The 63538-nt window shown below is 38.6% G+C and overlaps 9 protein-coding genes, 2 non-coding genes and 1 pseudogene across 13 annotated transcripts; 7 read left to right on the forward strand and 5 right to left on the reverse strand.

The window, feature by feature from the left end:
* Nucleotides 1-4099: 4099 nt before the first annotated feature.
* Nucleotides 4100-5361, reverse strand: LOC112199757 (annotated as a pseudogene).
* Nucleotides 5362-5570: 209 nt separating this feature from the next.
* Nucleotides 5571-5643, forward strand: TRNAK-CUU. Its single transcript has one exon. It is a non-coding gene; the product is annotated as a tRNA-Lys (tRNA).
* Nucleotides 5644-6037: 394 nt separating this feature from the next.
* Nucleotides 6038-6859, reverse strand: LOC112199758. Its single transcript, XM_024340727.1, has one exon. The coding sequence runs from the start codon at nt 6857-6859 to the stop codon at nt 6038-6040; it is 822 nt and encodes a 273-aa protein (XP_024196495.1).
* An 852-nt stretch (nt 6860-7711) lies between these two features.
* On the forward strand, nt 7712-7784 carry TRNAK-CUU. The gene has a single exon. It is a non-coding gene; the product is annotated as a tRNA-Lys (tRNA).
* A 178-nt stretch (nt 7785-7962) lies between these two features.
* On the reverse strand, nt 7963-10593 carry LOC112197530 (ubiquitin carboxyl-terminal hydrolase 2). 2 transcript variants are annotated; one of them, XM_040518268.1, is made up of 6 exons: nt 10313-10593; nt 10106-10181; nt 9560-9606; nt 9186-9232; nt 8979-9081; nt 7963-8889 (listed from the first exon to the last, which is right to left on the reverse strand). In XM_040518268.1, exons 2-6 carry the CDS (start codon nt 10134-10136, stop codon nt 8113-8115), a joined length of 1005 nt encoding a protein of 334 aa, XP_040374202.1. In that variant the 5' UTR covers nt 10137-10181; nt 10313-10593; the 3' UTR covers nt 7963-8112. The 2 variants fall into 2 exon arrangements, with proteins under 2 accessions (XP_040374202.1, XP_024194023.1); XM_024338255.2 differs by having other exon boundaries at nt 10106-10153; nt 10313-10590.
* Nucleotides 10594-14838: 4245 nt separating this feature from the next.
* On the forward strand, nt 14839-17289 carry LOC112197531 (vacuolar iron transporter 1). Its single transcript, XM_024338256.2, has 4 exons — nt 14839-15654; nt 15748-15833; nt 16421-16535; nt 16630-17289. Exons 1-4 carry the CDS (start codon nt 15407-15409, stop codon nt 16931-16933), a joined length of 753 nt encoding a protein of 250 aa, XP_024194024.1. The 5' UTR covers nt 14839-15406; the 3' UTR covers nt 16934-17289.
* Nucleotides 17290-20452: 3163 nt separating this feature from the next.
* LOC112199955 (vacuolar iron transporter 1) lies at nt 20453-22337 on the forward strand. Its single transcript, XM_024340950.2, has 4 exons — nt 20453-20796; nt 20887-20972; nt 21597-21711; nt 21813-22337. The coding sequence occupies exons 1-4, from the start codon at nt 20549-20551 to the stop codon at nt 22114-22116; spliced, it is 753 nt and encodes a 250-aa protein (XP_024196718.1). The 5' UTR covers nt 20453-20548; the 3' UTR covers nt 22117-22337.
* A 9542-nt stretch (nt 22338-31879) lies between these two features.
* On the forward strand, nt 31880-33947 carry LOC112197499 (vacuolar iron transporter 1). The gene is made up of 4 exons (XM_024338213.2): nt 31880-32234; nt 32351-32436; nt 32522-32636; nt 33450-33947. Exons 1-4 carry the CDS (start codon nt 31993-31995, stop codon nt 33745-33747), a joined length of 741 nt encoding a protein of 246 aa, XP_024193981.1. The 5' UTR covers nt 31880-31992; the 3' UTR covers nt 33748-33947.
* Nucleotides 33948-34041: 94 nt separating this feature from the next.
* On the reverse strand, nt 34042-37040 carry LOC112197498 (heat stress transcription factor A-1). 2 transcript variants are annotated; one of them, XR_002935680.2, is made up of 3 exons: nt 36576-37040; nt 34488-35778; nt 34042-34370 (listed from the first exon to the last, which is right to left on the reverse strand). XR_002935680.2 is itself a non-coding variant. In XM_024338212.2 (2 exons), exons 1-2 carry the CDS (start codon nt 36822-36824, stop codon nt 34561-34563), a joined length of 1467 nt encoding a protein of 488 aa, XP_024193980.1. In that variant the 5' UTR covers nt 36825-37040; the 3' UTR covers nt 34436-34560. The 2 variants fall into 2 exon arrangements, 1 of the variants encoding a protein (XP_024193980.1); XM_024338212.2 differs by lacking the exon at nt 34042-34370 and having other exon boundaries at nt 34436-35778.
* Nucleotides 37041-38497: 1457 nt separating this feature from the next.
* On the reverse strand, nt 38498-39561 carry LOC112196419 (homeobox protein knotted-1-like 1). Its single transcript, XM_024336772.2, has 3 exons — nt 39034-39561; nt 38782-38919; nt 38498-38679 (listed from the first exon to the last, which is right to left on the reverse strand). Exons 1-3 carry the CDS (start codon nt 39223-39225, stop codon nt 38542-38544), a joined length of 468 nt encoding a protein of 155 aa, XP_024192540.1. The 5' UTR covers nt 39226-39561; the 3' UTR covers nt 38498-38541.
* Nucleotides 39562-47010: 7449 nt separating this feature from the next.
* LOC112197960 (alpha,alpha-trehalose-phosphate synthase [UDP-forming] 6) lies at nt 47011-51474 on the forward strand. The gene is made up of 4 exons (XM_024338945.2): nt 47011-47256; nt 47474-49605; nt 49689-49962; nt 50922-51474. Exons 2-4 carry the CDS (start codon nt 47603-47605, stop codon nt 51207-51209), a joined length of 2565 nt encoding a protein of 854 aa, XP_024194713.1. The 5' UTR covers nt 47011-47256; nt 47474-47602; the 3' UTR covers nt 51210-51474.
* Nucleotides 51475-51618: 144 nt separating this feature from the next.
* On the forward strand, nt 51619-59647 carry LOC112197961 (MACPF domain-containing protein At1g14780). The gene is made up of 8 exons (XM_024338946.2): nt 51619-52713; nt 55085-55632; nt 56873-57074; nt 57334-57411; nt 57552-57735; nt 58290-58468; nt 58549-58616; nt 58936-59647. The coding sequence occupies exons 1-8, from the start codon at nt 52657-52659 to the stop codon at nt 59573-59575; spliced, it is 1956 nt and encodes a 651-aa protein (XP_024194714.2). The 5' UTR covers nt 51619-52656; the 3' UTR covers nt 59576-59647.
* Nucleotides 59648-63538: the final 3891 nt, after the last annotated feature.

Consider the following 63538-nt stretch of genomic DNA (forward strand, 5'->3'; position numbering starts at 1 on the left):
AATAAGCCCTCTAGCAAGCATTTTCTGTTTCATCAATGTCTGAATTTAAATTGGAACTATTGTATACAATCTGTTTTGTCTATTTGATAATTTTGCGTTTCCAGCAAATTGGATTAATACACTCTTAACAAATTGGATTATTTTCTGCCTTTGACTTGATGGGTCCTCATACTCTTTTTTTTTTTTAGGAAATAGATAACTTCATTAATCTATCCATGGCCAGAAGGCACGTACAACAGATGCTGTCTTATACCAAACTCATAAATGGCACAAGCTACCGAGCAAATGACAGGTGACTCTCACTGTTAACACATACGCTCACTTATTGAGCCTAACAACAAAAAGCTAATCCTTACCACGAACCTCTCTTTGAATAGTAAACCTAGTCGCCTAGAGACCTCAATTGGTGTACAACTAGAGAAAACTAAGATGAAAGTAATAGAAGAACAACTTTCTAGTAGTAGGCAAGAAGACTAGGAAATCCTAAGGCTTTCCTTTGCCATTTTCTCGAAACTCCAGCTGCAGGGTAATGTTCCTCCCGGATCCCAAATACTAAACCCTGAAGAAATAGAGCCTATTCGCAGGGTCCACCACAGAACCCAATGCCAACAGGAACACACTCCAAGCCCATCTGATTTTAGCCTTAAAGCTGATTTGGGCCACCACAGCCCTGCAGGATAGGTGTCTTTAGGGCTAATCTCTTGAAACAACAGCAGCAGTAAAGGATGTGAGACCCTTGAAGCAAAAGCTGGGTACAGATCCCTGGGTCCCAAAACCAAACCCAAGAATAGGTTTGGCATGTCAACACAATGGACATGGGCCGCATAGCAGCCCGAAATCTGGGAAACCCAGGCTGATCTGGACACCCAAAGTAGCACACTCCGGCTGCCGGACGATGTCCACCTCCACCCCAGCCACCAAGTCAGGGACCAACCTCCTCCCTCGAAGATCTCCATCAATCCCAACAGTAACAACCACGTCACATTGGATCTGGAAACCCAGCCATAAACGTACACCTGTCACCACCGCAATCTGCAACTCAGGCCTCGACACAAACCATCGCAACATCCACAACCACCAAAGCAAGAACCAAAGGCCGCCCGGAAATAATTGTCGGAGCCGGCCATGCCTAAGCCGTGGCCAGAAGCCACCGCCCAATCGTCACCATCAATAACCACCTCCATAAGAACTCCCCACATCGGAGAAACCTCGGCTGGAAAATGATAGGAGGGACCACAGGCGTAGCCACTGTGCTCGGTCGCTGATAAAAGCGCTGGCTGGAAAGCTTGGGAGGCTCCCATTGATGCCGTCTGTCACTGGCGGCGCTAGGATAGCGAGAGCTTTTGGTCTCGAGGGTTTTCATATTTCTTGTTTTGGGTCCTCTTACTCTTAGTCAAGTCACTGGTGAAATCTACACATACAGTCTACCACTACACGAGTTTTGTAGTAGCAGTTGCCTCCAGCAAGAAGAGGGTACCGTACCCCACAGTGGCAGCTGAAATGGATCACAATGCATTCCCACCTTTTCCATACTCACTGATTCCTCATACATCTTTTTATCACAATCCTCCAGCAACCACCAAACTGGTATTTCTTGTCAAGTACCAAATTCAATCAATAAATATCAACCAGAGAATCATTAGTACCTCCCAGCCGGAAACAAGCCAAGAGTTCAGTACCCCAACCTGAACCGAATGATGAATATCAACACTAAAAAATATACCCCCTCAAAACAAACAGAAACCTTAAGTGGGTTTCTTTCTTTATTAAGTTGAACTACGACATAAAAAGGGCACACATCCATAAATACAAAGTTCTCTTGCAAACCATATCTACGTTTCTTATTGGTAGACCTCATTTGCTGAACTCTGAAGCTGCTTCTTCAATTTCAATGGAGGCAGTTATGAATCACGAAATCTAAAGTAGAAAGGCCATAAGCAGCTAAATAGTACAGACTGTTTTACAGAATAAAAAAAATAAAAATTAATAGGCACCAGCTGCTTCAGAAAGCATACTGGAGAACATAACCTTGTATCTTTTATACCATTCTCATTCATCTATATATAGTCTACCGGACTAGATCGCTGGTCTATTTTCTTTCTGTCTTCTTCAATGTCCACCGGCATGATCAATATCTGTGCAAAAGGTGCAATCCATTGCAAGGAGTCCCACAATTCCAAGTAATCTCTACTTCCCACTATTGGTGGATTTGGCATCCACGCCTGCAAAGTGAAAGTATTAGGCAATGGCGGAAAGGAGGTCACTTTTCTATAATTCTTGGGAACGATGAGAGCCTGAACATCTTGATTGTAGAGGTTTATTTTCGGGCAGTGTCTAAATCTTCTAAGAAAGCTCATGAGCCTAGGAAAATGTGTCGAATATGACGAGAACCATTCTTGGTCCAAAAGTTCCCCGACTAGAATTGTGGCCTCATTGGCTTTAACAAAAAAATTGGCATTCAGATAACCATCAAAGAACTCGAACAAATTGACATATCCGTTAATTGTGGCCTCTAGTGCACGATGGCATCCCAATAAAGAAAATTCCAGGAGGTAATCAACACAAATGTTGATATATTTCAAGTTGAAGGCATTATTCAATATCATCTTTCCACATGTTGAATATGGCAGCGGTGGTGAGACAAATCTAAAAGATTCAAGATTGAAAGCTTGATCAACTCGAATATCATCAAGCCGGCAATACTCAACTTCCAAGGACTTGAGACTTGAGCAGCAAACATAACACTTGTAGTTTTCAATCGAACAATCAGTTAATGACAGGTACTCTATGGAAGGGCACTCAAATAGAACAGAATAGAGTACTTGGTCATCAAAAAACCGTGCAGTTTTGAAGGACAGAGTTTTCAAAGACGGAAAAAATCGCTCATAAGTTGGAAAATCTGTTACTCGAACGTGCGGAACTCTCACACACTCCAGTTTTAGACTAGTTAAAGATTTTGCACTAGCAATGGCCACCCAAGGCAAGCGGTACAATTGGTTGTTGCCAAAATAACTTTCCACGGCGCGCTCATTGACAATTCCATATTGTTTTGGGCCAACTCTCATTTTAGGACTGATATCCAACTCTTTGAGGCCTCTCTGACATGCATATTTCAACAACTTGGTTATGGTAGAAGAATCTCGACGCCCATACATCCTCATGTGAAGACTTAGTTTATCTAGGAGCTCTTTTTGGTCGTATTTCTCACGATAATCTAAATACCCCTTCAAAAAGTTGATGAACCTCTTGTGTTGATCTTGATGTTGGTAGTGACCGTAGCGATTAAGGTTGTGGCGATCAAAATCATCATCCTCGTTGAAATTTAGTTCAGGGAATGAAGAGACTACACCTTGCCATTGCTTGGAAAGAAAGCTCACCTGGATGGCAGCTTTTGTGGGAAGGAGTCGAAGGACTTTGTCAATAAAAAGGTCAGGTAAGTTGTGAAGGTCAGGCATATGGGGTGCTCCTGATGTGTTGATGACCATTAGCGTTTTGGTTATGGTCGACAGATCTGTCTGTATTTGGGGTTTGCTACGTGTTTTTTTTTTTTTCCCTTCCAATCGATGTTCAGGCCTTTAAATAAGGAATCTAGCCTTTCCTTGGCTTTCACTGTTTGGTGGTTATAATAGTCTTTCCTTGTTTGGCTAGGAAAGGAAATGAAATCCTATTTGTAAAAGGCAGGCTTTCTAACTTGTATTGGACTACGGTGAAAGGTTTTCTTATGACCGGACTACAAATTAGAAAGGCCTCGTTCAGCAATATTCTTTTCAACTCGAAGTTTCTTACATCTAATTGCCCCAGGTGAACTTATCTTTTTCAGCTGCTTTGCTTAACCAAGATTTTTTTTCCCTTTTCTTTTTTCTTCCTTTTACATATTTGTAGGAGTTATCTCACAATTTCCCTAGCGGTTTAGGAAGTTAAGTTGTAATGATAAATGTGGTTGCTTTCTTCTGGAACAGTGAATTACAGCACGGAAACACCAAGCCAACTACTTGAAACACACTAAGAAGAAATTGCATTCAAGACTCGAAACAACTAAATTCAGACTCGAAACATTTCTAAACGAACAAAATAATGAAACACAAGGGCAGTACACTAAAGCTGATATATAAGCTTCATCTAAAAAGAATTCCTCTGCAAAGAGTTTATGGCTTCATCTAAATTCCAAAACGGTATGAACTGAAAACCAGATAAGGCAAAGAAACCAAACGAATGACGAGTCCCCTTAGTAAAGTCAGTAGTAAAATCTACCCACACACAGTCCACTACTACATGAGCTTGTAGTAGCAGTTACCTCCAGCAAGAAGAAACTGATAGGGAACCCCACAGTGGCAGCTGAAATGGATCACAATGCACTCCCCAACCTTCTCCACACTCACCGATTCCTCAAACCTCTTTTGATCACAATCCTCCTGCAACCACCAAAAGCCATATATCTTGTCAAGCACCAAACTCAATCAACACATAACCAACCAGAGACTCACTAATCACATTTCTCGGAATTGAGTTTCGAAAATAAGTACCTTAGTGACTGCAGTGTTTTCAAGACCTTGGACATGGTCATCAGTGGGTTCAGTACTATTGATAATCTGTTCCTCTTCTTCTTGTTCTTGTTGAATTTCTGGTACTTTTTCCTCCTCATCATCATCATCTTCAAGCATGACTTGTTCAAACCACAGCGTCATCTCTCTGAACCGATCTTTGATCCTCTTAAGCCTCCTCTGAAATTCCCCAACACATCAATTCAATATCGAATTTCCAAGAAACCACCGCAATCAAATTGGGAAAAAAATTCAAGATTCAATTTTTGAATTAGTGTTACCTTAGTATTGGGGGTATCGTCGTCGCCGTCGCCGGAGCTGGAGGAAGCGCGGGAGGCGGATTTGGGGGCGGGGGAAGAGGTGGGGTCGGAGACTGTGCGGTGGAGCGTGGGGCGGGGTGGCGGACGCTTGGAGATCACGGACGGCGGCGAAGTGATGGCAGTGACGGCGGAATTGGGAACGACGTCATTCTCGTTCTCGGGAGAGTGAATGGAATCGGGGACGTGAGGAGCGGAGAGAGAATCAAGGCGAGGAGGGGTGAAGGGGTCGGAGATGCAGCGGCGGAGGAGCGGGTTGCGGGCAAGACCCGAGTGGGATTTGGGGAGAGGAGGGAGAGGGGTAATTTTGGAAAAGCCGGGGAAGAGGGGGGAGGAGAGAGCTTCTCTTTCTTGGGGTTAGGTTGGTGGGAGGGAGGCGGAGAGGGGCGTTTCAAGGCGGCGGAGGAATGGGGTTTGGAGGAGGAATCGAGGCGGAGCATGGAGAAGTGGTTGTTGACGGCGAAGTCGAGGAGGCTGGAAGGTTGGGTCTTTGAGTCTGCCATTCTTGATTCTTGGTTCTTCTTCTTCTTCTTGATTTCTTGGAAGCAAAAATTGAATCAGAAATTATGGGGTCAGGTTTGTTCTGCTCTACTCTGGCCTCAATATAAAGGGCCGTTTGAGGTTTGAACCGTTACTAACGGAATTTGGCGCCAAAATTTACTTATAAGGATTAGGTGATAAAAATGTTAATCTGCTATCGAGTATCAACGAAGCCCGTCTAGCTCAGTTGGTAGAGCGCAAGGCTCTTAACCTTGTGGTCGTGGGTTCGAGCCCCACGGTGGGCGTTTTTTTTTTTTTTTTTCCCTCTCATTTTTAAATACCAGAGCCGCAAAGGCATTGTAATTCTCAAAACAGAAGTTAATGGAAGTAAAGTAGGAACTTTTTTATTGTTAAGTGTGACTGTGTGAGTGTGGCAGGCTTAGTTACATCCAAGATGCCAATGAAGCACATAACTATAAAGTGGAAAGAAGAAAATAAGAAACTAAAAAAGTACAGAACATTAGCTATCCAAACATTAGGTTGTGCTAAACTGATAGCCAGAGGACATAGAGAGAAATAGAAACATTTAAAATGATACAGAAGATGAAATTAAAAGCCAGCAAGTACATCAGAAAATGATACAGAAGCAGATCGATGTTGAAATGCCACCAAATACAACAAGTTCACATCCTGAAAAACTCAAGACTCTTGTTGCTGAGGCGTAATCTTTTCCTCACTTTCTCCCTTAATCCCTCGAAGGACTTCAGAGTAGAAATTCCAATCAGGATGATCTGATGAAATTGCAGGCACTCCAATAGGGTTCTCCTTCACATAAACCTGAGCATTAGTCGCAGCCGCAAGGCCATCCAAATACACCCCTAGCTGTCCATTTGGATCCAATAAATTATCACTAGCATTGTCAGGATTGTAGGATTCCAAAAAAATCCCTGTGTGAGCAGGATTGAGTAGGGCCTTGTATGGTTGATCATCAATCAACAAAGTATCACATTCAGAATACTTTCTGCCGAAATGATACCACACTTTCTTCAGTTCTTTGAAAAATAGAGGCTTCATTCTTTTCTCCAAGGACTTGAACCCAGAATCTGTACATTGAGATTGACCCCACACAAATAATAGTCTATTTCTCTGATTTGCCATCATACAATCTAAGACAGCATCAACGTTTTTCTCTACGGCAGAAGACCATATTCCGATCTCAAATCTTTCAAGGCAAAATTGCACAAACTCCTCAGCAAAAGGTCTTTTGAAAACTAGATGGTTTCCAAATCTCCCATCCGGTGTACGATCACTTGGAAATTCTGGCTTGTTGGAACAATAAACCCTGTAGACTAGTAACCCATTCAGATCAAAAACAAGAAGCTTCTTTCTTCTGGGTTCTAAAGTCAGCTGATCTAGTGAAAGGCAACATTCACTTCCCATGTCTTCGTAATATTTGTCATCATCGCCATCATCATCACCACCACACAAAATAAACTTCTTCACAGGAATTTCTCCAGCCATATTTGATACAGAACAGTGAGCTACCTAATCCATATTGGACTAAATATATAGCTTCTGTTGAAGGATATTCTATTATGTATGCCTTACCAAACCAGGATAACTTTTCATTGTTGTAATAGGAGAAGATTGTTCTACATTCCTAGTCCTAATTAGAATAGAATTTCTTGAACTCAATGGTTATGTACTTGTATCCTCTATGCTCCCATTATCAATGAAAGACACAACAATTCTGTCTAAGTTTCCTCTACAACCTTGTTTCTTAAACAGCCTGCGCATTCTTTAAATTACTAGTGACATCATATATAGACTTGCAAATTCAACTTGTTACGAGTTCACTTAATATTATTAGTACACATAATAATAGTTAAGTGAAGCGCATGCATCTTTTTTATACTAGTGTGCAAACCGAATCACTTCAGAATATGCAATTTGAATATGTGCGAAAGGTGCAATCAAATGCAAGGATTTTGTCAACAAGAAGTCCAGGTAAGTGAGGTAATCCCACCATTAACATTGTGTTTCTGATCAACGATCTTCTTATATTAAGTTTTGGTTGTGTTGCATAGTAATTCTTTTTCCTTCTTATCGATGTAGATGTCATTAAATAAGAAGTACATATGCATAAGTATTTTCCTTTCTGGCTACGAATGAGTCCAAATTCTAGTTATAATAGATATATAATGCCCTTCTAAATAGGTAGTATGCATAGTATTTCCTTGTTCTACTAGGAAGGAATCCAAATCTTAGTTATAATGTGTTTAGCTTTATAGCTTCCACAATCTTCAAACCAGATCAAAGTTTGAAGAAATGCTCTATGTGATAATAATGAAAACTACAGCAGTAAAAATCGAAGCCCGTCTAGCTCAGTTGGTAGAGCGCAAGGCTCTTAACCTTGTGGTCGTGGGTTCGAGCCCCACGGTGGGCGAAATAATTTTTTTGATGACCACAGCTTAAGCATATGGTACTATCCTCCACTCCGTTTATACTTTGATCACGAGTCAAATGGGGCTGCATAAAGGTTAAAAAAAAAAAAAAAAGCAGAGGGTTTTATTTTTTGAGAATTTGATTATTCCACATGCGTCTTGGCTTAAAAAATAAGAACACGAGTAACCTCAAGGGAATGTTTCACCGAAATAATATCAAGTTTGATAACCTACAGTATAGGTTCACCAAAAACTTGTAGCAACACATCAAGAAAAACAATCCACAGAGCCAATAATACATAGTACAGTTAACCAAAGCAGCATTCACATTCATCTAGGGTTGCCTGCCTTCTGCTTCGCCTTCTCAATCAGAGGCTTCAGCTGCTTCTTCTCGGCCAGAATCTTGAGGAAGTTGAACAAAAAGGGTATGTAGTTGTGTTTCCTGCGGATGTTTTCTGTTCTCCACTTCTTAAACTTTTCTTCCTCCACCAAGATTTTCTCGGTAGCACCCTCAATCCCAGCATTCACTTCTGAAAGGGCTTTGTTCAGCGCTTGAAATTTGCTGCCATCATCCGGTCTCTCCGACTGTAAGATAGACAGCTGCTGCAAAATGCGCTCCCTCTTCTTTTGGAGCTCCTTAAGTTCAACAGTATACATCTCTTTCCTGTTCTTAATAATGGCCAGGAGATTGAATCTTATCTCACTTTTGGAGTACCTTTCAATGCGTTCCTGGATTACAGGCTGCACCATCTGCAGCCATTCCATGTCACCTTGCCCACCAGGGCACTGTCCAAGGCTAATGGGTCCCTCCTTCAGTCCGTCAAGCTCATACAGGACCCCATCAACAGGCAAGTAGCTTATAAAATGATAGACATCATCATCTTTTCCAGCAGCCTTTTGCTCCTCAGGAACAAAAGGCTCAGGCCTTGCAAAACTATTGTGGGCTGCACGAATGGCTTCACTATTGTTTATGGCCAATCCTTTCAGTTCAGGTGGAAAGTTCTTTGTAAATTCTTTCAGTTTCGACAGTTCAGGACCAATGTCAACATCTGGACAGTTGAGGAGGATAGACAAGATTGCTTGGGTTGCACAGGCATTGTTAATAACCTGTGAGGATATACAGAGCATAAGATAAAAGCATACAAATACTGAAATACATCATGTCTGGGGAAGAAAAAAGTATCAGGAAAACAAACCTGGCTCGCAAAAAACAAGTTAGGATTTGGATCTTTAATCACAAGGCGGTCATCCTTCTCCCCAGGACGCCATTTGAACAGGAAAATCAAACCATACACTGGTCTGTAAATTGCAAGGTAAAAAACTAAATCAATGGCAGTAAGATATAACAGATTATATAAATATATCTAACAGAGTGGCAAAAGCTTAAACAGCTACTGGCATACCTCAGACTGTTCAGAGAATCAATGTCCAATGAATACAACTCCTCAACCTGCAAGGTCGTACCAAGGCATATTGGCATAAATGGAAGTGAACTAGTCACAACATAATACTTTGACTGGGACTACCATGGAAATCAAGTAAACAATTTGCTGGATACATAAAAGTTGGATATAATGAAAGAAAGAGTTAGTGTTGGTTACAGTTTACATTTAAAAAAGGATAGAGCAGCGGAAACTCCAATCTCGCAACAAGAGCAAAGATAATTCCTAGAAATGATTATAAGCTAAGACCTAGCAGTACCATTGGACAATCAACAAATTATGATCACACCGGCATGAAAATGACCATAAAAGAGAGGCATCAAAGAAACCCATACCTGCACACCTTTTACTTGCATCTGCTGAATAAGCTCGGTAAAGACCCCTGAAACACAGAGCACAACGATATCATTAAAGTTTCTATTTTCCAGAAAACCAATGTACAAAGAAGACTTCCAAACATCTTTCCCTTTCTTGCAAACATTTTAAGTACGTTCTCCAATCTTAACCACTGCTCAAATCTATCCACTCTCACTCTACATCCAAAGCTAATGCTTCTCCTCAAAATTTCACCTTCCAATATTGAGTTAACAGCTATTACCTAGACTTCAAAACTCCGTAGTTCAACAAACTATTTACTCTTTTTCGGTTCTCATTGCAATCCAAAATTCAGCATAAATTGCAAGTAAAATCTCACTCAATCACTCTGTGCCGAATCGAATTTTACAAAACTACAAGTTAAGCAACCATATCAAACTCTTAACTCAATCTTTCACGCTCAAAATTTCATCATACAAATCAACACCAAGCCCAATATCAAAATATTCAAGGCACTTAATAACTGAGCAAAACGCAAAATTTGATGAATTCTTGTGGAATTTTACCTGGGTCGGACTCAATCGTGCACCAAGACATGGTCAAAAACACTCAGCCTGAAACGAAATCAAACAAATTCCACAGCTTTAGATGTATGAACTGAAATCAATGGCAATAGATTAAAGCAGTAGAAGCCCAAACCAACTGTCTATTAGGTCAAGAACGGCGCCGTTTGCATGGCTCCGGCGGGAAACGGAGAAGAAGAGAAAACTCACCTGAATACCAAAACGACGTCGCTCCACGGCTCTGCGTCTCTCTCTTTCTTCAGTCTTCTTTCTCAGATTTTGAACCAGTAGTACTAATCTCTTTTCTCGGGTTTTCCTTCTCCCTACTCGGAGACCTTCACTTTTTTGGGCCGCTGCCGACTCTATAAGCTTCTATTGGGCTAGGCCTATTGTCTTTTCCATAACTAAAGCCATGTCTCAAATAGCCCACTTCATAGTTGGGCTCAGGTCCATACTAGAGGTGTCTTAGCTATAACCTAGAGTTTAGGGCTTCTTTGCTTCTAATGGGTGATACCGTGATTACTAACATAGTAGTTTCTGATGAATGATGATCTTTCGCGATATGTATATGTTCCTAAAAAAATCCGAGTGGTTTCTGCTTGTATTGTTGCAAACTCGCAATACATGTTCCGTCGAAAGATGCTGTTAGGATAAATCATCATCATCGATACCTGTCAAAAATTTGCTTTACACCTGGATGATGTGCCTGCCAACCTAGAACTCCACCGAGTTGAAAAGTTTATTACCTGTACGTTACTATTCTGCTTGTTCAAGAATGGCACATGAGGTAACTATATATATCTGGTGAAAGAAAATTGACTTGAATTTAATGGAAGAAAAGAAGAAAATAATATGCAGTATCAGGCTTTTTTTTTTTGAGAATGAAAGAAACATTTTATTTCATAAAATACGATTACAAATGGGAACACCCGGTGGTGGACATAAATTCCCCACTCTCCTCCCTAAGAACAACCTCAGTTACGGGTCCGTCATCCACAATGACATCCATGAGCCAAAAGAGCCCAACCCCTAACCACCCTAATCGCCCATCAACTCGGGCTACAACATAAAACGACTTCCGAGAGTCACGATTAAACCTTGAAGCCAACATTACAAACAACCACTTCCCCTTCATCAACACCGTGTCCTAATATGTAGTATCAGGCTTTGACGGTATGTATGATCTGAAAAGATAAAGCTCCAATATAAAAGCCAGGGCTCTCGTGCTTCTTCTAAATTGATTGTTCTTATGCTTTTTCTCCTATATGTCAGCGGCGTGTGGCTTTATAGCCTTTATAGAATTATAGGTATAGACATGGACCATATTACTAAGTGCATAAGATAACAAAAGATTCCTTTTTCATTAATTTTTTTTTTTAGTGTGTGCACAATTAAGGCCTTAAATAATCGACAATACATTCAGTAATACCTTTACATTTTCTGTTTTTAGAAGTATTGAACTATTTTTTTTGATATTTTGTTTTAGTATAGAAGAATAAATCATTAAGTTTCAATCAATATCTAATACTTCCTCAATAATTTCATTGGAATTTCGCGGTCTGATATTTTGATCATCATGAACTACTACTACTAATGTGCATGTATAGTTGGTGACTTGGTGCCTTGGTGGTACGGGCAGGAGAAAAACAAAGTAGCAGAAGCCAGCAATCAAACAGTAGCAATGTGAAAAGAGCAAAAGTGATGGGAACCCAAATGAATAATCATGACTAGTACTATGCTTTGTGCCGCATGCTGTATTGGTTTAACGTAATTTCTATTCAATCTAAATTTGCAAATATATATGGGGATGCTTGCCGTGATGTATAGAAAGCTGAGGAGGGACTTCGCAGTTTTTGATAAGAGGAGGAAAGAAAGTGGTGGTCTCAGATCACTTTGGTTTCAATTATTTTCTTTTGGCTAGTGGGTTGGTTTTACTTTGTTTTTCCAGATGCCAAACCCTTTTTCGTGTTCACTTTGGGTTGGTGTTCGTCCTATTCCGACCCTATCCTAACCCTCATGATTTGTCAAACTTATCGATCATGTGAAAATGGTACCCGCAGGCCGAAAATTAAGCAAGATTGAAATCATAACTCAAAGCAATGGAACTTAATTAATTAATTGAATTTACTTCTGGAGCCTAGTTCATAATTGCATATATATATATATATATAGCTACCCAAAAGAGAAGAAGACGACCCACATTGCACCAGTCACATGGAGATTTCTCCAAAAGAGATGCATATCTACGAAATGGGACTCGAGGTTTCATATCATATATCATTAGATTCGATCTCTAATCAAAGAACTTAACCCACATGGTGAGCAATTGTGTAAAGGTGGAGGATATAACTAATTAATCAGCATGAAGACGATACCAAAGAGATAGCAAGCATAGATTTTTTTTTTTTTTAATCTTTCTATTGCAAAGCTGGCTGTGCTGAATCATTTGCAGACATAATGGGGAATGTGTTGCCAACCTAAAAGGCTTCAATAATCAATACAGCATACATCATGTTGTTCAAAGGAAAAGTCTAGGGTCAATTGTTCACACCAAAACAACACATGCTATTACTGAAATATCACATGTGATACACGATAAGGAGAAAATGTATTCCATCGCTTTTGCTAGCTATCTCTTTTACCATTCGAAAGACGAACTAAAATTCCAGCTGGTATGGTGAGGTTGGTCGAGCAACCTAACATGAAATTCTCATGTCTAACTTGTGAGTCTCAACTCCCACCAAGTTGACTTTATTGGGATACTCTTGCGGATTAGTTTCCCTAAAAAGCATCTTTAACAGTAATGCCAAATGATTGGTGGATGGTTGATTTTTTAATTTTTTTTACTATTGCATTCTCTCCAACCCATATGTTATCCATGAGGTGGAGCCGTGGAGCTGACATGGATAACATTTCTCATCGTTACTGTCAAATTTGACAGAGAGATATCAAATGAATTTTTCTAGTGGGACCTCCATATTTGTTCATTTGACCTCTCATCTCTTTACACCTCCTAATTGCTTTTTTAAAAGTAAAATTTGTTAAGTAAATCTCTTTCAAATACCTTACTTAACCTTACTCATAAAAGGAAATGCTTTCAAGCATTAAGGATGAGTTATAATGCTCCCATAATTATTTATTTACCAAAAAAGAAACTTGACATTGTCAAAAAAAAAAATCTGAGATATTATTGAAAAAAGATAGTGTAGCTAATTAACAAAAATTTATTAGACGTTTTTTCAAGTCTAATATTTTATGCTTAATTATGGATTTCCAAAGCTTAGTTTTTATGGTTTATGGTTGCTGGAGTTGTAGATAGGTTGAAAAATTAATTTGTTCATTCTTGTTTTTTATATTTAGTTTTGTCTTATATGACGCTTCAAAAACTTATTTGGTCAGTTTGCATGATGACTCTATGGACCTTGTTTCATGATCTTGTTACATTGATGAGAAAGGCCTTTGTCTATTTTTCTCTCTCTTGCATCATACTTTTATTTTTCTATAATTCCTCAAGTAATTTTGAATGCATTTTCTCTTGATTTTTTTTCTTTGAAAGCTTTATAAACAAAGAAAATGAGAAGTATGAAATGAGAATTAAAATAGAAATGAATAATAAAAATACTATAAATGTGTTTCTATTATTGTAAATCTCGGCAGAAGGAAAGAATAATAAGAAAATTTTGTCGTCTATAACAGTTTTTTATATAAGGATACATATGTCATTTAATAATTAAAAGATCTAGTGAGTAAATTAAGAGGTCTCAATAGAAACTCTCGTATCAAATATATGATTTCTTATTTTATCGTTGATTATAATTGTTGGGTTCCACAAAATCTCTTTGTTTATGTTGAGAATATATACATCCCACATGGGAAAAATGGGACCTTGCCTATGAGTTTATAAGGGTTTGGGCTATTTCATCCATTGTCAATTGGTTTTGGATGTGAATCCCAGATTACTTTATCATGGTATCAGAGCGGGTTACCAACGTGTGCATGCCTAACGGCCACACGGGCTCCACGTCACCCAAAAGTTGTCCACGTGTATGGCTTGAAAATTTGCCACACGTGCGGGGGCGTGTTGAGAATATATACATCCCACATGGGAAAAATGGGACCTTGCCTATGAGTTTATAAGGGTTTGGGCTATTTCATCCATTGTCAATTGGTTTTGGATGTGAATCCCAGATTACTTTATCATGGTATCAGAGCGGGTTACCAACGTGTGCATGCCTAACGGCCACACGGGCTCCACGTCACCCAAAAGTTGTCCACGTGTATGGCTTGAAAATTTGCCACACATGCGGGGGCGTGTTGAGAATATATACATCCCACATGGGAAAAATGGGACCTTGCCTATGAGTTTATAAGGGTTTGAGCTACTCCATCCATTGCCAATTGGTTTTGGATGTGAACCCCAGATTACTTTATCAGTTTATCATATTTTATCTTACTTTTACACTTTTTTCAACAGAGTATCATTAATAAGATGTTAAAATGAGATTAATTTTGACTGATTGGATTGAGAAGAAATTTGACAAAATGACAATTGACCGCTTTTACATTTTAAGTTTAACCATTATAATGCAGATGCTTTATTAAGTCTTTTATACACGATCAAGCTAAAGAAAACGTAACTTTTTACACACATTATGAAATTTAAGTCAATTTACACTTTCATTAAGATATATACTAACTTAGAGAACTTGTGTCACACACACGACCAGTACCAGGGTTTTGGCGTTTGTAGGAGGCCAGTGCCGGACACACGCCCAATCCGACCTAGATTCCCGCCTGCTTCCTTGACCAATTTACTCATTAATACCCGGAATCTTACCCAAAACCGCTAAATATCGTCGGTGGCCAATGAAATCCTAGCCTTTAATTATCTCTCCATCGTCTTCCTTAGCTTTTTCTGGTGGGATCCACGGGCATACATATAATCAGACATGCATGTCTTTCCGGCCTGTGGTGCGCACACGCCATAGAAGCGACAGAACCTCCAGAACCCAATACGAATTTGGTTTTTTCCTCTTAATTATGTCAATGGACCCCTCGAAACAAACCAAAGGCATATACATCACTTTTCGCTTTAGTCTTTATCTGGAATCTGTAGAAAAATCACACCATCTTTTCTCTCTAATCTGAATCTGAAACGACTTTGATATTACATCTTTGCCCACCTCCTCCGTCCTATATAAACCCTACCGTTTTCCGACTAAGCTCATCATCTCGGATTTCTTAGAGACCAGAGAAATCACTATCATTCAGAGCATAGTTGAGAGAGTGACTTAGTATATTAGTATGGGGAGTGATCGTGAAAATGGTTATGGTGACTTGGAGAAGCAGATGCTGGTTCTTCACGAACACGAAGAGAAGCACTTCATGTCCAGTGAGATTGTCCGTGACGTCATTCTCGGCGTCTCCGACGGTCTCACTGTCCCTTTTGCCCTTGCCGCGGGGTTGTCCGGCGCTGACGTCAGCTCCTCCATCATCCTCATTGCCGGCATTGCTGAGGTTGCGGCCGGTGCCATCTCCATGGGACTTGGCGGGTATTAATTTTATTATCTTTCAGTACGTAAGATCGAGGATTACGTTAAATTTGTTGTTTTAGTGCTTGGTTAATTGTTTTGGGGTCGCCCCAGGTATCTTGCGGCGAAGAGCGAAGAAGATCATTACAAGAAAGAACTAAAGAGGGAGCAAGATGAAATCATCGCCGTCCCTGATATAGGTCTCAATTAATCATTCTGTTTGTCTAATAATTTTTCAGAAGAAACACTTTTGTATTATTTTTTTGATGGGAACCCTTTTATATTATTGATCACTTCCCAAAAGTACTTTTTCTTAATAGACAGAAAATTGTCGAAATAACAGCTCTGTTCATCAGTTCATCAATTCTCATTTCCAAATAAAAACAATTACTTTATACTTTCACGAGCCTGCAAACTTAGATATGTTCATGTGAAATTCGCTTTCAAACTGTGGCATTGCTCAATTTTATAGGACTGCGCATCTTCATGTTTATCTTGCTCTTAGACCATATTATGTAAGTCTTTTTTTTTTCTTTTTTAAAAAGAAGAAAACAAAAAAGAGAGAGCGGAGAATCCGAGATCTTTATCAACACTTTCTTTAAAAAGTGTCTTAAAACTAAACTAAAGGCTAAACTTTCTGCCGATTGGAAAATATGATGTCAAATTCTTAAGTATGTGTGTCTCTATTCTAAAAAAAAAAAAAAAGTATGTGTCTTTGATTTTATATATGTTTTATGGACCCAAAATGTTTACCATACGTAACTTAAAAGGTTGAAATAAAACGCAGAGGCTGCTGAGGTTGCAGAAATATTATCACAATATGGGGTTGAAGCACATGAATATGGGCCTGTGGTGAATGCTCTAAGAAGGAACCCTCAAGCCTGGCTCGATTTCATGATGAAGTAAGAAGCTGATGCCTTGTGTTGTGTTGACTGTTGAGGTACCTTTACGAGTCTAGCTATGACTAATATACTCCTTGTATAATTGAACCGACAGATTTGAACTAGGACTCGACAAGCCAGACCCAATGAGAGCACTGCAGAGTGCAATGACAATAGCCTTTTCATACGTCTGTGGTGGACTGGTGCCTCTCCTTCCCTACATGCTCATTCCAGTTGCCACCAAGGCGGTGCTTGCATCTGTGGTGGTCACCATAGTGGCATTGCTGATCTTCGGCTTTGCAAAGGGTCACTTCACCGGAACTCAACCTTTCAAGAGCGCTTTCCAAACCGCCTTGATTGGAGCCATCGCGTCCGCGGCTGCTTATTCCATTGCTAAACTCTTCCAATCCTACCACTAATCAATGACCCGTTTAACTATGTGTGTGCTTGTGTGGCTCCTAATTAATTAATTTGGTTTGTGGCATTTCCAATCAGACCATAATTAAGTAGCTAGCTAGTTGGTTTTTACTAGTACTGGTTGCATCCTTTGCTCGTTTGCTTCTACATCTTGGCTTTGGACAATATTGATCATCTGCAATTGGGTATTAGTTCCGTTATGTGTTCTTGTTATAATGAATATTGGGGGTTCCTCCACCAGCTAGTATGTTTTCTACATTTGCGAGCAGATTTAATTTTTATTAGAGGGAATTTCTATCAAAAGACATGCAATTTGGGATTTTGTTTTGATCTAGTTTGATCACAAGGTTAGTTAGAATCTGTTTGAGAGGTCTGGGAATTTGCTTGTGTAGTTAGCTTCTGGAGTTGAAGGCCTGTGTTTACATGTTTACTGCAAATCGTGTTTTGAGAAGGATGAATTGAACTTGGTTTCATATGGTCTTTCCGTGAGCGACGAGCTCCGGTCATAAGATAAAAGCCACCCAAAAATGATTTGGACACCCACATCATCTGGGCACCCAAATTTCCTCTTCTCCACTCTCCAAGCTCTGCGCACAACAAATGAGTTATTGGAATTATGGGTTTGATAAGATGGAGAGTTGGGTTTGGTGGGTGGGGGGGGGTGGGGGTGAGAGAGAGAGAGAGTGAGGAAATTAAAAAAAAAATTACTATATTACCCTTCAACAAATGAATAACATAAGTTTACCGATATTGTTGAGACTTGAGAGAGAGAGAGAGGAAATTGTAAAAATACTATATTACCCTTCAACAAATGAATAACATAAGGTTACCGATATTGTTGATAACATACATTATCCTTCAACAAATGAATAATTACATAAGTTTACCAATATTGTTGATAGCATACAGAAATATTATGTCAAGATTTAAAAGTCATGTACCGTTTTGATATTTCAGAAAGTAAATTCACCAAAATTTAGAATGGACACATTGTTGTGTACTATTGTTAAAATTTTTCCTTAATGAGATACTCTATTTAAGAATTTAGAAAAGTATTAAGATACAGTAAAATATAAACATGAAAAGCAATTTTCACATATTTTATTCAAAACTACATGCTTAAGCTCCGCCGATTTCTGGAGGAAAACCTAGGGTTGGAAAACAGAGGTTTTTTGCTGTGGCTTGTCCGACGGCATCCCTACATCGGTGGCAGCTTTTGGCGGGCGTTGCCAGACGGGGCGTTGGGTTGGTAGACTTATTTAGTTCTTCTGGTTTGAGAGAATTTCGACGACTGCAGCATCGAATGGTGATGATTTTCTTTCTCAAGCCTTTGGTTGGGTCATGGCAGAGGTGGATGATCCTAGTTATGGATCTGATAGGTATGAGCGGCTGGGATGGATTCTCTCTGAGGTGGAAGGGGATAGCAAGGTGAAGAGTCAAAGGTTGGTGGTGGTTAGTGGATCCAGGCCTATGGTGGCGGGGCAGATTGCTCCTTCTTTCATGGTTTTCGGTGTTCTTCTTTGTCAATGGTCCAGTTTTGGTCATAGATTTGGTCGGAGACTATGTAGAGAGTGAAAGTGGAAGGCCACACAGCGGGCTTGGGTGGCTACAATGGGGTTAGATTGTTCGGCTGGGCTTCAAGCGGTGGTGTGCTTGCAGTTGGGGTCCGATGTCGAGGAAATTGGAAGCGTGTTGCTGTGGCCGAATTCTCTTTTCTCTTAGGTTTTTAGTTTTTGGTTTTTGGTTAGGTATAATAAGTCCCTCCTTAATTGAGCGAGGGTTAGGTTGTTTTGGTTTTGTGGGTGTGCTATTGTTATGGTGTCATCTCTAGGGATTAGATGTTTTAAATTCGTTGCTTTCTTGTTGTCAATGTAATGGGGAGATGCCCCTACACACATACTGGCAGTTTTGGTATATGGTGTTGGAAGGGGATTGTCTCTTCTTTAGGTTGATTGGAATGATGTATTGAGACTCTTGGGGTATGTGGTTTGTTTGTAGCCTGTAGAAAATGGCAATTCATATGGTTGAGTTTGAGCCTCTATCGGCTCATGGTATCTTTAACCGCTGGTTCTACATTATGGGTATGAGTAGGTCATCTTCTCTAGGTGGAGTAGTTAGGATATTACGAAGTCATCCCTGTAATCTTTTGATTGATTAATGAAATTTCATCTCTTCTAGAAAAAAAAGGTAAAATATAAACATAAAGACTTTGTGGAACCCAGCCATTAAAATAAACAATAAAATAATAAAAAAATGTTATCAAACTTGACAGCAACAATAAGAAATGTTGCCCAGTACCATTTGGTCTAGTGGCATAGTCTTCCCTTTATAAGTGGGAGGTTGTGAGTTCGACTCACGAAATGTTATTTACCTGATAAAAAAAAAACAATAAGAAATATTATCATATTTTATTGTTAGAATATGAGATGATGAGATTTGAGATCTCTATCAAATTTGACAACAGTAATAAGAAATGTTGCTGAGATCATATAGTATTTCTGCATAACTTAAAATAGTCTTTTCGCATAAAAAAAGAAGAAGAAGAAATATTATCCATGTCATCCACCTCATGTATAACATATGGCTGTGTTGGAGAGAATGCAATGGTCAAAAAGTAATTTCAGCCTTCCATTTGTCAACACAATTATTAGAGATGCTCTTAGAAGTTAGGAGAAACATATTCTAATTTTTACATTAATATTAAATTCATTACAAAATTCAAAAATGAAAAATCAAACATGATTCTCGGTACTTATGAGATATTAAACGCGAAATTTAAGTCAATTTACACTTTCATTGACTAATTTATGGAAAACATGTTCTTTATCGGAAACCATTAAGATATATATACTATCCTAGAGAGCTTGTGTTGCACACACGACCAGTGCTATGGTTTTGGCGTTTGTAGGAGGCCAGTGCCAGACACACGCCTAATCCGACCTAGATTCCCGCCTGCTTCCTTGACCAATTTATTGACCCTTTCATTACCCGGCCGGAGTCTTCCCCCAAAACCGCTAAATATCTAGCCTTTAATTATTTGTTCGCTTTTTTTCTATTTCCTCTCATCGTCTTCCATAGCTTTTTCTGGTGGGATCCACAGCCATACCCTATAATCATATATATATTGCATGCCTTACCGGCCTGTGGTGCGCAGTTGCGCACACGCCAAAGAAGTGACAGAACCTCCCGAACCCAATACTAATTTGGTTTTTTCCTCTTAATTACATATGAATGGACCCCTCCAAACAAACCAAAGGCATATATTAGCCCGATACCGGAAATTATTCTATACATCGACGGTGGAAATGACTCAACATTTATAAGATGATCTCAACCTTGATATTTATAATTAATATTTTTATTAATAACCTAAAAGTTAATTTAATATAATGTAATCATCCATTCATATTGGTGCAAGTAAACATTGGTGCACTGAATCCTCCTGTCTTTATATGGAGATATCCCACCCTCTTTTCTCTCAAATCTGAATCTGAACCGACTTGGATATTACATCTTTGCCCACCTCCTCCGTCCTATATAAACCCTACCCTTTTTCCGACTAAGACTATATATTATTCAGAGTATAGTTGAGAGAGTGACTTGATTAGTATATTAATATGGGGAGTGATCATGACAATGGCTATGGTGACTTGGAGAAGCAGATGCTGGTTCTTCACGAACACGAAGAGAAGCACTTCATGTCCAGTGAGATTGTCCGTGACGTCATTCTCGGCGTCTCCGACGGTCTCACTGTCCCTTTTGCCCTCGCCGCGGGGTTGTCCGGCGCTGATGTCAGCTCCTCCATTATCCTCATTGCCGGCATTGCTGAGGTTGCTGCCGGTGCCATCTCCATGGGACTTGGCGGGTAATTATGTTTCACTGAAGAAACTTTTGGGGTGATTAATCTGTCATCTTAGAGCTTAAATATTAATCAATTATTTTGGTGTTAATATAGGTATCTTGCGGCGAAGAGTGAAGAAGATCATTACAAGAAAGAACTAAAGAGGGAGCAAGATGAAATCATCGCCGTCCCTGATATAGGTCTTCAATTAATCTTTCTTTTTGTCTAATAATTTTTCAGAAGAAACACTTTTGTTTAATTTTTTTAATGCGAACCCTTTTATATTATTGATCATTTCCCAGAAGTACTTTTCTTAATAGGCAGAAAATGGTCCAAATAACAGCTCTGTTTATGAGTTCATCAATTCTTATTTCCAAATAAAAACAATTACTTTATACTTTCACGAGCCTGCAAACTTAGATATGATCATGTGAAAGTCTCTTTCAAACTCTGCATTGCTAAATTTTATAGGACCGCGTCTTCATGTTTATCTTGCTCTTAGATCGTAGTATGTATGTTCTTTTTATATATTTTTTAATGAAGAAAACAGAAAAGAGAGAGTAGAGAAATCCAAGATCTTTATCAACACTTTTCGAAAAATGTGTCAACACTTTTTTGAAAAGGTGTCTTAAAACTAAACTAAAGGCTAAACCATATGCTGATCGGAAGTATAAGGCCAAATTTTTTATGTGTATCTCTATTCTAAAAAAGGTTAAAAAAAGAAATCAAAAAGTATGTGTGTCTTTGATTTTGTATATGTTTTATGGACCCAATTAAGATGTTCACCCTATGCAACTAAAAAAGTTGAAAAAAAACAAACGCAGAAGCTGCTGAGGTTGCAGAAATCTTGTCACAATATGGGGTTGAAGCATGTGAATATGGGCCTGTGGTGAATGCTCTAAGAAGGAACCCTCAAGCTTGGCTTGATTTCATGATGAAGTAAGAAGCTGATGGCTGGTGTAGTGTTGACATAATACTGTTGAGGTAATTACCTCTATGAGTCTATGACTAATATACTCCTTGTGTAATTGAATCGACAGATTTGAACTAGGACTCGACAAGCCAGACCCAATGAGAGCGCTGCAGAGTGCAATGACAATAGCCTTTTCATACGTCTGTGGTGGACTGGTGCCTCTCCTTCCCTACATGCTCATTCCAGTTGCTACAAAGGCGGTGCTTGCATCTGTGGTGGTCACCATAGTGGCATTGCTGATCTTCGGCTTTGCAAAGGGTCACTTCACCGGAACTCAACCTTTCAAGAGCGCTTTCCAAACCGCCTTCATTGGAGCCATCGCATCCGCCGCAGCTTATTCCATTGCGAAACTCTTCCAATCCTACCACTAATTAATCACCCGTTTAATTATGTGTGCGCTTTATTAGACCAAAATTAAGTAGCTAGCTAGTTGGTTTTTACTAGTACTGGTTTCATGCTTGCTCGTTTGCTTCTACACCTTGGCTTTCTACGATATCAATCTTCTGCAATTAAGTGTACTAGCAAGTTCTGTTATGGGTTCTTGTTATAATGAATATTGGGGGTTCCTCCACCACCTAGTATGTTTTCTACATCTGTAGATTTATTTTTATTAGAAGGACTATCAAATGGCCCAGAGAAGCCATATCACTTATTGATAATTAAGTGCCTTAATCAATTTTATATGATATGATTCGTGTCTATACAGAACACGAATTTGAACTACTGCAGCACACAGTGTCATAGTCTATGACTCATAAAATATATTTTATTCTTTATAATCAAAGTAAATAAACATATGCAATACTCATACAGTCATACTATTTGTTTTGGTCTTTGTAATATTAAGCATACCAGCAGTCTAGTGCTATTGCTTGAAGGAGGTAATGTCTCACTTAATTGAATCACAAAAGAAGAAGGAAAATGAATTTCATTCCTAAAATTTTGTCTTCACAAAAAAAAAATATATATATATATATATATATATATATTAACATACTAAAAAAGAAAGAGTGGTGAAATTTGCCCTCCAATTTTTACAAACCACACTCCTTAGCTATTGAAATTCCTAATTTACCCTTAACTTCTATATCATCTTCCTCATTTTTGGACCATCCCAATTCTTCCCCAATGTTCCGTTTCCTCTCTACCTTATGCCTCAGCTTCATCATCTCAATAGTCATGAGTGTTAAGACTGAAGACGAACAGATTGGTGACATTGAAGGCCAACAAAGATAGCAAAAGCCGAGCTAGTACTTGTCGATCTGCTATTGTGGAAGAGTTCCATGGATACAAATGTTGGGGAACAATCATATATAACAGAAATCTCAGTAAGGATTGTAAGATACAGATTAATTCTCAATAAATAAAAGTTATTCATAAACAACTATAAATATGTACGACTAGGATTGCCAGTGAGGTATCAATCCTAGTATACGAGTGCAGTAGTGTTTGAATCCTACTGTACGAGTGAAATCAAACTTACTGATATACTGATGAAACAAGTAATAAAGCAAAATAGAAAAGAAGATTACTTACTTGATTTTCTGATTGAGGCATGCAAAATGCACTGGACTAAAGACATATTTCACCCCTGCCCTTGTGCTTGCAGTTCGGTGGGCGTCCATCTTGTAGAATACAACAATCGATGATCCAAAATTAAAGCACAATAATTTTGGACTCTAGCAAACCATAAATTATATTTTGCACTCTCTTGGCACGCAGAAGACTTGTAGAAGAAATGAGAAAGAAATTTGCTACTCTTGATATATTTGATCTATGCTGAAGGAGATATGACTATAGGTTTACATGGAAACCCAAGTGAACCAACATGTCTGTTCACTCATCTCCTTGAGAGACAAACTAATTCCTACAACCACCTATTGGAAATAAAGACATGTACCCTTTCAATTTGAAAGGTCATGATGAATTATATTTTCATTCATATTTAATTAGAATTTAAGATATAATTTCCAACAATCATACCCAAATAAAGCTACTAATATTGCACAACAAATCCCCACCATTGTGAAATAAGATGGAAGCATCTTGCTTTGTAGATTACCGAGCTAATGCCTCAGAAGAGTCTTGAACATGATGGTGTCACCGAGGAAGATGACCTTGAGACTAGCGCCGAACGCCCTGGAGAAGCTGGGTAGATGAGCCAGCTTCAGGTAGGTGGAGAGTACCGATGACTTGGGACCGTCCGATTTGGATTTTAAGGGTCTCCTGTGAGAAAATCACTCTGAAGGCTAGAAAACCCACAACTGGTAGAAATCGAGACAACCATACCTCAAATTTGTCTATGAAGATTCCAATTCCCAAAATTTTTAGGGATTTAGCATAGCAATGCATTGGATTGGTGGTAACCAAAGTACTCCAAATCTGAAAGAATCAAAACTTGGGTGTTTTTTAGATAAGATTTTCTACGCAATTGTCATAGCTTGTGTGTTTTTAAATGTGAAAGAACAAAGATTGCCTCCTCAAGCTGCATATATATATGCTATTGTGGCTTATGTTTCTTGAAGGTGGATGAAAAGAGTACAGCATCAGACACCACGAAGAGATGGGGAGTAGTTCATTATAAGGGGTAGTTATGGAAATAAAAGTATTAAAATGAAAATGGGAGTGTAGTTTGCAAAAAAAGAGTGCAAATTTCACTCCCCAAAAGAAAACATGGAGCATGGATTGTAAAATGAGGAGTGTGAATTTCACTCCCCAAAAACAAATATATGCAGTTATGCACTATATGTTTCTAAGAAACCAATTTCTTAAATGGATCAAAGCTAAATACTAAACATGAGGCAACCGATCTAACTTATTTGTCTTTCTATAATATTGGGTCATTTTTTATGTCAACATACTTATTAGTTTACAATTTTTCTAAGTTCATTCAAGAAAACAGTCAAAACGCAACTCTCATTTTCGGTGGTGGGGAAAAACACAACTCAATCCCTTAAATCCAGTGCCGCTCAATGAATAAGGAAAGAAACAAAAATGCTTGTTTAATTTGAATATGCAATTGCTTAGTTTAAAGAATGTTTCTATTGGGGCCTCCAAATCTGCTCACTTGACCTCACTCTATTATCAATTATTAAATGACATATATAACCTACTATAAAATGACTATTGAGGATAATAATTATACCCAAAAAAATATTATATTTATTTTATGTAGACTTTCCAATTCAATAATATTATATTATATTCTTTATTATTTTCCTTATCTATTTTCATTTTCCAATTTCACTACTTACTCATTAAAGCTTTCATATATATTCAATAAGAATTAAAAATATGAGTAATATCATGTGACATAAAAATGTATGATATATATGTTAAACGCATATTGGTGAGGAAAAACAAAATAAATCCTATTATGATTTATGCCCTGAATCTAAGTCTATCCATTATATTTGCAACAACAAAAAAAGGAGCTAGCTAGCAATAAAAATAAATAAAAAAATATTTAAATAATTAATCATGAGGTACAAAAAGTAGAGAAAAAAATGATTTCTTCATATATTTTTTTTGCACGGCTAAAATAGAAAAAAATTATTTAAAAAAAACACAGAATAGTTCATGTTATTTTCTTATTGATTAGAAATTAATTCTTGAAACTCAATACCTTGTGTTTGGTTTATTTATTTATTGGTAAAGAGATTTATGCATGTTGTTTAATTAAGAAATGTATATGTAATTAAGATTTATAGAGTAATTAAATCATTGAAAAGACTAAGTTTTTATTATTTTAAAGATAATAATTTGTTTGCAAATTATATGAGTGAGGTTATTTGAGGAACTTTAGTGAGGTTTGGTGAGTAAATTTAGTATTTGAAAATTTAATAAGAGGTGCAAAAAACATATAGGTTAAGTGAGTAAATTTGGAGGTTCCAATAGCAAAACTCTAGTTCAAATTCATGATATTCACTCTTATCAATTATGGTATAAAATGAACTATTTTACATGTGAGTAAGAGTGAGTGACTATGATTCACAGAAACCACAACTTAGTTACTGACTTCCTTCAAATCCTAGGTGAATACATATATATGTATGCAATGTGGCCATATTATATATACAAATTTATTACAGAAATGGTAGCATGGTAGCGTTCTGTAACATTTTGTACATGCATTTCGCAAAGTCTGGTAAAAAAATGTTGTCATTTCCTATATTTAAGGAAACTCATATTCTTTCTAAAATTTCTGTACGAGCGCGATTTTTACTTTTTGATTTTAAATAGAGATGAGAAAACTAGATACAAGCCTAAAAAATAAAGCTTGTATTGGGAATCTACACCTAATTTACATCCCCCCCCCCCCCCAAAAAAAAAAAAAAAAAAACCACCCACCTACAAATTAATATAACATTCAATAAATAAATTAAATTAAAATGGTAATAGACCTAGCGTTCTACTAGGGTTGAGAAACCACCTCTGGCGGCGGCTTCTAGTATCTCCCTATTGCTTGTCAATGGTGGCCCTGGCGACCTCTAGGCTGCTTATTCTTTTTCTTCTTGCTTTGGGTAGCGATGGTTTTGTGATGGTGTCGGATTTTGGTGATACTTCTGCGGATGCGGGTAGTGCAACCACGGTCGACGACGATGATCGTGTGGTGTCCTCGGTGATAAACCGAGTTGTCTTTGGCAGAGATGGGGTCTCGATTGCTTGGATGGCAGCGTGGATGAAGGAGCCTGGAGATCTGATTGCTCCGTGTGCTTGGTTCTGGTCGTAGTCGTGGGCGATGCGACCAGATTGGGTGTGCCCAACTCTTGGGCGGATTTGACGGCGGGGGGCATTGCGGTGGGGGAGTTATCAAACTTGGACTCCGTTGATGTAGATGGTGCTAGTGGCTTGAATGCTGGTAGCAGTATGTGCAGCAGCAGCAGCAGCAGGGGCAGGTACGACGACGGGGGTGGCTATTCTAGTGTTGCCAGTGCCATTTGTGGCGGTGCTGATCCGGAGGTTCAGGTGTACGGCGGCTCAAAGGCTAGGGCTGAGTCGTTGGGCTCCAAACAAGTTGTTGGGCCTTTGGATTGTGGGCTGGACTCTCTTGTCTAGGGCCTGGGCTGGTCTACAATTGGAGGTGCAAGGTGGGGGCTCACCTTTTACTTCTATTATTGCTTAAATTTTGTTAGGTCGCAAATGTCATATTCTCTGAGGGTTCATTTTACTATTTGCTTCAGAGGATGTTTGATCTTTGTTTGAAATAAAGGTGCGTTATTTTCCTTAAAAGGTGGGTGTACTCGAGGTGGTCTGGGGCGCAGCTTGTTCTTGTTATAGAATAGGTGTTTAGGGTTCCCTATGGATCGATTCTTTCTGTCACCCCATAGGAGTGTTTCGTTTTTGTACTGCTTGCTGAATATATATAATGGACTGACTTTTTTTCATCAAAAAAATATTCAATAATTTTTTTTTTTCAAAATTTCCTTATATTACCTATATAATTTTATAATTTACATAAAATAATAAAGTAAAAATAATTAATTTCTATACATAGTCCCCTCATTTAATACAAAATTAAATTCAAATCAATCTGAATTGAAATTTTATTGAAATTCATTGAATATTTTGGTGTAAGATCAACTCCTTTTAATTAGATTTAATCCATATATATTATTTATTTGAGAACCAAAGTCTTTTCTAGAACCAATTGCAATTTGCAAAACAAACAAACCTAAAACTATGATCTGGATTAAGAAAAAATCTTTGTAATTGTCTACTTGATCGGCCCCTCCAAGAATCACTTTCTGGTTTCGCCACTGCAACCACTACAAGTACTCTAAAAACATAGACAGCTCCCTCACAAAATTCTTCATGGTTGAATTGATAGAGACAAAAAATAAAAATAAAAATAAAAAAATTGTTGAAAATACGAATTTAATTGTTCAAGGGTGTTTTGGTAAAATTAAGGATGTGTACTTAGCTTTTTAAATACTAGACTCCAAACACACCCTATGAGCGTGGATAATTACGTGGGAAGTTATTTCACAAATTGTGGAGAAAATTGCTGCATATATTTTATTTTTTATTTTTGATTTTTTTTTGTTAAATTTCTTTTGTTTTTATTTTATTTGCGAATTGACCATTTTGTTTATTTCAAATATTTCAGTTCAAATGTTTTTTAATATTTGAGGGATATTTTGGTAAAATTTTTCTGTTTTGGCTGACAAACTCTCTTATCTTAATAATAGTATAGATTTAAAAAAGTGAATTGGAGATTAAGTAGGAGAGATCCAAATATCAAATTTGGAGGGTACGAATATGTCTATAATTAAGATTTTTCTCATTTTTTTACTTGCTATTTTGCCTTTCTAATTAAATAGGATGTAACCTAAACAACAAAATCATCCTTAATTGTAGTAGGATGTTTACTATTTTTTTTATTTGAATTATGACCACAAATTTGAAATTTATTACAATCAATTTAATACTTGATTTTTCCCTTATTTAAAACGACTAATTGCTCTTTATTCCTTCCTTTTTTACGTGAGCTATATATATTTGTTTGTTTTTGTCAGAAAATATGTGTGGTTATCATTAGAGTATGTAATACTCCTTTTTCGACGTGGTTAATTAAACGTTAGATGAGAGTACTCTTTAGCCATTCATGGACTTGGTAGAATCTATTCTCTCAGAAAAATTAAAAAGGCCAGCGATGTTGAAACTCATGTTAATTAGCATAAACCCTGAAAGAAAGAAAGAAAAACACACACACACACACACAAATACCTATTGAGGAGGAATTAACTTACACTAAATCAGATATGCATACCTATTTAGATATTTATAATTTTGGTATGTACCTAACAGTTGGGTATTATAAATAACCTTTTATCTAGCACAAACCCTAAAAAATAAAACATAAATCACAAATATATATTGGGGAGGAATTAACCTATATTGAATCAAATATGCATACCTATTCAGATACCTATAATTTGTATAAATAACCTCCTATCTAGGTATTGATTCATACTGCTTCATTCAATGGTGTGATTATGTTATGGGAGATGTCTAAAAATTATGATTTTGTTAGGGAACTTTAATATATTTTAGTTTTCTTATTGATATAAATTAAATGAGAGATTTTCGTTAAAAAAAAAAAATTGTTTAATTGGATATGTCATATAAGGATATTTTTGAAAAAGAAATGAGTGAGATAAGTAAATTTAATATTGAAATTAAAATATAGGGTGTAATGAGCAAATAGGGTGAACAAAGAAAATAGTAAGATTGCGATAGCCGCACCATTTGCACAATATATACAATAAATTGGAAGATAGATGTTTCCCATTGAATCGATGAGTCATCCTCGATCACACCAATCTTCAGTTGATTCAATACTACACGTACTATATTTCTAATATCACCATCATCACCTTTTATTTATTTATAGATTTGCCTTCTTCTTCTTTTTTTGATGAAAAGAGATCAGCCCATTATATAGATTCAGTAAGTAGTACAAAAACGAAACACCCGTAAGGGGTCGACAGAAAGAATCGTTCCTTAGAGCACCCTAAAACCCTACTCTAACACAGAATAGGAACCCACCATACCCCTAGTACATCCACCTTTTAAGGAAGTTCACGCACTTTTATTCTAACAAAAACCTAGTACTCCGAAGCTTGAATAAAATGTCCTTCAGAGTTATTAGATTTTTGCGATCTCTTCTCTCAAAAAAAGAAAAAATAAAGCCCATCATCTTTTCGTGAGAAAAGATGCGAACCCAAACCTATCCTGAAAAATAGAGAACTAACAGTTATATGAAACCCATCAGGCCAGGCCCAAAATCAAGGAACCTTAGCACACCAGGCCCAAACCAAACTGAACACAGCCCCACCAAGATATCCAGTTCGTCCTAGGAGCACCAACCCTGTCGCGGCCAAAGGCCGGCCGCCGACTCCACTTGCACTGCCTCTATCGCCGTCAGAGATGCCACCGATAGCCATGCCACCTTTACCGCCACCAAAGCAAGAACGACCAACGACCCTGGCCAGAGGTTGCGTCGCTGAAGCCATCCACAAGCAGCGTTGCTCCGCTGGCATCACCGAATCCAATATCCCACTTCTACCAAAACTGGCTGTGCTGGACGAGGGAGTAATCATCCCAACACGATAGCTTCCAATCTCAGGCCAAACCAGCCCTAAATCAACCCCTGGATCTCCATCACATCCATCAACTGGTAAAGCCCCAGACGACGGCAGAATGCCAGACCAGTCGTCTTTGCTTCCAAACCAGCCACCACTGTAGGTCGAGACGACCTCTGCCCTCATTCCAAAGCACCTCCCATCCCAGATCCAGTCGGCCACACACCTATCATTACCATCACGTCCAACAGCAATAGCAATGAGAAAAAGGTCAAGCCTTCGTTTAGGTGATACCGACGAATAAGCACGCCGCCACCACCGCAATTTAGACTAGAGAGAGGAGAAAGGACCCCAGTCCCTGTCAAAGGAACAGAGCCACCACTAGTCGAAACCAGCCGCTGCGGAGAAACCTCTCTTGCGAGAGTCAGAGAAGAGAGCATTTTAGTTGATAAAAGAGTTTCATTTGTTTATAGATTTTCCTTCTTTTTTCCTTTTTAGATCTCATATGGAAAACAACTCACTCCTTTGGAAATTATTCTATGCACCAACGGTGCAAATGACCCAACACTTATAAGATGATCTCAACCCTTAATATTTATAATTAATATTTTTATTAATAATCTAATAGTGTATTTAATATAATCTAACCATCCGAAGCTCCAAAAAACTCTGAATTCCCTTGGTCTATGTTTTCAAAATTTCGCTCGTCCTGCGGCGCTCAGGATTGGGGAGATTTGCCTCGCCGCTAATGGGCCTCTGCCGGACGGGAGTTGTTATTGCTCGGGGATATCTAAAGAGAAGTTTTGAAACTCGGGGCTTTGGATGGGGGACGGTGGTGAGTTCCAGACGACATCGCTGGGTGGAGTTTGCGTCGTGCAAGGATGGCTTGCTTCGGCGGGGCTCTACAGATTTGGGTGGCGCGCGGGGTCTTGATGGGGAGCGATGTGGTTCTGAGGAGCTTTGCGGCAGTGAGGATCTAGAGGATTTGGCAGCAACTTTCGATTCTGGAGAGGTGTGCGGCGAAGTAAGCCATTGTGGTGGACAGTGGTGTGTCGTAGTCGGGCAGGCGCGGCTTGGTTGGAGCGTGGGTCATCGCGGCACGAATAGGGCGGACTGGTGGTGGCGAGCGGTGGTGCACAGGCAAACACATGTGGATGATGATGTTTTGGGCCTTGCTCCAAATCCTGACGGGCCTTGGTTTTTTGGGCTTTCTCCTTTGATACCCCATTGGGCCTTTAATTTGGACTTGGGCTTTGCCCTTGGCCCAACCTATGTTTTTAGTTTTATCTAAATTCAATAATTTCCTTATATTAGGAACCTTGATTTCTAGCACCTCCGGCGTAGTACCAAAGGAGGATCTCCGTTATCTCTACGTTTTGAATGTCTAATGAGTAGGTCTATTTCTATGTACCACTGTGGGTATTACCACTACCTTTTTGTTTATCTATGTCCTTAAATGACAGCGGAAGAATATGTAAGAACATTTTTAGCAGACTCTCTATTTTGACTCCTTAGCTATTTTGGAGAGCATGTTTAGTTTTTTATATATTTTAACAGCTGCACCAGACTCCTAAGTGGCTCTCCATTATAATTTTTAGCTATTTCACTCCTAAATATAGAGAGCGAGATGAGGCTCTCTATAATTTATAACATTCATTATGAGTTATTTTATGTAATTTTTAAATACATTTACACTATTTAACCTTCCTTTAAAAAATAATATGAATTCAAAACTACCTATAATAGAGAGCATTGATGCAGACGTATTTCTAAAGTGGTTAGCCAAAATAACTTTTTAGCTACTATGGCTAAAATTTGACTCAAAAATTGCTAGCATTACTAAAGATGCTCTAACGGCCTATTCTGACTTGTGATGAATATATAATCTAAACCATCCATTTATGTCTTTATGTCGATGCAAGTGCACGTCGGTGCACTGAATCCTTCCCGCTCATCCTCTTACTGTCTTACTTACAAAATATGGAATCTTTAAGTGCACCCATTTATACACAAAAGGACACTGCTATAAATCTAACGCTTCGAATCCGGTAAAACCCTATTTTGTTCCTTTCGCACACTACGCAGTTGAAAACCTAGAAGACTCCTACTACCTCACCAAAACAAAAACCCTGCTTTCGTTTTCGTTTTCATTTTTCTCCAATGGCTCATGATGAGGCAAGAAACTTGGACTCTGAGAAGCAAAGGCTTCTCAGTCAGCACAAAGAGAAGCACTTCACCGCCGGCGAGATCGTCCGTGACATCATCATCGGCGTATCTGACGGCCTCACCGTCCCCTTCGCTCTCGCTGCCGGTCTCTCCGGTGCAAATGCCACGTCCTCGATTGTCCTAACCGCTGGAGTGGCCGAAGTCGCCGCCGGCGCCATCTCCATGGGACTTGGCGGGTAACAATGAATTCTTCTTGCAACTCCTCCATTGTATCTTTTCTTCTTTTGTTTAAAAGATCAGGAGATATTAGTTCCTCGAAACTCATTAAAAGCACAAAACAATTGATGTACAGATATCTTGCGGCGAAAAGCGAAGCGGATCACTATGTGAGGGAGTTAAGGAGAGAACAAGAAGAAATAGTCAATGTTCCGGATACAGGTACTCTTGGGACCAATTACTCTCTTCATTTAGTTGTTTGATGATTAATTTTTGTTAGTGTTAATTATTTTGTGATCGTGTGCAGAAGCGGCAGAGGTAGCAGAGATTCTTGCAGAGTATGGAATAGAGCACCATGAATATACACCAGTTGTGAATGCCCTGAGGAAGAACCCACAAGCTTGGCTTGATTTCATGATGAAGTAAGTTAATTGCTTGTTGTTAACAATGTTTAGCTTTAGCTAGGTTGACCCAATAATTACGATCATAACATGTTTTAAGTCCTAAATGTATGGAAATTGAGATTACAAATGCATAGTTACGTGGAAAGAAACATACGAATTGGAGCAAGTGTTTCTGAATGTTCCGGGGAAAAGTGGGGGTCTCAATCAGGGCTAGTTGACAAGGGAAGTGACAAAGTCCACCATCACTAGCCTAATGCAATGATATAAAGCTAATTGCCTTTTAATTTGTGAAGAAAGTTGGTCTTGCTTTTGAAATGTGGACAAAATAAAACCACAGGAAGGGCATGTGGTCCTTGAGCCTGTGAATAGACATATGAAGCATTTCCTGGTTTCACACTTGCACTAGCAATAATACTTTTTTTTTATTTATTTTTTTTTTACCCTTTTCTAATTTCCCCTGATTTTCAGATTTGGTTTAATGTTGATCAGATGCCTGATGGTTATAGTGGACTCTATGGATATATATTCTGGCATGCTTGTTATGTTCATAGATTTAAAATATAGAGGGTTATTAGGCTTTTCCAAACTTATTGCTGGTGGATTTTAAGTTATCAATGATATTCTGGTTGTGGGTGGTTTTAAAAAATCATTTCTTGTTAATGTTTAGTCTACTGAGTAGTCTAGTCAGGTTCAATTTGAGAGTCTTGTACTTCTTTCTTCTCTAAGCTAGTCAGTTTTATGCTAAAGCATATAGAACACTGGTGCTGCCTCATAGACTCGTAGGCTCAATGGTTGCATTGCATGGGTAACATATGGAAACTTCAAATGCAGGTTTGAACTGGGACTGGAAAAGCCAGATCCAAGGAGAGCACTGCACAGTGCACTGACGATTGCAATTTCTTACATTCTGGGTGGAGTGGTACCTTTGATTCCCTACATGTTCATTCCAAGGGCCAGAGAAGCACTGGCTGGGTCTGTAGTGTTAACTTTGGCGGCATTGCTAATATTTGGGTATGCCAAGGGCTACTTCACCGGTAGTAAACCCTTCAAGAGTGCCTTTCAGACTGCCCTCATCGGAGCCATTGCATCCGCTGCCGCCTTTGGCATGGCGAAGGCGATCCATCCATGAAACACTCCTGAGTCCTGAATGACTGTCAAACAGTAACTAGTCTGGCTCCAACTCGTTAAGGGTGTACTTTACCTATGTATGTTTATCATCTTGTGTGGATAAGTTTCAATAATCCTACCAGTATTTGCTTAAAATTTACAGATGATAAAAGTTGTTATGTCCTACAAAAATTGAATAAGAATCTCTCTAAATTCAAAATCGGAATAATGAAAATACAACATCGTACGTACAAAGTTTAGATTCAAAGAAAGATTATTCATATATCGAATAACTGAGCTCAATTCATTTCCTATATACTTCTCAAATCTCAACTCATGGTTTGAATTTAGCAAAAGAACAAAGTAAGAAACTTACGCTCTGAGTAGCCATTTTATACAAGGCCTCAGACGGTGCACAATCTCATATCTACATCAATCGTTAATAGGAACATCATTTGGCGTCCCCATGAAGTTACAATGCAAACAGTAGTTGAAAAAGTATACCAAGTGAGATTAGGAAAAAGGAAGCTCACTACATTTGGCACAGACAACATATATTCTGCTTCTAGTAACATTTGAATTTACATATAGAAACACCAAAACTTTAAACATGTTGGTCTCCCCAAAGATTGTAACCATCAAAATCTGTGAATAAACAAATGAAAAAGAGTTAAGTAGGATGCAGAACACAACAAATTAACTCCATGTAGTCCAAGCAGATAGTCAGAAGATTATAATATAGGTTCTGAAACAATGACTTACATTTGTTACTTGTGTAAGAAAGATGTACATTTATCCCATTATAAGCTATCACAAGAACCGATATAAAATCCTGTTACTTTCCCAACTGTGTTTCTTGTTTCTTGTTGGGCTCGGAAGCCATGAGACCCAGATGTTCACCAATGAATTCCAAATTCCGAGAGTTCTCCATATTAGATCCATGAACTGATTTGTTCATTTGTTCTATTAAAGAATCAAAATTTTTGGATTCGTCCAACTCAGCTGCTGTTGATTCAACCTCCATTCTAGAATCCTCGGGCTCTTTTCTTTCTTCCTTTGCACCTTCAGTATTTTCTAACAAATAACTAGTTAAAAGAAGCTTCTCCCATGCATTATCATCAACATCAGCATCTGGCAGGATAAATGGCGCATGATTTTCCCGAGGGCTCAACTTATCATCCATTAGCATTTTCACTAAATCAGAATTCACAAAAAAATCTTTCATCCCATCAGGGTAAGAATCAAACTCTGGTTGTTTTCCTGAGCCTGAACTCTGTGTGAGTATAGGCTTTGGTGCTGCGTCCATAGGCGATCGGTACCTTACTATTGCACCATCAGAATTCATGAAAGAATCTCCCACTCCATCGGGATAGGAATCAAATTCTGGTTGTTTCTCTGAGACAAAATTCGGTGTGAATACAGGATCTGGCGCTTCATCTACAGGTTGGTACCTTACTATTACACCATCAGAATTCACAAAAGAATCTATTTCTGGTTGAATCTCCGAACCCGAATGTGGTGTGAAGACAGGCTCTGGTGCTTCATCCATAAGAGGTTGGTACCTTACTATGGCACCATCAGCAGCCATTGGTCTACCATCATCTACTTCTTCTAGCATATTTCCAGCTTCAGCGAAGCGCCAGCTATGTTCTTTTGACTGAACCAGCTGAACTAAAAACCCAGGATTTTGCATTGCCATCACCAGAAATGAGAGCATCTGTTGCTGATCCTTCTCCATTCCATGAAGGCGATCTCTGAGGAGGAGCAAGTTATTTTCTGATATTTCCTGGTGCTGCCTAAGCTTCACCAACTCTTGCTTTAGAGAGATCTTATCAATCTTCAGGTTCTCAACTTCCCTCCACAGACCACTTTCAATGTCTTCAGAAGGTTCATCAGGATCGTCTCTCTGATTGTCTTTCTGCTGCAATGTTTTACTCTGATCAGTGCCCTGCGGATATTTCCTTCTGAAAATATTCTTCAACAAATGCTTTTGACCTCGAATAAATCCTTCATTTGCAAATACATAATGATCCGGATCTATTTTTCTAAAGCCCTGAAACATTGAGAATCATTAGTACTTGACTATGTGTCTGCAGTCGATGTAGATACAATTTATCAAAGAAAATGAAAAATAATTTTGTCGCAGTTTAGTCTACAAGCATATGTATACAAACACGTTAGTTAAATGTCAATAGCATATCATCACAATTCAGTCGAAATAGCATTCCAAACAGAGATTAAAAAGCTATTGTTCCTTCAGTAGATGCACCCAGGACTTCTATGAATCCATGCTTCCAGACTCCAAACTATTTCAAACAAATCACACAATTTCTTTTTTATACTCTTCACGCAAGATAAAACGTTTAACCATACCATCCATCGCTGATGCTACGGCGAGATTGAATAGTCCCTCGGCCAAACTATCTTGACCACATTCAACGCAATAAGAGCTTTAGATGAACTTAAACAATACCAGATTACGTTAACCTCTGCATTGTTAAACTGCGTTATAAGAGCATTAGTCCAAAACAATAATCAGCAAGCTATTCATGCTATTCGACAATGCATAATCAGAAGGGCCTACTCTACTTCTCAAGCCAATTTCATATATCTTTTCTGAGTGCTTATATTCAATAGTAGATTGGTTCTGTATCTCTATCCAAAACTCTACCCATCAAAGCATTAATGGCATGCATAACAATGTAACCAAGAAAACCAAGTTTTCAAGCAAGATTACAAACCCTCAATACAAACATCATGACAAACCAATTCCACTCAACACATAATCAAAGCAAAATCCCAATCTCAATCCACAAAGAAAAGCAATGCAAAACCCGAAAAACTACTCACGTAGATATTGAGCTGCCTCATGAAGCTAGAAAAGTTGCTGTGCTTGAAATTCTTGGGGAGCATCAAAACCGAGAACTGGGTCACGTCCCTAATCACAAAGCTGTCATTGCTCTCACTCCACGAGATTATAGAGTCCGTTTCTTCGTCGTCGACCATCTCGTAACATTTTCTCAGAAACGGAGGCACCGATCCCTCGGCGGAGCCGGACCCATCTCCGGTCTTCTCCTTCTCCTTCGATTTTCTCACCATGGCCGTAGGATTGTGGGGGTTTTGAGGAGGACCCAAGAAGTTGAAATTGGGGTTTTGGGAAGACCCAGAAGGGAAAGAGAGGAGTAGAATTGAATAGGATCGGAGGGATAATATGTACTTTTGCCGTGTTGACGGGGGTTCAAGGGACAGAGGGAAGAAACTTCTCTGATATTTTTGCCCCCATTTGTCTTGGTCAAGAGATATTTCTAACCCCGGTCCACAAGTCCCGCCCAGCCCAATTTGGGATATATTGCACCGGGATATGAAAGTGGCGTTTCATGACGTGAACTCATACGAATTGATACGACAAATGTCGTATCTTGATCTTTAATTTAAATGATGATTTGTTGGAAATTGATAGATTAAAGATGATGGTATGCTTGAAATTGGTTGAATTTGAGCTTTCGAGCATTTTTTTTTGAATATTAACTCTATGAGCTCATGGGTTGTGCAAAGAGCTTGAACGATTGTTCGTTAATATAAGTCTCTCATAAAAAAGTAAAAATTAAAAAAGCATAATTACTGACAGCACTTCTAATAAATAAAATTAACGAAAAAACACTTTTATCGTGGAATAGTGCGGCGAGAACAGCTGATGAAAGCAATTTGAAGTGCATCTTCATTGAAGAAGATGTTAAATTCAAATGCCAAATTTGAATTTTGTCAATTTATGTGGCACATGATGTTTTTGGCTGATCTCAACTCCAACATGTATGTCTTAAATAATAATAATAATAATAATAATAATAAATAAATAAATAAAACACACACACAATAAAAACCAAAACCAAAACCAAATTCCCATTTTTTTTCTCATCATTCCTCCATTATTCAAGTCTTTATCTCCATCAAAACTCAGCAAATTAAATCTCATATCTTTGTTAAAAATATATTAAAAAAAAAAAAATCTCATATCCCCAATCTTCATTGAGCTCACCTGATCAATCACCTCACTCACTGATTTGATCCCAGACTTTCTGACACAACCTTAGTCTTCGATCTTCAACGAGACCTCACTTAATTATACATCTCCAACACATCCTCACTATGATCCCTGGCCCCAAAGTTCATGACCTCGATCTCATTCTAATCTCCGACCTCACTCTCGCATATGTGATTTGTCTATGACCACCCTCTTATAGGAATGGGTGTTGGTAAAGGAGAAGAGGATTCAATCTATTGAAAAGTGAACAAAAACAAAATTGACAGATTTTGAGAGATCTACCAAATTTGGCAGAGAGGCTTGGTATGCTAAATCCACATAGGAAATGGTAGATCTGCTGGAATTGATTTCCTCCGCTATTTTTTCCCGTTAAGCCTCCACCCTATTATTTGCTAGAACCGCCGGAAATCGATGCTCTTAGAGCTTCATATGGATTATGCCGAGCTCTTTGCTTACCTCCCATCTTTTGTATATTTGTTCCTCATTAGTTAATGAAATTACTTATATCCAAAAAATAATTGAGCATAAATGACCTTAGAGTACCGCAAGAGATTTTCTTTCGTGCATTCGTGCATCACTCTTGAGTCTTGACAATAATAAAGGCAGCAATCTCATTGACAAACATATTATCTCAATTACGTACCAACGTACTAATATGGAAAAATGCACTGATTAGTAGCTAACCAATCTTTATTAATTTAGTTAATTAACCAAACACACATATAATAATTAAACCACGTCTCTACTTGACGGTGCTCGATGGCTCAGTCAGGATTAGCCCCTGCTCGGTTTCCTTGGAGTCTTCGTGATCTCCTCAAGCTGAGTATGCGCGGAGTTAATGAAAGATGATGCTTCCTTTAGAGGATTGTCCATGGCTTCTTTAAGCTTCTTTAGGGCTTTGCAGTATGCTTCCTGCACCAAAATATCTTCATTTAGTAATAGAATATATATATAGTTAACCGATTGTATCTTTATCAAATATAAAGAAAACCCTTGATCTAAATACTTACGTACCATGAATTGATCAAGGTCGGAGGAACTAGGATTGGTAAGGGCGGCCTTGAGCTTCTTATTATTGGCGGTGTCTTCTGTAACAGAAGTAGTAGTACTAGCGCTCCCTGTAATTGCACCAATTTCATCACCCAAACAAACCTGAGAAGATATATTAATTGGTCAACTAATTAAGAGAAAGAAACTAGACAACCTAGCTTGGAAATTAATTAAATGAAACTAATGACATATATAATATTATGGATCCCGACGTACCTTCAAGCAGTTGATGTGATTCTCAAGCAACAATCCATATAATGGATGACCTGATATCATCTTCTTTAGAGCTTCTTCCTCCTTGTCCTCATCTTGATCATCCCCTTCCTCCTGGCCGACGTGAATACGATCATCAGCTTGTTCATCTGAAGAAGTCACCACCCTAACATTAGTACCAGTATTCTCCGCCATCTCTCTCACTCCGATCCCTGGCTAGCTGTCTCTCACAGATTGATCGATTTTCCTAGATAGCCTCGTACCCGCTAGTTATAGCAAGCTTCAGCCTCGTACTTCCTAATTCTTGGTACCTTGCTGGTCTGAGGAACCCGGGTCGGAGCAGTTATAATAAAGTCGAGGGAGTAGTGAGTCAGTTTTACGTACACAGTACGTTAAGGCTGCATCTATCGTCATCGAGAGGCTAGGGCTTTTTTACAGTCGTCCGATCCTCGATTAAAGCTAGCTGATTTTTCAGATTATTATTGAAACCATGAATGCATAGACTGCAGTTCTGTTTGTAGACCTATCTGCTCTGCTTATATATATCTTTTATCACCATGCCATCATGCTTCGATCAGTTCAGTGGAAACTGTTAAAACTTATTGGACCATTCTAGGTTGTTGCATACGTCTGTCTTTGACCTCAACACGCTGACAACTAGGAGCTGCTTGAGTTAGCTAGTAGTCCAAGCTAGTGCATACTACTACTTATCCCCCCAACCAGACCAATAAATTCAGAGTACTCGATACTCAGCACATGAGAGATACATATCGATCTATTTCTCAGAGAGCTAGCTAGGGACGATAACCCCTGCGTTACTTCAAAAAACAGATTTGAATTTGAGTTTTCGTTTTTCCTAACGCAATTGTACGTGCATGATGGATTCAAACTTGGTGTTTAACTTCCCCATAGGTTCGAGTTAACAAAAAAAAAAAAAAGGGTGTGCGAACAATATATTCAACATGAAAGACGACGAAAAATGATACTCGATAGTAAATACTTATTTATTTTAGTGCATATACTACTCTATTAACTTATTGAGGGTTAATTCAAAAAAAAAAAAAATCCTTATTAAGGGAAGGAAGAGGAATCAAACTTGAAATCTCGAATTGCAAATTGAGGTGAATGCTCTTGGCTAGCTCTTTATCGTACAGAGGGTAATGAAGACTTTTTGATTGCTGCTACAGCTACGTTCCTTCTGCAAATGAAATAATTGTTCGTGCATGCATGCATGAAATGAGATCGAGGTCACTTTTCTTTTCTCATCACAGTAAAAGAATTGTACTTATCACATTATTGGTCAGTGATGATGTTATAATAATTGCACGAGCCTGAGCAGAATCAACTTAACTAATTGAAACTACGTACAAATACGTGGCTAAATATTTGACCAACCAATAGTACAGGCCTCTTCGTGTTCAATAGTTGGCCTAGTTCATCTACTAATTAAGAGCTGATCATCAACTCCTTATTGATCATATCCTCTTAATCATCTTATTTGTTTATAACTTATAGTTAGGCAAAAGCTAATGTGTCATTATTGACCAACCAATAGTACAGGCCTCTTCCTGTTCAATAGTTGGCCTAGTTCATCTCCTAATTAATTAAGAGCTGTTCATCAACTCCTTATTGATCATATATATCCTCTTAATCATCTTATTTGTTTATAACTTATAGTTAGGCAAAAGCTAATGTGTCATTGTTACAACGATGTCTAATATATTAGACCATATATGTATATATTTCATTACTAATTTCTTATTTGCATCTTTTCTGCATATATATGCTGCAGCTCGAAAGCGCAACTCCTCCACCAATGAATTGACAAGATTAAAGTCTGTCGAACAAAACATGTTTATAAGCTAAACCACTTGTGAAGTGGAGTAATCTGGATCCCCAACTAATCGTCCATGCCTTTAGCAGTTGGGTGCACATCGATTGTTCGATCACACATCTAATCAAAGTTTACTTTTATATATCTGTGTTAATATATATATATATATATATATATATATATATATATACATACAGATCCTATCCAGAGCGGAGCTCCGCTATGAAATTAACGTATGAAGTTCGAGTTTTGAATCACTTTTCGGTCTCATATCCATATCTCGACCGTTCAGTTTTTAGGTGCTAGTGTATAGATCATCTCTGCAAATTTTCAGCCAAATTGATGATCGTTAAGGTATCTAACTCGCTTAAACCAATGGACGGACTAAATCTGTCAACCTGAACCGTACTAGCTTTAAGGCAATTATCAATGCCTTAATGACCATCATTTTGGCTGAAAATTTGTAGAGACGATCTATACACTAGTACCTAAAAACTGAACGGTCGAGATGTGGATATGCGACCGAAAAGTGACCAAAACTAGAACTTCACACGTTAATTTTCAAAGAGGAGCTCCGCTTTGGATAAAATCTGTATATATATATATATATATGAAAATTTGAATTTTGAAATGTAAACATTCAACTGAGATTTAAACGAAAAATTTAAAGAAAGCTCTATATTTAAATATTATTAACATCATGCAACCTAACTATTTTCTATAGTAGTACATGTGACATATATTTCTATTAGAATTTGTCATTGTGATTCGCGAACGGGCTTAAATTTCACTATTATCAATAATGATACATGAGAATTAGATTTTGATTAGAAATCGTCGATTAGTTTAGAATCACTTTGTAAAATCAACAAAGCAATTTCGCTATACGTACGCTAAACCCCAATATTCCTATCATCCTATGAGGCTATGATGATACAATTGTAGACTTATAGCCCATTTCTTGTAAAGATAAGTCAACCATTTCTTGGACGGTTTCTTCACCGTCAAAAGACGTTACGGTGCACAAGCTTCGGACATCCCCAGCCGTAGGATTTAGGCTCAACGGCATTTGTCATGTAGTGGCGATCCAGCAAAACCGCACCTTCTGACACTAAACCTTATCTGTTCTCTGGGGAAACGAGCAACGAATTGCCGGCTGCCTCTTGTCGTTTTCTAGGGTCGCCTGTCGTTTTTCGCAAACTTTCCGCAAAGATGACCTGTCGTTCTTAAAATTAATTATGTTCTTATCCGAGTTAATGTGGTTTATTATCCATCTGCCAATATTTTTATTCTATATATATATATATATAATTTTTTTTTTTTTTGGGATAAAGGCATATGCCATTAGCTCAATGCTGACGTGTCGGCCACTAAATTGTGTTGCTCAATTGGGATCAATGTTGCCAAAAACTGTAGTTCTTCTTACAGTGGTTTCTTTTAGGAGACTTATTCACTTGTGTATGGGATGTCCTGGCCACAAATACTTCCAGCTGGAATCGAATCTAAGAACTTGGGAGGTATCAGACTTGGAAGCTCGCCCAAGCTGAGCTGAGTTTTTACAACATAAACTGTAGTTCTTCATGTGTCCGGTAGGTAGGTGTTTGCGTAATTAATTTAGAAAATCCAGTACGTCATGCGTTTTGGATCACAATCTTTGTCTTTGCGCCTAATATGTGATCTTGGCTCGAAATAATTCAAGTAATTAATGCTACTTATCTATGTGGCACGGACTACTAAAACCATCACACCATCTTCAATTCTTATTGTGATTCCATAATTTTATTTTGGGTTTTTATCCTTTTACTCTATTTATAGGGATTTTTTTCCCACTTACCCCATTAAGTTTTTTTAATTTTCTCTTACACAAAACACTCTAAAGAGGTATTCCCTAATACCCCATTAAGATTTTTTTTTAATAGCATTTTACTATAACCCCTTTATTACTTAGAGAGAGAGAGAGAAAAAAAAAAAAACATAGGAGACTTCGCCGGCGCCGGTCGCCGGCCGTCGGATTCTGGTCAACTTTCGCCGGAATCCGGTCATAGGCCGCCGCCCACCTAGCTTTTATGAAAACCTCACCGGAAATGTTTATTACCCCCAATAGACATCTATTAACCCCCAATAGAGAGACAATTCCCCCTCAATAGACGTCTATTGCCCCCTAACAGAACTTTCAATCGCTGGAATGGGAACCAATCTCTTTAAATTTAGACAAATAAACTTTGATCAGATAAAAAAAATGAGAAGATTATATCAATTCAAAACGTCCATTGCCCCCCAATAGACGCTTCAATAGAAGTTTATTGCCCCAATAGAACTTCTTCTTTTTTTCATTTTTCTTTCCTTACGGGCCTTCTGCCCCATTTTACCAAACAAAGATGAAAAACGAAAAAAATAAATAAAGAGAGAAATTGATTTGGGCACCAAATCATCTTTCTCCTTTCTCCTCTGCCACCGGCCTGCGTTGAGCACCAGAGGATACAGCACCGGAGCAACGGCAGAGTGGATCGAATACCAGAATTTGGGCAACAACTTGACGTCGCGCCGAAGGTGAAGATCGGGGAGTGGATTGATGTGGAGATGCGCAGCACCAGAGGGTTGATCCTTGACACGTTAGCTTTCTCGGCGAGCTCTTTCATTAGAGAGAGAGAGTGCATCGCCGGCAGTTGCTGGAGAGAGAGAGAGAGAGAGAGAGAGAGAGAGAGAGAGAGAGAGAGAGAGAGAGAGAGAGAGAGAGAGAGAGAGAGAGAGAGAGAGAAGCATGGCATGATGTAATTTTTTTATTAGGCTAAGGGCAAAAATGTCAATTTAATTTAAATTGGATAAAGGAGAATAAAAATCTGTTGTTGGGGTAAGTTGGATAACTTTTGCTCATTTTGGAGTTTTGGGTCAATGACCATTTTATTTTCAATTGAAATCTTAATATTAGGAATCACGATCTTTTATATTTTATTATTTTTATATTAAATTTCAAATACATAATACGTTTTAAGACAATGTGTTCTTTAAATCAAGATGTCTTCACTCACTACAATCTTAAAAATTTGAATAAATGCATCGGGACCATGTCTAAACCTCCCTCATTATCGACCATCCTTCATATTATTTGCCACGTTAAACACCGGCTACAATTCATTATTGAAGTGTTTTCAATAATTAACAGATTGCATTCTCAAGATACAACTTTATAATCAAGGTCATCCATTATTATAGTTTTGCCCCAACATTAACTTGTGTTAATTATCCTTATTAAACTTTATTATGTTCGTATTTTCGCATTTGATGTGTTAATTTTAAATTTTATTACTTCTCAGTGTACACTTGGATTTCACAATTTTTTTTTCTCTACTGTTGATATTCATAAAATATATATGCCGACAGCCGATATATTTTTCTCTAGAGCTAGTACAAGGGTGATGAATTGATGATAAATATTTGGCAAAACAGCATCTTTCACACTAATTCGAAGATAAGCATCATTTGATTATAATCAAATGATGCTTATCTTCTGGCCAAGCAGAGTGATCTCTTTTACTCGCTCGTTGAAGTTTTGGTACACATCATCTCAATGATGGTGATACATGGTATGGATAATCATTATATAATTGTGTTGTTTTGCTTAATAATTCATACATATTTGATAAAGGTGGACCAATCAGTCTCCATTTTAAACTGTACACCGTGCCAAGATTCATAGCACTTTCTTATCAGCGGGTCTACCACAAAATAGAAGAAAAGCTTTTGCCCATGAGGTTTATGACTTCTTAGATAATTGATAAGATTAGTTATTCACTAATAAATATTTTTTAATTTAAGTGAGGTAACAATTTCAGTTATATTAGCGAGTTAGTAGCACACCTGATTAGTATTTGGACTGAGGTACAGTCTACGAAGATATTTCAGTAAAGTCAGACTAATTTACTGCACAGACCTGAAGACTATCAAGCTTGCTGACTACAAATTAGTGGAAGTTGAGACTCAAACGCTAGACATCACGGTTTCATACCAGGTCACTCGACCAATCTTAATTTTGCATAAATCTAATTATACTAGTAGAGTCCAGCCACTATGTGTGTGGAGAGAAGTTAAAAGTAGTTGAAATTTTTTTTGTACAACATTTTTTGTTTTTTTTGTTTTTATATTTTTATTCTTTTATTTTTTATTTTACAATTTACTATATTATCCATATTAATTAATTATATTTTGTAGTATTTTAATATATAAAGGTTAAATTGATAAAAAAAATTAGTTTTGGAGAGCAAACTCTCTTATCTTAATAATAACTAGTCTTCTTCATACATGCTCTTGCATGTGTATTTTAAAGAAAATTAAAAAAATAAATGAAATAAATCAGTTATTTCAGAGAGAATGAGAGAAAAGTAAGGTTGTGGGATAATTTCTTTTTAATTTTTGTAATGAAAATTTATTTTATAATTTTCATATTTACCCTTATGATTTAATTTATTTTAAAAGTTTTTTAATATTTAAGGGTTAAATATGTCAAAATTTTTGATTTTGGTTAACAAAGCCTATTCTCTTAATAATAGTATAGATATAGATAAATATATTGCTACATTAATAGTAAAAAGAAATATCATCGTTGTACATTATCTCTTATTATAGATTATTATTATTATTATTATTATTATTATTATTATTATTATTATTATTATTATTATTATTTTGATTGAGGGAGGTTAGCGTTAGAAAGTTAGAAACACACACACCCTTCGAGGGGTATCCCAGCAGAGCCAGACTAATGCATTCCGAACGCTACGCGGCCAGGGGCGTAGCCACTCACAGGGCTACTTGGGCTATAGCCCAAGGGAGAATTTCGCCCAAAATGCGTCAAGTATGGATATAGCCTAAATAAAAAAATAAAAAAATACTAATGCTTCGAAGAGTTGTTGGGTTGCTGCTGTCGGTCAGTCAGTCCCAAGACTAGTCTGTCCCGACTCTCAAACACCAACCCCGTCTCCCCGTTCAGAACTTCAGATCGGTTCCGCCTTCCACTCTTCCAGAGTTCCAGCTTCCAGGCTCCAGCCACAGAGCCACCTCCAAGGCTCCAGTCGTTGCGAGTCACAGAGCCACCTCCAATCGCTGCGAGCCACGAAGCCGGGAGCCACCTCCAATCTCAGAGTTTCAGTCCACTGAGCCACCTCCTACTCTCACTCGCTCTCCTCGTCTACCCGTTCAGAACTTCAGATCAATTTTGATTCCAACTTCCAGAGTTCCAGGCTCCAGTCACCGAGCCACCCCCCCCCCCCCCCCCCCCCCCCTTTTTAGAGTTTCAGTCCACCTGAGATTCATTGATAATTGCGAATGGGTTGAATCGGTTGATGAGATTCATTGATATTATGCAGGTCACAAAAAAAAAAAATTTGGGCTTTGCCCAAAAAATTGCCACAATAAATTTAGCCCACCCCATTATCGAATCCTAGCTACGCCCTTGCACGCGGCAATAAGCACCCATTATCTCTTATTATAGATTAAATCCTTTTAATTTATCACTATAAAAATTAGTCTGTTTTATGTCGGGTGATTTTGTCACTAATATTTCGAACTTTATATCAAAAGAGATGCCCTAATTTTTCAAGAAAATTGTAATTTACGAGATCAAAGGGCTTTTTCTTGCTGCAGGTTGCAAACGACCTGTCCGAAAATATCCGCTTATCCGGGTCAAACGAGACGTACTCTCTCACGCGCACACTCACACACACACACACTCTCACAGGGCCTAGTCACCAAGCTGTCAACGAAGCATTGAGAGCCCGACACGTGTCGCGCTGAGCCGAGTTGTACTTCGCCACGTATACCGTCGCACGCTCCTGACAGCTAGTTTCGGACAAGAGAAAAGCCCCTCACCCCCTTCGGTGGGTCCCACGCCTATGCTAGTAGCCTCGTGGCGGAAATACCAAAGGACAAGGGATAAGGCCGACAGCTTTAATCTCCTACTCCCAACAACCCTACTACAAAACCTCTCCTCTCCGTGCGATCTCATGACTTCATCGCAGAGACGGCATCCAAAGGTCCAGATTCGGTCTTCTTCATTGAAAGAAACAAAGTAAACAGATAATTTAAAAAAATGAAATTAAAATGTGTGAAAAACAAAGTAAATTGGCTAAGAACAACAACATTATCCCCACTATTTTTTGTTTGCCTCAGTGGGTCTGAGCTTAGCTTTAGAATGAGAGAGAGAGAGAGAGAGAGAGAGAGAAGAGCTTATAAGGGAAGACTGATTACCAAGAAAGTCCCATGAAAAGCAACCAAATTTTAGGGCCTTCCCCCCCCTTCACAAATCCTCGATTCGATTTATTTGTTCACCTAAATTTTTCCATCTCTCCCAATTTTCAATTTCAAAGTTGGGTTCTTTGCAAATTTCAAAACCGCCGGTAAACATCTCAATCCTGTTTGAATTTTGAATCTTGTTGCTCCTGTTTTTCCAAGTCTTTCAGTTCAATTTCTTGCCTTGCTGATCAGCAGTTCATTTGTGACAATGCCTAGTTGAATATGTTTGTTGTGATCTGAATCTTATTCCATTCCTTTACTGTTTACTCCTCACTTATCAAAGCTGATCTTCAAACATAATATCTTGTTGTTGTTGCTTAGGATTTCATTTGTTGTTGTTGGGAAGATTCTTCAAGGGTCTTGCTTAGAATTGGGATGTGTCATTTATTTGGGGGGGAAGGGAATAGATATGGAGTGTTTTGATGGAGTAGGGTTTTAGGTGTAGAGAAGATGGTGTCGAAATCGTATTCCAATCTGTTGGAGCTTGCCTCAGGCGAGTCCCCTACCTTTGGCCGAATTGGCCGGAGAATGCCACGCATCATGACTGTTGCTGGCTTGATATCTGATGTTGATGATGACAAGTCGGAGAGTGTGTGCTCCGAGGTGTCCTCATCGTCGGTCCATCGTGACCGAATCATTATAGTGGCAAATCAGCTGCCCATTAGGGCTCAGAGAAAAGAAGATTCTAGTAAGGGTTGGATATTCAGTTGGGATGAGAATTCTCTGCTACTCCAACTCAAAGATGGTTTAGGGGATGATGAGATTGAGGTGATTTATGTGGGTTGTCTCAAGGAAGAGATTCACCCCAATGAGCAAGATGAGGTTTCCCAAATCCTCCTTGAGACCTTTAAGTGTGTCCCAACCTTTCTCCCACCAGAGCTTTTCAGCCGGTATTATCATGGGTTTTGCAAGCAACAGTTGTGGCCACTCTTTCATTACATGCTACCCCTGTCGCCCGACCTTGGTGGTAGGTTTAACCGCTCGTTGTGGCAAGCATATGTATCAGTCAACAAGATTTTTGCGGATAGGATCATGGAAGTCATTAACCCAGAAGATGATTTTGTGTGGATACATGATTATCATCTGATGGTGTTACCAACTTTCTTGCGCAAGAGATTCAATCGCGTGAAACTTGGCTTTTTCCTCCATAGCCCTTTCCCTTCATCAGAAATTTACAAGACATTGCCTATTAGAGAGGAGATTCTACGAGCCCTTTTGAACTCTGATTTAATTGGATTCCATACATTTGACTATGCAAGGCATTTCCTCTCCTGCTGTAGTCGAATGCTTGGTCTTACCTATGAATCCAAGCGAGGTTATATAGGCCTCGAGTATTATGGTCGGACTGTTAGCATCAAAATTCTTCCGGTTGGCATACATATGGGTCAACTGCAGTCAGTTTTGAGTCTCCCAGAGACAGAAGCCAAGGTTGCTGAGCTCAAGACACAGTTCTGTGCTCGGGGTAGGACAATGTTACTTGGAGTGGATGACATGGATATATTTAAGGGCATAAGTTTGAAGCTTTTGGCAATGGAGCAGCTGCTTATTCAGCACCCTGAGTGGCAGGGAAAGGTCGTATTGGTGCAGATAGCCAATCCAGCCAGGGGTCGGGGAAAAGATGTGAAAGAAGTTCAGGCCGAGACATCATCAACTGTGAAGCGAATTAATGAAACATTTGGCAAACCTGGGTATAATCCTGTTGTCTTGATTGATGAGCCACTTAAGTTTTATGAGAGAATTGCATACTATGTAGTTGCAGAGTGTTGTTTGGTTACGGCTGTCAGGGATGGAATGAATTTGATACCATATGAATACATTATTAGTCGTCAAGGAAATGAAAAATTGGATAAGGTTTTGGGATTGGATTCCTCTGTTCCCAAGAAGAGTATGTTAGTTGTCTCTGAGTTCATTGGCTGCTCCCCTTCTTTGAGTGGAGCAATTCGTGTGAACCCCTGGAATATTGATGCTGTGGCAGATGCAATGGACTGTTCTCTGGAGATGGCGGAGCCAGAAAAACAGCTTCGGCATGAGAAACATTATAAATATGTCAGCACCCATGATGTTGGTTACTGGGCTCGCAGTTTTCTCCAAGACTTGGAAAGAACATGCAAGGGTCATTTGCGTCAAAGGTGCTGGGGTATTGGGTTTGGGTTGAGTTTTAGAGTTGTGGCTCTTGATCCAAACTTCAAGAAGCTCTCTGTGGAATACATAGTGTCAGCCTACAAAAGGACTACAACTAGGGCAATTCTTCTCGACTATGATGGCACATTGAAGCCTCAGGCATCCATTGATAAGAGTCCAAATTCTAAATCCATCGAAATCCTAAATAGCCTATGCAGGGACAAGAACAACATGGTTTTAATTGTTAGTGCTAAGAGTCGAAAAACACTTGCCGAATGGTTCTCTCCTTGTGAGAAGCTTGGAATTGCAGCTGAGCATGGCTACTTTCTACGGTAAATTTCTGCAAAACTTCAAACTTTCTGCTCTTTGAAACAAATCTGGGTTATAGTAGAAACTAATGATTGTTTGGATTCAGGTCGAAGCAAGATACAGAATGGGAGACATTGGTACCAGTTGCAGACAGTAGTTGGAAGCAGATTGCAGAGCCCGTCATGAAGCTTTACACAGAAACAACTGATGGTTCCACCATTGAAGATAAGGAAACTTCACTTCTCTGGTGTTATGAGGATGCAGATCCAGACTTTGGATCATGCCAAGCCAAGGAACTTATGGATCATCTTGAAAGTGTGCTTGCTAATGAACCCGTTACTGTTAAAAGTGGGCAGACTTTTGTGGAGGTTAAACCACAGGTTCGGTACATGCCTCCTTGCAATCTTTTACTGTTCTGTAAAACTCGATCTTAAATTTTTATAACCTATATGACCCATATCCAAATGGTAACATAACTTATTAAAATGTGTGTGGGACAACAAAAGGCTATGGTTATTTCAACACACTAGTGGTCAATGTATCTGTAGTAGGACGTGTTAAGAGCATGACTAAAATGTCTGTGGGACAACAAAAGGCTATGGTTATTTCAACACACTACTGGTCAATGTATCTGTAGTAGGAGCATGTTAGAGCGTGACTGGTGATAGGAGTGGTCTGACTGAGTTGTATAATATTCATTATCTAAGATGAGATATAACGTAGTTTTTAACAAAAGAAAATGTTGAAACCTCTTATAACAACTAATTCATACTTTGCGCCTCTCTTCCCAAGAATAAATTATTAGTCCAAGGTTTCTTCACTCAAATTTTACATATTTCAGATTCACTGGGTTTAGGAGTGGTTGGGTTAGATGTGAAAACCTACTTATCTTGGTATAATTTGTGAGCGTTTGCCTTTTAAGTGTAAGTGTCACGATTGGATACATCCTTGAAATAGCACTATATGAATTTTCTTGTTGACAGTGCCAAACATCTTGGCAATGGCTGATGACTGATGTTTGAGAAAAGAAAAATATACACAATCAGTTAATTATTTAGTTGGATTTGATAACCATGAAAATTCAAATGAAATGAGCTACTGCTCTATCTGTAGGAAATATGATCATGATAGGATAATGTATGTTTAGTCATGGAGAAACAATTTTAATTGTTTCATTATAGTAAGCATGCAGTAGACTTCATTTGAATCTGAAACCCCTTTAATATTTTGAACTGAGTTTTCATACATTATGAATTATGCAATACATACAAATAATAGCAAATTGAATTACAATAACCCCATTCCCTGATCAAACCCCAACATGTATGCATATGTGCAGGGTGTAAGCAAGGGTCTGGTAGCCAAACGTCTACTTTCCACCATGCAGGAAAGGGGAATGCTACCAGACTTTGTTCTCTGCATAGGGGATGATCGATCTGATGAAGACATGTTTGAGGTAATTACAAGTTCCATGGAAGGCCCATCAATTGCTCCCAGAGCAGAGGTATTCGCGTGTACAGTTTGTCGAAAACCCAGCAAAGCCAAGTATTATCTAGATGACACGGCGGAGATTGTTAGGATGCTGCAGGGTTTGGCATCTGTTTCTGAGCAAAGCATACTTCTGTAGATGTACTGAAGATAAAGATAGGTGCACCTCATCTTCTCTGTCTGTGACTGCCATAATGTGGGCTGAAAGGTGCTTGCAATTATCTTCTATTTCCCTGTTTTTTTTCGCATGAATCATGTAAATGATTGTAGTCTTAAGAGAAGTTGTGCAATCAGAGACTCTTTGGCATTTGTTGCTGTAAATCTGTAAATGTGTCTGTGCATGAAATCCAAACTTGCTTTACTGCAATTGATAATATACCCTTTAACTAGGGAAACTTCGTTCATGTTTATTGCTCAAGCTAGTAGCGTCCTTGTTTAGAAAGATCCATTTTGCCCTTGCCTGTGTTCAAATATTCTCTTATTGTTTGAGTTAGGTATGTCGATGCTATTTGATATGACTCTTAGTTAAATTTCACCATGGGTAGATTTCATACAATTGGTTGGAATAGTTTCTTGATCTATCACTCTTTGCTGTCATTGTTTGGATGGGGGAGGCTATTCGATATTTCAATGTCCTCTTGCACTCCCTTTTGTTTGATCTTGTTACTTCTGTTTTTCACGTGTATCACGTAAATCTTAACCAGTCAGATTCTGTCTTTTCTAAGCTTATCTTGTATACCCCACATGGGTTTCTATGCTATTTCATGCCTTGATTTCACATGATAATCTCTTTATCATTTTCTTCAGTTGAATTATGCTGCCCGTCCATAATGTTCATATTCTGCGTCTTGTTTGTTGTTTCACTGGCACCTTGTCATTCTATTGTCGTTTTTTCTTGTACTTTTACCTTTTGAATTATGGATAATATTGCTTTCATATCTAGTTTCGAAAGAGTTCTTCTGTTCCATATTATAATTCATTATTAGCTCAGAATTTGTTGCCTTGCCATTGTTTGTATGTGTCCACACATAGTTAGCTCTAACCCTTGTGGTCCAGGTCATTATCAGAGTAAATTGTAAAGCAGCTTTAACATCATCGATTTTGAAGAACATCTATGTATCTTGAAAATGGCATTATTTGTGGATAGAATATCTCTGTAAAACAGTGTGTGGACCCGGATTTCGGGCCTTTTACCCATTGTTGGTTGGTTTATTTCTACTTTTGCCGTGCAAGTGTTTCTTTAATCTTGCTGGATGTACGTGTACTATGTGACTTTCTGTTGAGGAGTCTGGGACCATGAAACAAGCGCGGCTCGATCAATTCAGAGATGACTGCGTTTCAGCTTTATGGACAAGACCTAGTTGAGTAACAGTCACATCTGGGTCTCCTTTCCACTTTCCAGCAATGATTCACACTCCCACTGCTATTAGTGTATGCGGTTGGTGTGCATCTGTTGAAGGCAATAGTATGGTTTTATGTTGGAATGAGTGCAGGATGTGCAGATGACGACATCTGAAGACTGAAATTCTTTTGGGCTGAATGGAACCCGAAATTCAGTTCGCACTTGGGAACTAGGCTTGCTTCGGATGGTGACCGGCAAATGCCAGAATGATATACTTGATGGGGGTATTCCGAGTAAAGTGGTAAGAGTAGGGAAGGGGGTAGGGGGATTCTCAGTCTTTGCATGAATAGCATTTTGCAATGGCAGTAGTTTTAGTTATGTGCGTGCCTTTGTGGAAGCACGAATAACAGTGCCTGTCTGGTTCACAAAAGCCATCATCCATGTAAACACAGAAAGGCTTCTGAAGAAGGCGAGGACTTTTGGTCCTGGTCGTGTCCCAACTAGATTGACGTCAAAGACTGAAACTCTACGTCCGTGCCTTTCATACTTAGCATCATCTTATGAACATTGTTTTAGTCGAAATGTCGTTGGTGATAATTCATATTTAACATAATGATTGTTTTAAAAACAATTAATTATTATTAGCGTGCCTCTTGATGAAGCTGCTGCTTGTCTGCTTGCGCCTTGCGGGATAGACTTCTCAAAGGTCATTGAGAGAATATAATCAATTTAGTACGGTTGAAGGGGACTCTGAGTCCAAGTTGATCACTGATTGCATAAGTAAGAAATGTAATATTCCTTGGCGTATAGAACTCGACATTAGAGACATTATTAATTAAATAACACGGAAAGCAGTTTCTCAGATGTTTCCTTCAACCACATCTTGAGAGCACTGGGGATGCGGTTGCGAAACTCGGTCACTCATTGCAATACGATTGAGTTTGGGATAATGCAATTATGACGTATACAAATGAGGAAGAACAATGGATGAGAGAATCACTTCCATTAGAAAATTTCACGGAAAATTGCTCGTATTAAATTAGAAATACAATCAAGTTTATTTCCATATGTTCTTTCTTTTCCTTCTTGAAAATAAAACATGTTTTCTTTTTAACATTAGATACTGTAATTCCACCGGGCATTTTTGCTAGGTGTTCTTTTAACAAAGAGGAAGCGAAGCCGAGTTTAAGGGAAGAAGCCAAGTCGAGTGTAAGGGAACTAGAACTAGTGGTCATCTAAAGTCAGGTCCTCAAGACGTCATTGTAGTGGACTAGTTTAGAGGTCAGTCTCATCACCACGTAAGGTCAGTCTCATGACCACGTAGATTGACACGTTAATAACTTCTACATCAGAATTGGGAACTAGTATACTAGTTTCAGACGGCCAATTTGTTTCTGTTTTCGCCTTTTTCCCATATTCACACAGAAGAAAGCGGACTCTTAGGCAGTACTAGTAGCTTGAAAGTGTGTACACGGTTCACCAAGAAGTCTTAACACAAAACTCAAAGGGAACAAAGTCTTGCACACTTCTTTTCATGACTAATCGATCATCAGTTATTTTTCATGTTAGCTCTTCGCTTACTTTTTTTTTTCTTTCCCAATTAAGTGAGATGATTATCTCTTACAATTATTTGATTTAGTCTAAGTCTCATATTTGTATCACTTACAAAGTCCTTAGTAAAGCAAGAGTTCTTGTACAAGGTGGACGATAACTTTCCGATCTCGTTTTGGATTCTAGCCATAATAGGGAAAAATTTCCCTTCAAATTGCTTGAATTCAACGACGTGGTTACTAAGTAAAAGGTAAAACTAACGAGAATGATGAGCTACCGAACCACCTCGTATGAAAGGTTGGTCAAACGACCTAGTATGAAACCTTTATGTTTAGCGTTTGAGTCTCAACTCTTACTAATTTGCGGCCAGCAGATTCGAAAGGCCTTCAGGTTTATAGGCTTTCGGAGAGAGATTAGTCTACCTTTATTGGAATACCCTCGTGAAGCTCGGTTTGAATATTGACTAGATGAATGTGCTACTAACTCACCAACATAACAGATCTGGCTTGTTACCTCACCACGATCAAAAGAAAAAAAAACTTTGTAATTAAGCTCCATTTAGTATGACCATATTTGTTTAATCGGTGATATTTGCAACTACGTTGCCAACTTGACTATTATACAACCTGTAATCAATAATAAACCACGTATATTTCATCACACAATTCACCTATCAATTATTACATAAATTATTTTGATACAGATTCACATACTATTAACTATTGATTGAGAATTTGAACGACGTACTAATGGTGAAATTAATAGACTTTGGTGCATGCGTTGCCCACTCACCTTCCCATAGCTTATTAGAACTCAGATTTCGCAAGCGTGTAGCTGACCATTCATGGCTGTCAATCCTCTAATAATTAGAGAATTATCTTATATAATTAAATGATTAGCATGATTGAAATAAAACATAAAAAGGAATCAATGACTTTTAGGTATTAAATCGTATAATAATATCTTTCTCCCTTACTCATACTATTCCCTATTTCAAATTTCTACCCGACTACCGAGTCTTCTACCTCATCAGGGTCGAAACAAATATATATGTAAGCAACCAAAGTAAGCCAAGTCTTAACATTCTCTGGCTTGTCTCTTCTTCTCTTTCTGTCTTCAAGATGATGAGCTTTGGAGACATTCTCCGATCGGAGAGAGAGAAAGAGATGATGCTCACCACCAGTACGAGTCTCGATCACACCATCGTCGAGAGTGTTATAGCCAGTTTAGGCAAAGGCTTCGATTTAACCTCGGATTTCCGGCTTAAGTATTGCAAAGGCAAACAACGGTTGGTTTCCCTAAACGACGGCGACAAAAGAGAGCTCGTCGTGCCTGGTTTTGGTTCCATTCCGGACGTCTCCGGCGACATTAAATGCGACAAGGGAGACCGGATGAGGTGCCAGACGGACATGTTCAGCTTCAGTCAGATGTCGGAGTATATCAACCAGAAGTGTAGTGTTTCCGGGAAAGTGCCGTCGGGGTTTTTCAATTCGATGTTCGGGTTCGATAGTGATTCGTGGGGGAGCGATGCGGCCAATATAAAATGCTTGGGTGTGGATGGATATTTCATCATCTTCTTCAGTGTTCATATTGATAGGTACCCTCTTGTTCTTGCCGATGAAGTTCGCGATGCTGTTCCGACCACTTGGGACCCACTTGCCATTTCAAGGTACATAATTTTTTTCAAGGTTGTTCTTGATCAATACAAGAATGTTTAGGTTTTGTTTTGTTTTTTGTTTTTTTCCTTCACTAATTGTCAATTTAGTCTCGAGCTACGAAATTTGGTAACAAGAGCCCTTAACCAAATGTCTTGAACTATAGTTCTTTGAGTTTTTTTTTTTTTGAGAATAATAGTTCTTTGAGTTTTGGTGACAACGCTTCTAGTTAATTTATTGAAGAATCGATCGATAGATATGATTTTCAAAGATTTTAATCCATTGATCTATAATTTAGCTAGCCAAAGTACTATAATCTACCTAGAAAAACTTGTGATTTTTTTATATTTTTTTTTTCTCTTTTTTTTTTAAGAACTTATGAAATTCTTTTAAGTATGCAAATGTCATGGTTTGGTTTACTCCTACTATGTTTTTATTTTTTAAATGAAAATAATATGAGAAAATTGCATCGGACATGTAGTCTGAAAAAGAATATATGTACATGATCACCTTCCTTGTACTTCTTTCTTTCTTGTTAAATGTTACTTTCATGATTCATGACGGCCATGATTGATTAAGAATGCAATCATCTAAAGTTTTAGCCATTTTTATGAGTCAAGCTAACTCTGGTAACCCTAATCTATATCGTAATACTGTTAATATTCCTTTTGCATATACTACTATCAAATATGTATGGAAGAATTTGAGCAATGGCCAAGATGAACAACTGAACGCCAATCATGCCCATGTCTGCGCCATCATTTGCTAGCAGAAGATATATAAATAGGCAATTGAGACGGCGGTTATGAATATATGCCATTATTGCATGAAATGTGATTTGTTTGACCACTTACTCGATGGAGTTTCCTTGGTTTATATTTGGGAGGCTAATAGTGTCAACAATATAAAATGAGTTCGTATTTGTAAGCAGTTCGTTACAAGATTTCAAATATAAAGTCAAGATTACCAGCGGCTTTGTAAACCTATCCCAACTCGATATTAGTTCCTATCTACCTATCCACCTGTAATCTATAAAAGTCCCATATTGGGGCTGTAGTCTATTGTTTGATTTCCCTTTTTTTTTTTTTTTTTGGTGAAATTTGCTTTCCCATTAAGAGGAGTAAGACCAATTCTTTGGTTTTGGAATTGCATTGCCTGCATGTCTTGGATTAACTGGTCAACCCGTTTTATACATAGTATATTTTAGTTGTAACTAATATTTGTATATAATGTATGGTATTTGATGGAGTGCAGATTCATAGAAAAATATGGGACGCACATCGTGGTGGGTTTGAGTGTTGGGGGTCAGGATGTGGTGTTGGTTAAGCAAGATAAATCATCAAATTTGGGGCCATCAGACCTCAAAACTCACTTAAACGAGCTTGGAGATCAGCATTTTACGGGGACTTGTAATTTCTCCCCACTCCTCTCCAAAGCAAAAGACCATAAACACAAGGTAGTTAACAATTAATATCTAGTAGTTGATTCACTTTATTTACTTTTTATTCTAAATGCTTAATTTAAAATTTAGATAATCGAGAGTTTTCATGATAGATTCTATACTCTCAACCAATATGTCCCCTGATCTGGTTTATCGTACTCTAAATTTATGGATGTAGGATGATGTGGAATTGTATCTTATTGTATGTTTTTAGTTATCATTTCTCTTGGGTAGCAAAATTGTATTCATGTGTCATTTGTGTTAACTTTTGCAGGCGCCACAGGCATTCAATGTCTTTGATGCTCCGCAGTCTGCTGCCCTCAACGGCTTCTCCACCGCAAACACAAAAGATGTATGTTAATTGGATCGGTATATTAATTTGTTGTGTTGTTCTATTAGCTAGCTAGTTAGTTTGATTGTCACGAATTCTGAGCAAATTAAAACATAACCGTCATAACTAATGATGTCGCAGATTGATCATGAATTTTTCAGGGAATTACCGTGATAAGCTCTAAAAAGGGCGGTGATCCAACGGCCAGTAGCCACAGCGAGTGGCTTCTAACAGTTCCATCAATGCCGGACGCTATTCAGTACAGCTTCATTCCTATCACTTCTCTCCTTAAAGGTGTTCCCGGCAAAGGTTTCTTGTCCCATGCCATCAACCTCTATCTCAGATGTAAGAGCATCTTTAACCGACTCTTTATTGCATATTTAACAGACTCTCTATTTTGGCTCCTTAGCTATTTTAGAGAGCATGTTTAGTTTTTTTAATCTATTTTAGCAGCTGCACCAGACTCCTAAGTGGCGAGATATTATAACTTTTAGCTATCTTGCTCCTAAATATAGAGAGCGAGATGGGGGGCTCTATAATTTAAAACATTCATTTTGAGTTATTTTATGTGATTTATAAATACATTTAAACTATTTAATCTTCATTAAAGAGCATTGATACAGACATATTTCTAAAGTGGGTAGCTAAAATGACTATGTAACTATTTTGGCTAAAATTTGACTAAGAAATTGACATTGCTAAAGATGCTCTAAGTTAACTTCTAACAAACTCCCAATTTCGAGGAATAGCAATAACCCTAGTTATAGATTTTGCGAATCACATGTGTCTCTATACATAGCTTATTAGAAACAAAATTTTTCGAGTGTAGAAGCATCTCTTCTTTATATATTTGATTCTCATAACCCAATTTGTTTTGAATTTTGTTTCTGTACGTGCAGACAAGCCTCCTATAGCTGATTTGCCCTACTTTCTTGAATTTCAAGTATCACACAAAGTTTGGGCTCCCCTTCACAATGACCTACGTTTAGGTCCTGCCACAAATAGCAAATCTAATCCATCATCACCTGCTATTCACTTCAGCTTAATGGGTCCTAGGTTATATGTAAACACCACACAGGTACCACTTATTTCAATTCTTAAATTCGAATTTTTATCTGAAAAATCCATCCATCTTATTCTGCTGTTTATGATTGTTAGGTTAGAGTTGGAAATAATGCCCCTGTCACAGGGATGCGCTTGTTTCTTGAGGGCATGAAATGCAACAGGTATATATTTAATCAACCTGATTAACAATTTCATTGGTGGATCCAAAAATGTGGCGCAATAGGGCATACTAGTGCATAATCAACATTAATTCTTATCTCGTCTTTATATGCTTTTAATGACATTTTTACAAACATTTTGCTCTCCTCATCCTACCACATATCTTACCACATACGTGAGATGTGAAACTCTCGTTTATGTCTTACCGAAATTTAGATGAGAAACATTAGCTTCTTACAACGTCATATCTCTATATTTTCAGACGCTTTGATATTAATTTTACGCTTCATTATTGATGACCAACTGCCCTATATCTTTCAGGCTAGCCATCCACCTCCAACATCTAGCAAACACTCCATTGATGTTGGAGAACAAGATCGATGACACAACGATGTGGCGAGGATCAGAAGAGATCGACGATGACCGGTACTTTGAACCAACAAACGGGAAAAAGTTCTCCCACGTGTGCACGGCGCCAGTAACGTACGACCCAAAATGGATATCTTCGGGCATAACCTCGGCCGTCATTGTCTCGGGAGCACAACTTGTGGTCAAGCAACACGGCTCAAAGAATGTTCTCCATCTTCGGCTCTTGTTCTCCAAAGTCTTGGACTCTTTCTTAGTGCAATCAAATTGGGCAGAGTCATGTTCTTCAACTAAATCGTCGTCGTCTGGCCTTCTGAATGCGATGAGTAGACCAATTTCTGGGAACTATTGGGGAAAAGAGAAAGTAGAACCTGCCGCGGAGGATGTGATATTGGATTCGAGTGTTTTTCCTGCAGGGCCTCCGGTGCCTTTGCCAAGGCAAAAATTTGTGAAGCATGTAAACACCTCACATGTATGCAAAGGGCCGCAGGATAGTCCTGGCCATTGGTTGGTCACCGGAGCAAAGCTCAACTTGGTCAAGGGAAAGATTGGCTTGCAAGTCAAGTTCTCTCTGTTAAACCTAGCAGAAAAATGATCGAACAACATACATAGCCTAGCTAATTATTTTCATTCTTTCGTTAGATTAATCAACTTATTCAAGGCAATATGTGAGCAAGAGCATATGGCCTAAATGTAAAGAAATTGGCCTTAATTGTAAACTGATCTTTGGGCCATGTTACGAACCAAGATTTCCTGTTGATCGAATCGAATCAATCATAATGATCATTCATCCCCGGCCACCATCCCACTTGAGCCAAGACTTATACGTATATATTTAAATCTGGACACAGCTCGCTAGAAATTATCCTCGACTGGCTAATTAGGGTTTAGATCGATCGGCTTATTCGGCTAGGTATAAACTGAAGTCTACATTAGTAAGCCTAGGTATATATACAAAGGCCATAGGTGGTATCTTTGAAATGTTATTATGAATTCAGTGTCAATATTGCATGTGCTTGAGCGTGAAGCATATGGTAAATTTATACAGATAAATGGGGAATCTTTTATCTTCAGGATTGTTAATTTACTGACAAACCATGCATGGTTCGCGCGAACCATATAGTTAAATAACACCAATATATATATATATATATATATATATATATATATATATATTTTTTTTTTATCAAAGTGGCCTCCCACCAAATATTATTAAAAGAAAGAAGAATACAAGTAGGTCAGAGAGCAAGCCCTCTCTCAGCACTACAAACAAAGAAAGAAACACTACACACAATGAAAGGAACATTCTAGAAAGTTCTAAAAACTGACAGCCAACCAACCCATGCACCACTTCTAGCAAGAACCAATGAAACCCACTTATCTGAACCTATAATTAGGCAAGGACACAAATTCTCGCCCAAATGCAGGGACCAAGAACTGAGGTAACACCTCCCAATCATGGCATCCATCATTCAAAGCTCCATAGTTAGCGAGCACATCCGCTGGACCATTACCCTCACGAAAAATATGAGTTACTCGTAAACGCAACTGCCGAGCCAGCACCATACCATTCTTCCACAACGTACGTAGCCTCCAAGGAACTAAAGTTGGGGAGGCAAAATACCTAACCACCATTGCAGAGTCCGTTTCAACCCATAGAGAAAGCCATTCCCGGAGTCTAGCCACACGAATCGCTTCAAGAAAAGCAAGGACCTCTGCATCTAGGGCGCTTGGAACCCTGACCCGTGATGCGAAAGCATAAACAAACTGACCTTCCGGATCACGAACAATTCCACCAAAGCCTGCATGCTCGGGATCCCGAAAAGAACCATCCGTGTTTATTTTAATCCAAGGATGCAAAGGTGGTTGCCAACGAACAGAAATATATTTAGGAGCAGTTGGCCTAAGTTGGGAAAGCCTTAGAATTTCAAACATTGGAACGGTGGAGGAGGATGTGGAAGGAGTGAAGGCTAATCCGGCAGACTCCTTCAACGAGACTAGAAAGAAATGCTTCAACCTTATGAATGACCCTTGCACCCCATCATGCCTCAAGCGGTTTCTCATATACCATAAACACCAAATCATGTTGCAAGCAGCAATATGCCAAAGTAATTTTGAAGACTTATTAAGAGATGAAACCAAAGTAGTAGAGAAGCAATCATGCAAAGTAACCTGAGCATGGAGCGGGAGTCTAAACATGCTGAAACACCATTCCCATAATTGTGAAGCAGCCATGCATGTCCAAAATAAATGAGACCAAGTTTCGCCTGCGGAGCCACAAAGGCTACACCGAGAGCAAAGAGACAAACCCCGACGTTGGAGCATCTCATCCGTCAATATTTTCCGATGAAGGACCTTCCAAGAACAAATACTCTTACGTGGTTGTATCGATGTATGCTAGATTACAGAGCCCCACCCAAGATGAGGAGGATTAGGAGCCATAGCTTCATAAGCGCCTTTAGATGTCAAAGTCCCAGATGAAGAATCCGACCAAACAATTTGGTCACCCATAGGCTCAAGAGGCAGAGTAATAGAAGAAAGAGCAGCAGCCACATCCGGGAAAACCTGGCCAAATATGTCCGGCAAAGCCCACTTACCCATCACAATGAATTCACTAATCTTGTTGTCCAACTGCCGTAAAGTGGGAAGATCAATATTAAAGGCTTCACCCAAAACAGTACCCATCCAATTATCCTGCCACAGCCTTATTGTATTGCCATCCCCTACAATCCACCGTAGTTTAGAAAGAAGCAAATGCCACACCTTTTTAAGTCCTAGCCACACCGATGACTTCTTGTAGTATGAACAAGGTTTAAGACCAACCATAAGAAACCTATCATGAAGGAAAATGGCAGAGGGTGAAACTTTGGCTACAACATCCCAACCTCGTTTCAAAAGCAAAGCTTGATTCAAGACCCGTAGCTTCTTAAGGTTCAAACCCCCACACTCTTTAGGCAAACAAACACTATCCCAAGAAACCAAAGCTGCCCCTTTCTTTAAAGGGTCACCACTCCAGAAAAAATTTCGAATCCACCCTTGTACTTGCTTGAGGAGGGAGCTAGGCCAAGAATATATTTAGCACTTTTTTTTAAAATTTTTTTTAAAAGGATTGGTGCGGCTGCCCTCAAATATTGATTAATAAAACTGTCGAATACAAGGGGGGACATTAAGCCTAAATTTCTGATTACAATAAACATTTGGAGAACGTCTTGAAATAATATTAGAAGTCTCTACAAAATAAAAATATTCAACCATGCACCAATTAGCAAAGAGTGCTCTATTGACCATTCTATTTGTTTTGGCATAACGGTGACATAGTGACATAATGGAAAGATAACTCAATATCTAACCCGATTACAATGTAGCATAATTACCATACGCACAGTTTTCCTACTATATATGTTGCCGCCGGAGGATAAATCCGACAACACTTAGTTTCACTCTGCCACTATGCAGTAGCGACCATTTGACAAAATAAGGAACTCACAGTCTACTTAGAGCAGACAAGACACATTGAGTGCATACACAAGCTCAAGGCCCGACTAACCCTACACAACAAGTGTAGGGACTTATTTCACGCCAAAGATGCTACCAAACTAAACAACTGCACTAAATAAAATTAAAAACATATTTAATATAGCTAGCCCAAGCCGGGCCCAAGAAGGGAGCCCAAGCCCAAGCAACAATCCAAGGAAGAGGAAGCCCACAAATTGCTAGTCGGGCCTGGCCTAACTCCACCACAGCCGGAACCTGCACAGCACCACCTGCCACCTTCGCCAGAACCCCGTCAACGATCTGGCATCTCCGAAGTGCCTAGGGCCCCTGTCATTCCAGATCAGAATCAAGCCTTGCAGAAACGCCATCTTCGTCGAACCATAGAGAAGCCATCTTCGTCTTCCACTCGGATCAGGATCTGATGATCCAACCCATATCGGGTTGCTCCTATTAGCCCCAGGCCATGCCACGTCGGACGCCTCACCACTTGGCCACCTCCAAATCGCTGATCTGGTCCGTCGATTAGACCATCGAAGAGAGAACTTGTGCTAGCCAACATTCGCGGTCTTCCTCACCCTCATCTCATCGACATCCACCATAATCTCCCCAATCGAAATGAAACTTTGATTGAGAGATCCGACCTCACACCCAACTCACGCAGAGTTGATAATAGCCTGTCCGACGACGGCATAGGGGCACGCCGCCAGACAAGGGGGATCTCTATCTTTTTCTCTCAGGTGCAAATCGAACTAGTTTAGGAATTGACAATATATTTAGCACATTAGTTATACGAAAACCTGATCGAGAAAAAGTAATAAACTACATATACGCCCTGTAGCTAAAACATTGAACAAGTTCATCATCTGCTTGCTTAAAGTAGAATATATTCTTTGTTTTCTTAAAACTGGTTAATGAATATTATAAGTTACTAACAAGCTATAGCTAAGTGTTGTTTTACAGCCTCGATCTCAACGATGAGAAAGAATTCATTCTATATCCTGGATTAGGTATTAGACTGTTAGTCGGGGACTAGTATGCTACCGTCGTCCGATATATATATATA

Source organism: Rosa chinensis, chromosome 4 (assembly GCF_002994745.2).
Source record: "Rosa chinensis cultivar Old Blush chromosome 4, RchiOBHm-V2, whole genome shotgun sequence".
In the NCBI taxonomy this organism is placed as follows: domain Eukaryota; kingdom Viridiplantae; phylum Streptophyta; class Magnoliopsida; order Rosales; family Rosaceae; genus Rosa; species Rosa chinensis.

What these genes read in the sequence shown, in the direction of transcription:
- LOC112199758 (XM_024340727.1), bottom strand. Translation starts at nt 6,859, where the DNA reads ATGGCTGGAGAAATTCCTGTGAAGAAGTTTATTTTGTGTGGTGGTGAT.
- LOC112197530 (XM_040518268.1), bottom strand. Translation starts at nt 10,136, where the DNA reads ATGTCTTGGTGCACGATTGAGTCCGACCCAG. An exon ending in TGCAAGTAAAAGGTGTGCAG is followed by an intron (nt 9,233 to 9,559) that starts GTATGGGTTTCT and finishes ACGACCTTGCAG; the next exon opens with GTTGAGGAGTTGTATTCATT. An exon ending in ACTTGTTTTTTGCGAGCCAG is followed by an intron (nt 8,890 to 8,978) that starts GTTTGTTTTCCT and finishes ATATCCTCACAG; the next exon opens with GTTATTAACAATGCCTGTGC.
- LOC112197531 (XM_024338256.2), top strand. Translation starts at nt 15,407, where the DNA reads ATGGGGAGTGATCGTGAAAATGGTTATGGTGACTTGGAGAAGCAGATG. An exon ending in CATCGCCGTCCCTGATATAG is followed by an intron (nt 15,834 to 16,420) that starts GTCTCAATTAAT and finishes AATAAAACGCAG; the next exon opens with AGGCTGCTGAGGTTGCAGAA. An exon ending in TGGCTCGATTTCATGATGAA is followed by an intron (nt 16,536 to 16,629) that starts GTAAGAAGCTGA and finishes TTGAACCGACAG; the next exon opens with ATTTGAACTAGGACTCGACA.
- LOC112199955 (XM_024340950.2), top strand. Translation starts at nt 20,549, where the DNA reads ATGGGGAGTGATCATGACAATGGCTATGGTGACTTGGAGAAGCAGATG. An exon ending in ATCTCCATGGGACTTGGCGG is followed by an intron (nt 20,797 to 20,886) that starts GTAATTATGTTT and finishes GTGTTAATATAG; the next exon opens with GTATCTTGCGGCGAAGAGTG. An exon ending in TGGCTTGATTTCATGATGAA is followed by an intron (nt 21,712 to 21,812) that starts GTAAGAAGCTGA and finishes TTGAATCGACAG; the next exon opens with ATTTGAACTAGGACTCGACA.
- LOC112197499 (XM_024338213.2), top strand. Translation starts at nt 31,993, where the DNA reads ATGGCTCATGATGAGGCAAGAAACTTGGACTCTGAGAAGCAAAGGCTT. An exon ending in ATCTCCATGGGACTTGGCGG is followed by an intron (nt 32,235 to 32,350) that starts GTAACAATGAAT and finishes ATTGATGTACAG; the next exon opens with ATATCTTGCGGCGAAAAGCG. An exon ending in AGTCAATGTTCCGGATACAG is followed by an intron (nt 32,437 to 32,521) that starts GTACTCTTGGGA and finishes GATCGTGTGCAG; the next exon opens with AAGCGGCAGAGGTAGCAGAG.
- LOC112197498 (XM_024338212.2), bottom strand. Translation starts at nt 36,824, where the DNA reads ATGGTGAGAAAATCGAAGGAGAAGGAGAAGACCGGAGATGGGTCCGGC. An exon ending in TGAGGCAGCTCAATATCTAC is followed by an intron (nt 35,779 to 36,575) that starts GTGAGTAGTTTT and finishes TCAATGTTTCAG; the next exon opens with GGCTTTAGAAAAATAGATCC.
- LOC112196419 (XM_024336772.2), bottom strand. Translation starts at nt 39,225, where the DNA reads ATGGCGGAGAATACTGGTACTAATGTTAGGGTGGTGACTTCTTCAGAT. An exon ending in ATCACATCAACTGCTTGAAG is followed by an intron (nt 38,920 to 39,033) that starts GTACGTCGGGAT and finishes ATATCTTCTCAG; the next exon opens with GTTTGTTTGGGTGATGAAAT. An exon ending in CCGACCTTGATCAATTCATG is followed by an intron (nt 38,680 to 38,781) that starts GTACGTAAGTAT and finishes ATTTTGGTGCAG; the next exon opens with GAAGCATACTGCAAAGCCCT.
- LOC112197960 (XM_024338945.2), top strand. Translation starts at nt 47,603, where the DNA reads ATGGTGTCGAAATCGTATTCCAATCTGTTGGAGCTTGCCTCAGGCGAG. An exon ending in GAGCATGGCTACTTTCTACG is followed by an intron (nt 49,606 to 49,688) that starts GTAAATTTCTGC and finishes GTTTGGATTCAG; the next exon opens with GTCGAAGCAAGATACAGAAT. An exon ending in TTGTGGAGGTTAAACCACAG is followed by an intron (nt 49,963 to 50,921) that starts GTTCGGTACATG and finishes GCATATGTGCAG; the next exon opens with GGTGTAAGCAAGGGTCTGGT.
- LOC112197961 (XM_024338946.2), top strand. Translation starts at nt 52,657, where the DNA reads ATGGTGACCGGCAAATGCCAGAATGATATACTTGATGGGGGTATTCCG. An exon ending in GACCCACTTGCCATTTCAAG is followed by an intron (nt 55,633 to 56,872) that starts GTACATAATTTT and finishes GATGGAGTGCAG; the next exon opens with ATTCATAGAAAAATATGGGA. An exon ending in CAAAAGACCATAAACACAAG is followed by an intron (nt 57,075 to 57,333) that starts GTAGTTAACAAT and finishes TAACTTTTGCAG; the next exon opens with GCGCCACAGGCATTCAATGT.